Source organism: Hyaloscypha bicolor, assembly GCF_002865645.1.
Source record: "Hyaloscypha bicolor E unplaced genomic scaffold K444scaffold_95, whole genome shotgun sequence".
Taxonomy (NCBI): domain Eukaryota; kingdom Fungi; phylum Ascomycota; class Leotiomycetes; order Helotiales; family Hyaloscyphaceae; genus Hyaloscypha; species Hyaloscypha bicolor.
In genome coordinates, this window is record NW_020194597.1 from 1 (window position 1) to 51723 (window position 51723).

General features: G+C 28.8%; 6 protein-coding genes across 6 annotated transcripts; 3 read left to right on the plus strand and 3 right to left on the minus strand.

Moving 5' to 3' along the window:
* Nucleotides 1–13586: 13586 nt before the first annotated feature.
* On the minus strand, nucleotides 13587–15123 carry K444DRAFT_614321 (uncharacterized protein; the record flags this gene model as incomplete). The annotated part of the gene is made up of 2 exons (XM_024880519.1): nucleotides 13587–14330; nucleotides 14407–15123. Coding segments are annotated over 2 exons (1457 nt in total), but the record flags the coding sequence as incomplete, so codon positions are not given.
* A 1107-nt stretch (nucleotides 15124–16230) lies between these two features.
* K444DRAFT_435079 (FabD/lysophospholipase-like protein) lies at nucleotides 16231–17837 on the minus strand. Its single transcript, XM_024872799.1, has 4 exons — nucleotides 17638–17837; nucleotides 17456–17588; nucleotides 17148–17402; nucleotides 16231–17075 (listed from the first exon to the last, which is right to left on the minus strand). Exons 1-4 carry the CDS (start codon nucleotides 17666–17668, stop codon nucleotides 16271–16273), a joined length of 1224 nt encoding a protein of 407 aa, XP_024735229.1. The 5' UTR covers nucleotides 17669–17837; the 3' UTR covers nucleotides 16231–16270.
* Nucleotides 17838–18301: 464 nt separating this feature from the next.
* K444DRAFT_614323 (uncharacterized protein) lies at nucleotides 18302–19399 on the plus strand. The gene is made up of 3 exons (XM_024880520.1): nucleotides 18302–18335; nucleotides 18413–18587; nucleotides 18645–19399. The coding sequence occupies exons 2-3, from the start codon at nucleotides 18496–18498 to the stop codon at nucleotides 19357–19359; spliced, it is 807 nt and encodes a 268-aa protein (XP_024735230.1). The 5' UTR covers nucleotides 18302–18335; nucleotides 18413–18495; the 3' UTR covers nucleotides 19360–19399.
* Nucleotides 19400–21477: 2078 nt separating this feature from the next.
* Nucleotides 21478–22347, minus strand: K444DRAFT_631136 (uncharacterized protein; the record flags this gene model as incomplete). Its single annotated transcript, XM_024883313.1, has 4 exons — nucleotides 21478–21686; nucleotides 21747–21885; nucleotides 22145–22183; nucleotides 22243–22347. 4 exons carry the CDS (start codon nucleotides 22345–22347, stop codon nucleotides 21478–21480), a joined length of 492 nt encoding a protein of 163 aa, XP_024735231.1.
* Nucleotides 22348–39852: 17505 nt separating this feature from the next.
* Nucleotides 39853–41600, plus strand: K444DRAFT_725919 (Dyp-type peroxidase; the record flags this gene model as incomplete). The annotated part of the gene is made up of 4 exons (XM_024888657.1): nucleotides 39853–40191; nucleotides 40241–40578; nucleotides 40639–40943; nucleotides 41018–41600. 4 exons carry the CDS (start codon nucleotides 39853–39855, stop codon nucleotides 41557–41559), a joined length of 1524 nt encoding a protein of 507 aa, XP_024735232.1. The 3' UTR covers nucleotides 41560–41600.
* A 1612-nt stretch (nucleotides 41601–43212) lies between these two features.
* Nucleotides 43213–45335, plus strand: K444DRAFT_532239 (carbohydrate-binding module family 32; the record flags this gene model as incomplete). Its single annotated transcript, XM_024875066.1, has 2 exons — nucleotides 43213–43564; nucleotides 43627–45335. The coding sequence occupies 2 exons, from the start codon at nucleotides 43213–43215 to the stop codon at nucleotides 45333–45335; spliced, it is 2061 nt and encodes a 686-aa protein (XP_024735233.1).
* Between the last annotated feature and the right edge of the window lie 6388 nt (nucleotides 45336–51723).

A 51723-nucleotide genomic window follows, 5' to 3' on the forward strand; every position in this document is an offset into this window, starting at 1 on the left:
TTCTATTAATTTCTAGCTTATTAAATTCCTGAATTACTATTTTTTTAAATTCCGATTTACTATTTACCTTAAGCTATCTAAATAAACTATATTTCTAAATAATTTCTTCCTAAATAAACTTAGTAACCTTCTTATTAATTAGGTTTTTTAAAGGCCTAGCTTTAACTTATCCTGAGAAGTTATCTCTAGTAATAACTAATAAGTTATATTCTTTATAATCTAGTAATTTAATTATATTAATTCTAAGGTAATAGAAAAGAAATATAGCTTTTATTAGATATAAAGCTTTTTCTTATCTTTTTTTATTCTTATACTAATAAACTTTATAAATATTAATATACTTTTATATATAATTATAATAACTTTTCTAGTAATAATAACTAGTTATTAAATAAAAAGTATTTTCTTTTCTAATATATCTAATCTTATTATATAGCTCTTTAATAATAATTTCTCTTTATTTTTAATTATTAATAATAAGTTAAAATAGATATATTTTAGATATAATTCTCTATAATAATTAATTTCTTATATTATAATTTAAAGCTTTTTTATTTAATTTTCGAAACTTAGTTCTAGATATTTCTTCTAGTCTAGAGAATATTATAAGATATTATATAATATTTTAATATTATTCGAAATAGCTATTATCTAAAGAATCTAGTAAAATAGTCGGGTTATTAAATAAAGTATAAGAGTTAATATTATTTTTTACTATTTTACTAAAAATTATATATAAAAGGCTATAGCCTTTATTATATAACTTTCGGATATTATTATTTTTAGATATTATTAATTTGCTTCTAGATATAATAAGGCTTTAATTATTAATTTCTAGTAACTAGATACTATTATTTAAATATTTAATAAAGGTTTTAAGAATCTAATTTCTTAAAATAATATTATATAACTAAATTAGAACTACTTTCTTTAACTAAATCTTCTATCTAATAAATACTATTTTAATAGTATTAAGCTCTATTATTAACTATATATTAATATTCTTATTATTTTTAGTATTATTTTCTTATTATAGATATTTTAATAATTTATTAGTAATAATATATTTAGTTTCTTTAATATATTTGATTTTAAAGTTAAATAATTAAATTTATACTAGCTAGTAAATAACTAGAGCTTTAGGGAAATCTATATCTGCTTTACTTAGCTATATAATAAGTATATTAGTATCTAGTTTAAGAATAAAATAAATTTTATATAACTAGAATTATACTTTTTATAAATACTTTACTAGTTCTTAGTATTTTTTCTTAGTAATATTATATCTTTATTTAGTATTATTTCAGATTCTAGACTTATATTATATAACTTTCTTTTTTTCTTTATTATTATCTTAACTAAGAATTCTGCCTTATTTATTTAGGCTAGTATTTATTACTAATATAATTATTTCCTAACTTTCTAATAAATTATAATATAACTTATAAAGTATTAAAGTAATAATAAGCTTTTCTTAAAGAATTCATATAGCTAATACTTATTTATTATCTTAGTTTCATATTATATCTTTTCTTATTAAATAGTAAATAGGTTTAGTAATAATTATAAAGCCTTTAATTCAAATATAATAATAAATAATAATTCTAACAAATATCTTGCTTTTAGTTATATTATTATAATATTCCTATTTCAAGATTTTAGTAATTCCTAAACTTAAAGAACTTCTTTTAAATACTTTATAAATAAAGCTAATAATAATTATATTATTATAATAAAACTATAATTTTTTTCTAATACTAGTTCTAGCTTATTTAACTTTATCTAAGGTTATATCTAGGTTTTAAAGATATTTAAATATAAAATACTAAATATTAGATAAAATAAGCTATTTATTATAGTTTATATAAGGTTCTTTAACTCTAATATTATTAATAAATAATATAGTAATTTTTGGAAACAGATTCTCTAAAATAGTTATAATTATTTATATAAACTAAATAACGAAATTAGTAGCTTCCTAAAATAATATAGTTATTCTTAATAGTTCTAGAGGTATTATAATATAGTTAAATCTCTATTATAAGTATCTAGTATAAATTAATTATATCCGGAAAAAAAATTAATTATAGAAATATAAATATATTTAGTAAATTCTTCCGAGATTTTATTAATAAACGGAAATAAGTTAATATTTTATAGAATTACTAAATTCATTTTTATAGTAGTATTAATTAATCTATAAGTTCTAGTAACCTTTTTTATAACCAAGAATTATAGATTTTAGTAAGATCTATTATATTTCTTAAGAACTTTATAATCTAGGTATTTTAATAATATTTTTATTATTATAAATACTAAAGCTTTAAAATATAAGAAATTCTTTTTTTACTAGGCTTTATACTTAATAGTCTTAATTAGAATAAGTAAACTAATATTCTTATAAACTTTTCTTATTTCTTTCTAGTTAAATATAATTATATCTTTTTAATTAATTATTAATTCTCGAAATATAGCTAGTTTTTTTTTTCCAGAGCTAGTTACTAATATCTAATTATTTAAGACATTTTAAAATAAGTTATAAATCTCTTAGAATAGCTAATATTCTTAATAAAAGATATTTCTTATATTTCCTAATATATTCTTATAAATATTCTCTAGTTTTAGATCTTTTAAACTAGTTCAGATATTTACTAGGGCCTTTTCTAGTTTTATTATTAGTATTTACTAGTTAAATCTTCTTGTTTTTTATTTTATATACTCTTATAACTAGAAATAAACTATAATTATTTTTTTTTTCTTTAAATACTTTAGCTATTTTCTCTAGTACTCTTTTTATCTAATTTCCGGAATTTATAACTTTTTTATTTAATTCTTTTCTAGTTATATATAAAGAATACTTTTTTATCTAGTATTTTAATATATCTTTCTTAAGCTTTTATATATTCTAGAATTCTTTCTAATTTTAGGTTTTATATTTCTTAGCTTTAGGAATATATTTCTTTTTTAGAAATATTTTTACTTAATATTCTTTTTATTTCTTTTTTTTATTAAATCCGGAACTACTTTTAATAATATTCTAATTAAAGCCTTTTTTATTTTAGTTTCCCTAAAAATATTATTAATTTCTTAAACTCCTAAACCAAAAATAAAAGAATTTATAAGAAATCCCGGTATTTTTCTATTTCTTTTAATATTATTACTAGTTATAATACTAGACTTTATTTTTTATTTTTTCTTTTAGTTTTCTATTTTATATTACTTAATTTCTTAATTTTAAGAGCTTAATATTCTTAAATTATTATTTTCTTTTATTTTCTAGTATTTTTTAAAAATAGAATAATTATAATAATATAAATATTCTAATTATTTTTAGAATTAGTAAATCTTTTATTCTTTAAACTATTATTTCTATATATAATATTTATTTTTATTTTTACTAAGAATAGTTAACTAAATAAGAGTTTTAAAGTTTTTTTAATTAGAAAAAAAATATTTTTATATTTTATTCTATTTATAATTTTAGCTTTAAGCTTTATTATTTCTATAAATTTAATTTTAGTCCTAGTAATAATAAATATTTAATAATCTATAATATTATATATTACTTTACTAATACTTCTAGAAATCTTTTTAGGAAAAATATTAACTTTAGTTCTAATATTAAATATTTCTTTATATTTAATATTTCTTTAAGGTTCTTAAAATATAAATTAGAAATATAAAAATTATATAATATATTTATAAGCTAGTAATATTCGAATATTAATACTATTATTTTTAAATTAAATAATTCTATTAGTATTAGATATCTAAACTAATATTTCTAATTTCTTAAATATTTTATTTATTATATAAGTTATAGCTACTAGCTCTATAAATCTCCTAATATATCTAATTATATTTAATATAATAGTATTTCCTATTTATAAAATAATAAGATAGGAAGTATTATTCTTAATTTATTAGTTCTAAAATATAATAGCTAGATCTAGTATTTTTAAGATATTAATAAGTATTTTTATTTCTTTCTAAATCTTTAGAAATAAAATAATTATTTTCTTTAATAGTCTTATTAAAATATTATTAACTTTAGAAATCCTATACTTATTATAATTAAAAATATACTAGGTTTCTAATTTATTCTATTTATTTCCGGTAGTATTAATATTTATATTCTTAATTAGACTATTTTCTTATTTATTATTTCTTAAAATAATACTTTTCTGGCCTCTTATATAAGATAGCCTTTCTTTTACTTTAGCTTATTTTTAAAAAACCTCTTTAATTATTTCTATTTCTTTTTTCTTTTTTCTTAATAAGAAATCTATTATAATATTAATAAAAATACTATTTATAGCCAAATCTTAATATTATTTATTAATTCTAGAACCTAAAATATTAGTAATTCTAATATAATTTTTTCTAAGATAAAGTAGTTATTTAGATTTCCTAGATATAACTTATTTATTTCTATATATAAATCCCGGTTAGCTAGTTTCTTTTTCTCTTTCTTATTTAATAAATTAGGTATTTCTTATTAATTTCTAGATATTTTTAGATTAATTATTTAGGTTATAATTAAATTCTCTTTTTTAAACTTAAGAAATAATTTAATTAAACTACTAGTACTTATTAGTAAGGAAAAAGGAAAAATTTTCTTATTTAGGCTTAAATAGCTTTTTATATTATCTTCTATTAAATTAGTAAATATATTTATAATTTATAAGTTCTTTTATTAGTAAGTAATAGAACTAAGAAATATAGATATATTCTAAATTAATATTATTATTCTTATTTCTATTATAGTACTTTTAGTAAATTTATTCTTTTAATTTTAAGTCTATATTATAGGCTATATTAACTTAAGTAATATTTTCTAATTATATTTAAAACTAATTTTCTCAAGAATATAATTATTTAGATTTTTTACTTATTTTAGCTTAATTATTATAATTACTATAATATTCTTTATATTCTTTATTACGAATTCTAGTATATGTTTTTTAAAACCCCGAATTATATTTACTAGGCTATTAATATTATTATACTAGCTATATCTATTATAATTAACTAGATTATATAAATAAGCTATAAATATTCTCCCGAATTATAATAGTAGCTATATTAAGTTATTTTTATAAATTCTCTTAAGTTATAATAATAATAAATAGTTTTTTCAGATTTCTTACTAATTAGTTAATATTATTTTCCTTAGGTTTACTACTTTTAATAGGTTTTATATAATTAGCTATAGGCTAGGTTCTTTTCTTATTTATATTTATAATATCTTTAAAAAGTATAATAAAGAAACTAGTAAAAAATAATTATTTTCTGGCTTAAGAACTATATTATAAATTACTATATTTAAGTATTTTTATTTAAGTCTAAATATATCTAGGTTATTAGTAATATTAAAATAATATTTCTTCTTTTTATATATCTTATTATATTTATAAATAGAAATATTTATAGGCTCGAAGTTTATATTTTTAAGAATATAATCTCTTACTAAAATAAATAATTCCTTTATAAATTCTTAATACTAAATAATTTTATTTATTTCTTTTCTCTTTAATAACTTTTTTAATACTTTATTAAATATATTAATATAAGATTTAGAAGAGATTTCTTTATTCTGGGCTTATATAATAATCTAATTAAGAAAGTTATAGCTAATTTTAAGTATTTCTTAGTTATATTCTCGGAATTTCTTTAGTAAGGCCTTAAAGAACTTAGTTTTCTGGTAATTTTCTGGATTATTAATATAATATTCTAGTATAGCCTTAATTTAATCTTTATAAATAAAAGAAATATAATAAATAGTTCTTTTTCTTTTAGTATTTTTAGAAATATAATAGTTCTTATATATATTTATATATTATTCTAAGAATATAGAGATATTATTTCCCTAAAACTATAGTATTTTAAGAGCTCTTATAAGTAATAAATTTAAATCTAATATTAGTATATATTTATTCTTAGTTATATTAATCTTAAGAATTTCTTCTATAATTAATTATAGAGTTTTCATACCTAAGACTTCTACTAATAAGGTTCTTAAAAAACTAACTTCTTATTTAAATATGTTTTTTAATTTAAGAACCGGGATTAGAGAAAAACTAGTTAATAATAATAAATATAGTTAAGGTTTGAGTTTTAATATTAGTAGTAATAAGGTAATAGCTTTTCTAGTTTTATTTTTATTACTTATACTTTCTTTCCTATTTCTTTAGCTTAATACTTATAGTATTTTCTTTTAATTTTACTAAACTAGATATATTTACTAATATTATTAGAGATAATAATAAAAATAATAAAAATAATTTTACTAATTTTTCTGACTTTTCTAAATTTTCTTTTATTTCTTTATTTAATATTTATTTCTTTTTCTAAAAGCTTCTCTAGTTTATTTATATAATTTCTTATTTCCGATTTCTATTTATTATTTTACTTGAAATTAAAGGTATTTCTCTTTTTAAATATCTTTTCCGGACTTAGAAATAAGCTTTTTTACTAAAACTAAAACTATTTCTATTCCGGTTTTTATTATAACTAAAAATAATATATAAATTAATAATATAACTTTATTTTCAAGTACTAAAGTCTATTTCTAATTAAGGTCTAACTCGTATTATCTTAATATAATATTTCTTATTTTATTTCTTTTATTTCTTTTTCCTTTATAATTAGCCTCTATTTCTATTATTCCTATATATTATACTAGTAATTATATCTTATAGCTAACTCGTATTTAAGTTACTAGATATATTAGAAATTAATATAAGATACTAAAATTAATACTTATATATCCTTAATATTTTAGTCTTAGGCTTAAGATATTATAATAGCTCTTTCTTCCCTAATTTACTAAGCTAATAATTTGCTTTATAAATATTTCTTAGAACTTTATAAAAGTATTACCTTAACTATAAAGTTTTAATTCTCTCTATATTACTTATTATAAAATATATAAGAAAGAAACTATAATAAGATAAAAACTTATATAAAATATACTAGAATATAAAACATAACTTAATAATAAAATAATAAATTAAAAATATAAATAGTAAAGTATAAATAGTATATAGTATATAAAAGCTTAATTAATTAAATATTTATAAGAGATTATTCTTTAGAACTATAGAAAAACTAGCTTTCTTATATAATTTTCTATAAGTTATATATAAAAGACCGCAGTCTTTATTATATAACCTAAATCTCTAAATTACTAAAATAATATAATTTTTAATAAGTATAGCCTATTATATTATAATACTAAAGCTATTTTGGAATCTAGAAAATTAGCTTTTAAGCTATTATTAGCTAATAATCTTAAAGCTAAATAGTATATTTTTAATATTTCCGGAATTCTAATTAAGGAAATTTATAATAATAAGCCTTTTTCTACTTTCTAAAATAAGCCTAAAGAATAAGCCTTTATTATAATTTCTGTTTTAACTTAATTAAATCTAGCTAATAAAAATAGAACTAATTTAATATAGCCTAGTAATAAATCTATTAGTAAAACAAGTAAAACTAATATAACTAAATAAGAAGAACCTAATAAGAATAAAGAATAAGCTAACCCTAAAATTTCTAAAAAAAATAGTAAAAACCTAAATACTAGTCTAAGTATAAGACTAGTAAAATAAAGAAAAATAAAGAAAAAAGTAAAAAGAAATTCTTTATTTTAAAAGAAAAAATATTATCTAGAAAGATTTCTATATTTATATTTAAAACTAAAAAACAGAAAATTAAAAATATTAAATCCGGAGAACTTAAAAAAAGAAATATCTAATATACTTATAAGATACTAGCTAAATAGAAATTAATGCTTATTTAATAAGATAAGTATATTTTTAAAAAAGTATATAGTAGTATTTTAGGACTTATTTATAAGTAAGAATACTATAAGATTAATAATAAATTTCTTAAAGCTTTTTATATAATATATATTTAATAGTTTATTAATACTTTTTTTATTAATATATGAGATATTAAGGATATTCTAAAGCTAGTTACTAAGATTTATAAAGTTATTAAAAGCAAGAAATATATTTCTATTATTTAGGTAAATAAGGAAATACGGGATTTTTTTTTAAAAATTCAGGAAATTAAAAAATATAAATATAAATATTATATTTCTAATTAATTCCGCCCAAATTTATAGCTTTAATTTAATACTATAGTTTCTATTTCTAAGTCTAGTATTACTAATCTAGATATAAATAATTATATTTATAAAAAGAATTACTTAAAATAAATTAAGAAACTTAGTATTTAAGAGCTTTTAATAAAGGAAATAGAAATACTATAGTTCTATTTCTAAAAAAAATAATATATTAAAATATAAATATCTAAATAATATTTATTTTATTTTAGTTTCTTAACTTTTAATAATAGATTTATTAATATAACTCGGATTTTATAAGATATTAAATAAATACCCTATTTATCTAATTATTTACTTTTAGCTAGCCTAATATTATATTCCTAGAAATATTAAAATATTAGCTATATTTTTCTTATAAATTATAAAAAGGCTATTATTTTTAGTAAGAAATTCTTTAAAGATATTAATTATTTCTTTATTTCTAATAAATTTAAGCCAGAAATAGCTAAGAAAATAAATAAGTATTTACTAAAAATAATAAGAGAAAAGACTTTAAATATAATTTATTTAACTAGATAAATAAATACCTTTAGCTAAATAATTTATAAGTCTAGAATTATAAATAAGTAATAATTCTCGAATAATATAGAAGCTAAAAAATAGCTTAATAATAATTTATTACTTAATAGGCCTTTTTTTTCTACCTAATTTTAATAAGTCTAGTTATTATTAAAAATAAAATATATAAAAATAAAGTTTCTTATAAAATTATTAAAGTCTCTTATCTAAAGCTTTTTTCTTTTATTAAAGATTAATTTAAAAATATTATAGATAATACGAAATTTAAAAGAGCTATTTATTTAAAGTATATTAGTATAATTTATAATATAATTTACTATAATAAGCCTTTTTAATACCTAATAATAAAAGCAGAAATTAAATAATAATTAAAGGCAAATACTAATTAATATAAAGAACTATATTAGATTTAATATAAAAATATAATTAAATAAATTCCAATTACTTTTAAGTAAGTTTAGGAATATAAAATAAGATTATTTAAAGATAATAAGTCTTATTTTAGATATATAAAAAAGAAATTAGATTAACTAATAAAAAAGAATTCTAAATATTTTATTATTTCGGATTCTAAATAGGATTTTTCTATTATTTTTAGTATTTAGGAAATAAGTATAAATAAATAGAAAATTAGATATAATATAATAGGCTATATTTTTTAAAAATTATATTATTTTAATAGTTTTAAGATTTAGGTTATATAATAAAAGCTATAGTCTTTTATATATAACTTATAGAAATTATATAAGAAAGCTAGTTTTTCTATAGACCTAGAAAATAATTCTTTATAAATATTTAATTAATTAAGCTTTTATATATTATATATTATTTATATTTTACTATTTATACTTTTAATTTATTATTTTATTATTAAGTTATATTTTATATTCTAGTATACTTTATATAAGTTTTTGTCTTATTATAGTTTCCCTTTTATAATATTCAAGTATATTAAAGCTATTTCGGAACCTAAAGAATTAGCTTTTAAGCTACTATTAGCTAATAATCTTAAAGCTAGATAATATATCTTTAATACTTCCGGAATTCTAATTAAGAAAGTTTATAATAATAAGTCTTTTTTTACTTTCTAAAATAAGCCTAAAGAATAGGCTCCTATTATAATTTCTATTTTAACTTAATTAGATCTAGCTAATAAAAATAAAGCTAATTTAATATAGCTTAGTAATAAATTTACTAGTAAAACTAGTAGAACTAGTATAATTAGATAAAAAGAATCTAGTAAGAATAGAGAATAAGCTAAGTCTAAGATTTCTAAAAAATAGTATAAATCTAAATACTAATTCAAGTATAAACCTCGTAAAATAAAGGAAAACGAAAAGTTAAATAAAAAGAAATTCTTTATTTTAAAGGAAAAAATATTATCTAAAAAGATTCTTATATTTATATCTAGAACTAAGAAGCAGAAAACTAAGAATATTAAATCTAGAGAACTTAAAAAAGATATCTAATATACTTATAAGATACTAGCTAAATAGAAGTTAATACTTACTTAGTAAAATAAATATATTTTTAAGAAAATATATAATAGTATTTTGGGACTTATTTATAAATAAGAATACTATAGGATTAATAATAGATTTCTTAAAACTCTTTATATAATATATATTTAGTAGCTTACTAATATTCTTTTTATTAATATATAAGATATTAAGAATATTCTAAAACTAGTTATTAAGATTTATAAAATTACTAAAAGCAAGAAATATATTTCTATTACTTAAATAAATAAGAAAATAAGGGATTTCTTTTTTAAGATCTAGGAAATTAAGAAATATAAATATAAATATTATATTTCTAATTAATTTCGCCCAAATTTATAGCTCTAATTTAATATTATAGTTCCTATTCCTGAGTCTAATATTACTAATCTAAATATAAATAGCTATATTTATAAGAAGAATTACCTAAAGTAAATTAAGAAGCTTAATATTTAAGAGCTTTTAATAAAGGAAATAGAAATATTATAGTTCTATTTCTAAAAAGATAATATATTAAAGTATAGAAATCTAAATAATAATTACTTTATTTTAGCCTCTTAATTCTTAATAATAAATCTATTAATATAGCTAAGATTTTATAAAATATTAAATAAGTATCTTATTTATCTAGTTACTTATTCTTAGCTAGCCTAATACTATATTTCTAGAAATATTAATTATAATTAGTATAAAGATAATACTAAAGATCTAGCTATTACTAAAGCTTTAAATAGCGAATTCTATTTTAGTAAAGAATATTAGAATATTAGCTATATTATCTTTTATAAATTATAAAAAAACTATTATTTTTAATAAGAAGTTTTTTAAAGATGTTAATTACTTTTCTATTTCTAATAAATCTAAGCCAGAAATAGCTAAGAAAATAGGCAAGTATTTACTAAAAATAATAAGAGAAAAGACTTTAAATATAATTTATTTAATTAGATAAATAAATACTTTTAGTTAGATAATTTATAAGTCTGGAATTATAGGTAAGTATTAATTCTCGAATAATATATAAGTTAAAGAATAGCTTAATAATAATTTACTATTTAATAGGCCTTTTACTATAATTCTAATAAGTCTAGTTATTATTAAAAATAAAATATATAAAAATAGAGTTTCTTATAAGAATATTAAAGCCTCTTATCTAAAGCTTTTCTCTTTTATTAAAGACTAATTTAAGAATATTATAAATAATATGAAATTTAAAGAAGTTATTTATTTAAAGTATATTAGTATAATTTATAATATGATTTACTATAATAAGTCTCTTTAATATCTAGTAATAAAAGCAGAAATTAAGTAATAATTAAAGGCAGATACTAATTAATATAGAGAACTATATTGGATTTAGTATAAGAATATAGTTAAGCGGATTTGAATTACTTTTAAGTAAGTTCGGGAATATAAAATAAGACTATTTAAAAATAATAAGTCTTATTTTCAATATATAAAGAAGAAATTAAATTAACTAATAAAAGAGGATTCTAATTATTTTATTATTTCGGATTCTAAATAGGATTTTTTTATTATTTTTGGTATTTAGAAGATAAGTATAAATAAATAAGAGATTAGATATAATATAGTAAGCTATATTCTTTAAAAATTATATTATTTTAGCGGTTTTAAGATTTAGATTATATAATAAACGCTATGGCCTTTTATATATAACTTATAGAAATTATATAAGAAAGCTAGTTTTTTTATAATTCTAGAGAATAATTCTTTATAAGTATTTAATTAATTAAGCTTTTATATGCTATATACTATTTATACTTTACTATTTATACTTTTAATTTATTATTTTACTATTAAGTTATATTTTGCGCTCTAGTATACTTTATATAAGTTTTTGTCTTATTATAGTTTCTCTCCTATATTCTTTTCTTTTATATCTTATATCTAGCCCAAAAATTATTATATAGATTTAAAAATTTGAGATTCTAAAAGTATATATATAGTTTTATAATTCTAGAATAAAAAATTAATTAAAATAGCTTATAGGAGTAGCTAAAAAATAATACTTTTATATATATAAATTATATTAGTAAATAGTATCTTAAAAGTAAGAGGTTTAGGGTACTAAGTAAGTTCTATAGCAGGTACTTTATTCCCTAACTTACTTTCTTATTATATTACTATAACTTTAGTAGAAATAATTATAGAAATAAAAGAACTTTAGATTCTAAAAGAGTAAAAGCTAATAGTAATTTTAATATATGGCTTCTATTTAATTATATTAAAAACTAGCTACTATAAATAGCCGAGAAAAAATATTACATTTATATATATAGTATTAAGCGAGATATTCCTCCCGTATAATGTCTTTTCTATAATAGTGAGACTTATATAAAATTATAGTAGAAAGCATATAAATAGTATATTGGCCTGATGTAAGTTCGGCCTCGAATACTACTAAAGTCACTATATCTTGAGTCAAGATATTATATAAACGATGAGCACTGCGGGGGTGGCTGAAACACGCTTTACCGCTTTACTAATCGGGTTAAAACCGATTGTCAATTCGACTGTCCGGAGACATTTCGTCTTTGCAGCACCCGAGGCAACCTCGATTTAAAACAAATACCACTCCTCCAACGTTTGCATCACCGGTCCGGCATGAATACAGATCAGGTCAAACTCTTGCCTGGTGTTTCTTGAAGGTATTACGTGTGTGATCAAGGTTATGAAGAGGTGAAGAGGGTTGGGCCAGGGGGTTCGAAAGCGACGTAGGGTTGATTTGGTACTGGGATGGGATCAGGGAGGTCGGTGGCGTGTTAGGACCGAATATTGTCCGCATCGAAACTGATAGGATTCACCCGCAACTGCAATGAGTAATAGAAGAACATTTGATCAAATAGGGTTCGAGAACGCCGCCTAGAAACAAATTGAAGAGTTGTTTAAGAGGATGTATACTAGCTCCACGACGGCGGTTAATATATCGGCTTTTAAGGTAAGGTTTATATTCTAGGCAAGATCCCTTTATATAAGCTCCTTAAATCTATACGCTATTCTTAGTTTCCGACGTCAGGTGACCAGGCAACTAGCCACTAAAACACGACGAAATGAATACAATACGACCTGCCGTACCATAGTAATCGGGTTCTAACTGCTAAATCCAGAGGGTCTTGTCGCTATCTTACTCTACCGGAGCTGCTCGCTAAACTCAACCTGCCTCCGTTCACATACTATCGTTTGCTTAGGAGTTTATTGCAAGGAACAGTTCTATGCCCTATTATTAGCTAACGCTGGCTTAAGTTTTCATATATATGTCGCTAACGGCGACGTCTTGAATACAACCCCTTTTATAATAAAATTACTAATGAAACCAGTAATTAGCTATCCGAACAGCGCAGTAAGATTCGTGTTAAGAGAGTTGCAGAAACGAAATCGGATTTATAGTATTAATCGATAAACATACTATTCTTTTCGGAATTAATACCTAAGAGTATTTATATGAGGCGGCTTCCAAAAGAACATAAAAAAGATCGATATTAATACAAACGGGACACCTAGACCGCCCAAAATGGCCCACCTAGTATATCCCGGATCACTAATAGTTAATAGCGTAGCCAGCAATGATAATGGCAAGAAAAGAGCAGCAACCTTTGACACCCAGCCTACGATCTTCCCCTCTCTTATAGACGCTGCCGAAACTAGAAAACGCACATCCTCCTCCAAAGCCTTCAACGCCCTATCCATTTCCTCCACCAGGAAATCAAAATCCTCTATCTGCTCTGCAATATTCCCACCGCCTCTGAGAGATGCAACACGTAGTGCATACAGCAGGAGCTTCTGCTGGTCGAGGATATGCCGATGCAGGGCACGGGAAATGGAAAGGAAGAAAGGGATGCTATTGGGGAATTTATCGTCGCAGATGCGGTTCAACATACGACGCATGATGTATCGAGCATGTACTAAGAACATAGCGCTTGTTCTTTCAACCATTTTTAGGGTGGGTCGGAGAGCTAGCGGTTCATGACAGTTGAAAAGATCTTTCCTTTCCTCAGGCGTAAGTTGCTGGAGCCATCCGATGAGCTCTCTTCGAGATGAAACTTGGTATCTTCGGCCGTCATTGCCTAGGGAGCTACGATCGTCATCAAGAATCGTGATTGGGCTTCGAATGTAGGAGGCGGGTAGAACTTTTGAAAGGAGATGATCGGTAAGAATGATTCCTAGAAAACATGTCGCACGTTAGGCTTCCTCATGCTCTCAATGTGTTAATGATTATTATTAAGCAGTCTAGCTTACCAATATTCGAGCCCGGCTTTTTGTATGCCGAGATTTTTTCGGAGACAAATATGTCTGGTAAGTCGTCCTTGAGGACATGTGCGCCTCTTCCAGTGTTAGTTTCACTTGACCTTAGCTTCAAGACTTCCTCTTTTCCGTCCTTAATTTGGTACGGTCGCCAATATTGAACTGTGTAGAAGGGAGCCTTTCTAAGGTAATCCGGCAGAAGGATTGGTGCTCGGGCAGGAGGCCGCAAAGTTGGGGATTCCCAACGGCCCATGCGAAAAGATTCTGTCCCTTCCAAGTGACTAGCAAAAAACTCTGGCTCAAGCTCATACTCCATGCCTAGCAAATCAATCATTGCCCGTGAAAGGTCCTTGGCGATAATGAGAGTGCCGCTTCGTTCTTTTCCTTCTTCTCCGCTGATTGCATCCTTGAACTTTGTTGGAGTAAGGCAGTGGATTAGTGATTCGATATTTCCAGATGTCGAAACGTGGATAACTTTGATGTCGAAATGCAGCATGCGACGCTGCGGATTAACTTCAAATTCCTCCGGGTTGGGAGACATGAACTGATGAAGGATGTCTAGCCATGGCCGATACTGCAAGTTAACCTCCACAAATCTCTCGTGATATTCGCTCTGAGGGACGTTTCGCATCTCATATTGACGTTGATTACGATTTCCACTCTTGGGAGGGCCTTGCTCGAGGTCGTTGGCGATTTCAAGCCCACCCATAGTGCTGGTCGGTCAAGATGGCGAAGGAATTATTGAGGGCCTGCCGAATTGCCCATTCTTATAGGCTTTGGGCTTATTATTATCCCAAGGCTCTTCGTGCTTTTATTGAGGCGATGAGCAAGGCGTAGACTGTGGCTGAGCCAAGCCCTGGAATTTGTGAGGCGCAGAAAACGCTACCTATCGGATGTATGGCCCTCTCCTTGTAGTTTTGTCGAATCTAGTTATAATAAACCGACCGTTTCCTCATAGCCTTGCTTAATTGAAATGGGGTTTGTCCTTTTTCACCTCTGTTGGCTATGTCCTGAGGCAGAGTCCGCTCCCTTTCCCCAGCGTCTTGCTAGAAGACACTTAGTTGGCCTAGGGTTTTGTGCTTCATTAGACCATGATTTGCAAAAGGCTCACAACCTCCAAATGTAACATTACCGCTCAAAAAACCATAATTCATCATCTGGAAAACTTCGAAGGGAATGAGTTTCAAGGAAGCCAATCACGTCACACCCAATTCCGTTTGTGGTTCTTCTTTGCCAACGGAACAAGCGATATCAGATCAGAAATATGTAGATTTGAAGTTGGTCACTGTTGATCAGGGTGAATTATAAGGTGGTGCGAAACCAAAAGACTGCAACCACTCATGAGCCCACCTCTGACTGTCTTCAAACCCCTCATGATTCGACCACCGCAATTCATCAAGAGCGCTATTTATATGCCTCAGAGTCGTAGCTTTCCAATTTTTCGCCACCTCATCAACGCCATTACCCTGCTTGGCCTCCAATTGCGCCATTCTGCCATTCACAATAGCTCGCTGCAGCTTTACCAGTGCCAATCCACCGCGGTCAGTGACGTAACTTCGCGCAAGCTGACAAGCTTTATCGTTGTAAAAGATCGCAGTCTGCAAGCGATGCTTCTTATCGTCGAAACTGATCTTCCCAAAGGTCATCGTCAGCTCAACGATTGTGAGCGCTCTGTAAACGCGCAGGAGCTGCGCAGGTTCACCAGGGTGTGCATGGAGATCCGTGAGGATTCGAGCGAAGTGCTCTTTGGCACGTCTGAGGTCTTGTTGGTCCATTAATGCTCTACCTTCGTCCATAGCATCTACTTCAGATCCTCCAAGCGTTAGCCCCGATCAGAATGCTTGCTAGCAAAATGCCTCTACATACAAAAACGGCTTGGATCGCTATATTGCGCCCTCAACAGGTGTGCCACTCGCTCATCCGCACTGGTTGGAGCCGTCGATATTGTTCTCGTCGGTTCAAGTGAGGGTATGGGGTGTTCTTGAAACTCGGGCTCGCCTCTTGAACCAGGTACAGTTGGCGTTAAAGGAGTGCGTGTCGTATCGAATAGTTCTGGGGATCTTAAATCCACCGTTGATCCTTGTGGCTCAAGTAATAGCATGCGTATGCACCTATTAAACACTCGCAGCGTATCGCCGTTTTTCAAGTAATCTTCCGTTGCGCTTTCAATCTTGCCCACTTGTGCGTACTCGTGCAGACCAACGTCTTCTAGGCCTGGATACACGTTGAACCGAAAGAACAGATTCCTATCCACCATACTGTGGTGGCTGTTCGAGAAATCGTCATGGGCCTTCTGCGAATCTGTCATGAGCTTTTTCATTGCTTCGACAATGTTCTTTAGATTGCCTTGGAACGGCTTAAGAGGACCTCGTCCTGTGCCAATTGATACCAATATCGCGTTGTCAGCCCGACTCTGTCCGAAAATATCTTGGGCTTCGTTATAGACAAGTTGAACTGGGTTGTTGTACGTTATGGCTCCGTCGATGAATCTCTGGCCACAAGAGCCAATTGTGATGGGCTCGAAAAATCCCGTGGCGGCCGAGGTCGCCCGGCAAGCTTCCCAGATGGTGCATTTTTCAGAGTTGAAATCTGGTAGGAAACGGGTCTTGTATGATCGAAGGTTGGTGTGTGTGCTTGTGCTAGCTGTGGCAGCGCACACAAATCTGTTTTGAGATTATCTTAGCAAGTTGTATTATTCTTGATATAATTAGAAGATCACAAGGTAGGCATCTTACACCCGACATGGCGGGGCTGAGTCTTCTCGTAGAAGCGTATCCTCTGTATTGCTCTTACTTCTGACTATTCCTTTGATGGCGGCTTCCAGTTCCTCGGTGCTGAATTTCCCATTTGCCTGGAGAAAATCGGAGCCTCGACCAAAGATGTTCGATTCTGTGCGTCTGGATTTGAAGATGTTGCGCGACAGATCGAGATATGCCTCTTCGCATTCATCTACAGACATACGAAGTCGGCCTAGCATGATGGCAAGAAGGCTGTGTGTGTATGAGTCATTTCGCCATATCACTGTTCGGAAATGTTTCTGTACCCGCCTGTGCTTGTCCCCCCCATCATGTCAAAGACTTCCCATGGATTCACTTGTCGACCGCGTTCGTTACTTATCATCGTCATCATGTGCTTGAGGATTTTGATCGTCGAAAGTCCCCGCACTCCGCCGCCATCTAGGCAAGGTCAGCATGTGTGGATCACGCACAGCGTCGGCCGACAAACCTAAGGAGAGAAGTCGCAGAGGCTCCGCCATCTTGTGTTGAGATATTTGGATCTGACACGAAAGCCTGTGTTCTCAAATGCGACATTCACATAGAGCCCAACGAAAGGTGTCCAGATGGAGCAGGCTACACAGAGGGAGTCAAAAGCTTAATGAGGAGCCGCTGTGGCTGTTTCAACTTTCAATAGTTGCTTCTCCTGCGTCCAGGCTGCCTTATGGGAAGCCTGCCGGCGCGAACTAATCCTACGGTATTGGCCCAAGATTAGCTGGTGGGGCAGTTCGGCCCCTCAGCAGCTTAAAGAGGCTTAAAGGAGCGAGAACAATGCATCTGGTGCAGGGCTAAGGTTGCAGCGCTTCGCTCGGTAAGATATCGCTGAAGGTAGTACAGTAAAGTACAGAGTAGCGGGGAGGCGACGGGGCGGCCCGCCAGAACCCGCCGTCTCCTCGCATATGCGGAGGAAGGGAGTAGGGGAGGTACTCATAAAAACATTTTCGTCCCCCCAGGCTCGAGAAACTGTAAAGCGCGATTGCGACGCGTTCGACGAGGAGAGGAAAATAGAGATGCAACGGCCTGCGCCTGTTACGCTGGCATCGCCATCGCCTGAGCCAACGGCTCCACCAGACGCGGCACTGGTTGCTCGCCGCCTACATCAGAGGACCTTGGCGTCGACAACATGTGGTTGGGTCAATGGCGATGCAGGTACGAGCGGCATTTCGTAGTAGTCCCTCTGTATGTCTTGGCGTTTTTGAGGCGGATCTGATTTTCAACTGTTATAGCATCGCCGGTGACTTGCCCGCAGGAGGAATCGTGTTTCTCATTCACCTCCCAGAGCGTGCACGCCTGCTGCGCCGGTCTCGTCATGTGTTTCCCCCCAACAACATGTCTGGACTCGACCGCTTATGTCACCGCGTGCAACATTACCTGCCAAGATGATCTGTCTACGTTGAAATGGTAAATGTCCCTCATCTCGAATGCGCGAGGCTCTGGGCTAACAGCACAACCTTGCAGCACGGCTGAGAGTAGCAAGTATTGCTTCTCCCAATACTGGAACGGTACGATCCCGATGTCGCAATGGGGCTGCGCCAATTCGCCTTTTACGCAAACCGTAGAAAGCACCTTTGTGGGTCAAGCGTTAGTGACTGGGAGTGGCTCGAAGACGGCATCGGAAAGTGGATCTGCTGCAACAAGCTCAACAGGCTCAGAATCAACTGCATCCACTACCTCCGGATTGAGCACTTTTGAGATCGTAGGAATCGCCTTTGGGTCATTCATTGGTCTTGTGCTCATTTTGGGTTTTCTCAAGTCGATTATATTTCCCGCTCCTCCCACGAACCCCAAACAGTCACAACATCCGAACAACTCCTCATCTGAAAACATCCAACTCGGACCAACCAACCATGGTCACCCTGGAGGGCCCTTACCACCACAAGGTCCAAATATAACATACAACATCTACGGCCAACCGACTCCTCCGCCCCTCAACAACGCATCCCCGCCTCGTGGGTATTTTAACTACTCGCCACACGCGCTTTCGCAGGAAAACATGGACAGATTCCAGTCGCAGAACTCAGTTGGACGTGCAAGGACTGTGCTAAGCGATAGCGGATACTCGGATGTCAGCGATCTGCATGATTTTTCACAGAGTCCACGCAGTGAGTATGGAAGGCCGCCTGTGCGTTCGTCAGTGATCTCCGCTGCCCCTGGACACGTGCCCCGTGTATAGTAGATGTAAATATAGAATAGTTTAAATAGTTGCTTATCCTACAACAAGACCTCTGTAGTGTTATATATATTCAACGCGGTGTAACTTGGGCTGGCTGAGGGGAGGAGGGAGCTAGAGTCTAGAGAGCAACATATAACTCTCTTGGACGGTATTCCTCGAACATTATCAGCAAATAAACGGAAGAAAATAAATCGCTGAGTATAGAGAAACAGGTTAAAAGGAAGAACTTCAAGTCTCGTTTGTTTAGAGTTTCGGACCGCTCCTCTACCATAAGGTTAGCGGCAACACGGGTACGGAATTGGTCTTAAACCTAGCGGACCGATGGTCGGGCTTGGAAGAACACAGATGTTTGTTGTAAATCGCAGAAGAAGGCAGACAAGGGCTTCAGGGACAGCTCCCACTCGATTCCCCTTGACCCTGAGACAGGGGAGCACGTGATATTAGCTGACATGACACAGCGACGTGCAAGACTGTGTAAACCGACGGCTGTTTGAAACCGTTTCCATTTATGCACCGCATCGAACAGTCGGAGAGGTCTCTGGGTCGCCAGCACGCAAAAGCTGAGTGGAGAACAACAGATCTTCAACAGTACAACTTGTGTAATAGGAGATGATAACAGCCCAGAGGCGGTGGGCCTGGGGAGTACCCCTCCGCCCTGAAAACCAATGATAACGACGTATTGCAAATAGAACATACACTCGTTGGCGGCTATGACAAATCCGCCAACTCAAGCGTCGGCATGGATGACATAGGGCGGGACCGGAAACTATTGCGAGATCAGTTGTGTCTCCATGTATCCAGATCACTACACATGTCGTATCTTCGCTCATGGTTTTTCCGTTCTCTTGCGAAACAATGGTTTCTGTCAGGTAGAAATAGAGTAGCTTGCTTTTTAAAGTGTAACACCACCCACGTGGCACTCGCGCATTGCGTGTGCGCTCACATCAGATCGAACGTTGGGAGGGATAACACAAGAGGAACCCCCCTGAAGTGTGCCCCACACTGTGGTCGCTATTGGGTGCTACCCGGAAAAAGGAGACACTGGACTTCCTGAAGTGAGTCTCAGTGTGCGCTAGTAGGCGAAACAGACGAATCATTTCTCTTCTGACCTCTTCTTTCTCCTTTCCTGCGTCCTCAACATCATCGCGACTCTCGTCCTTTCTGATACCTGTCCCGCCTGACCTTCCACTTCAATTGCAAACAAGTCTCTCTGGACTGTTTTTTATATTGCCCCTATAAAGTACTATTTGAGTGGGTGTGTTAGATATATTAGAGTCACATGATTACTGTTCCTCTCTCTTGCAGTTATCCATATTGGTACTAGCTGAAGGAGTCCTTATTCGAGGGCTTCTCATTATAGAATCACTTTCGATCCCTTGGGCAATTACAACTTTATAAGATCAAGTGATCACCTTATCGAATTCTCTCTCCATTGAACCCATCGAAGGCTAATCATATAGACCTGCGAAAAAGACCATAGACTGTCTATTATCACAAGCCATAATAACTCAATCCGCCTTATATATACGGGGAGTCTGCTTGCTACCAACCATTGGTATCTATCAAACCTCCACGCCAATTAAGCAAGTTCATGTAGGTTTGGATGTGGAAAGACCAATGACTATCGTCAACCAGGAGACACATCTTGATCCTCGGGAAGTTGCTCTCCAACATCCCGCGGAAGCCTTTCATCACCAATTCAAAATCCGCTGGAACTTGGGCTCCCGACCCGCGAATCCATTGGTCCACTCCATCCATTATCAGATAGGTCCAATCCTGCTGGTGCGCGACTGACCAGGCGGTGAGCAGAAGGTTTGCAAGCTCCAGCCACGTTTCGAGTCGGATATCTTTCAGTCCTAAGCCGTTCTCAACAGCTTGTTTATGCTCCCTGTAGAAGGCTTCATTCCACCTCATTATCTGATGGATAATATCTCCGATGGTGGTGCAAAGTGCGTTGTGGTTCCTCTTCACGACATGGTAAAGTGTCCTTTGCGAACCTTGTCGCAGATTAGTGGCAAGTTCGGCAACTGCTCGTGATAGCCAGAGAGGTGCGTTGGTATCAGCGTCTCGGTGATTTACTACTCTCAGAAGTAACAAAGAGCTCCTGGAGTAGGCTTTCTACTCTTTGAATTCAGCTCGCTCGTGGAGAACTTCCAAGTTGCCTTCTTCAATGCTAGCGGTGCTTTCGGTATCATCGCTGTCCATTAAACTGGCTGTAGCGACTTTGCAAACTTTATGCTCTGTACAAGGGTAATCAGGAGCTTCAGGGACATTGAAGTGGCTTTGAATGCGGGAGATGAAGTTGTCCCAATTGGCTTGATCATTAACTTACATGTCGTATTAGCAGTAGCCTCGAAGCTTTGGCAAATTTGGTCTCGACTTCATACCTCTAAGACGCTGGTTCATGTCATCGACCTTTTGTTGCAATGTTTTGTTGTCGCTTCGGACTTCGCGGACTCGCATATGCAGGTGCAATGTTGTCTCCTCGCTCATAGCATCGATAGCAACCTTCATTTTACCAATGGCCTATTGTGTATTATACTTTGACGGTATGAAAGATTTGCCATATCTCACCAATTTTCTGTCGGAATAGAACTTTGGATTTGGAAAAGGCATTCGTACCTCGCTTTGACGTTGCATATGTGCATATGCCAATAACAAAGCTGTACATCGACTTGTACACATTAACTACTAACCAGGTCAACCTTTGGGTCTTAATGTCTTGGTAAACATCTTGATACGATGGTGTAATGTGCAGCCAATTAATTACGTTCTCAAGGCTCACTGTAATCATATCCTCCCGGTCTTTTTTGTTTCGGCACACCTGAAGGTATTGTTATACTAACGTGGTCTAGTGAAATAAGCATGGTAAATTATACTCACTATGAGCAGAATTAAAAGAATACCATATACGAGTGACCCTCCGTGAGAATGTAGACTTTTGATAATGTCGCCAATGCCGGAATATCCTTCAAGTAAGCGCGACATTGTAGCACGAAAATTTTGTTGACGCCCGCTAGATCCTCGCCATTTTTAGCCGTGTCTTTCTTTCTGCTTTTCATTGTCCTTTTGAACGGTTTTGATAAGCGTTTCCAGTTTGAGCCGTCGTCCGATTTGGAGTTCTCCTCCATTCTTGCTTACTAGGCTCGTTTTTAATGTCAAAGCCGATCTGAGCATGTCGTGTCCGTTGTTCCTCATGCAGAAAGTGAAAGGAAAGGAACGACTTCGCGATCATATGATGCGTGCCTGAGTAGAGGCGGAGTTGTCTCAACGCCACCATCGGCGCCGACTCTTGAATCGAGGCGCAGATAGATACAAAAGGAGTGTGCCCCTGCCAATCCCTGTAACATCCCTGTTTTGCTCGCGTAGCATTCCTAAAACATGGGTATATGCCCAAAGGGGAAATGACAGGAGGCCAACTCTGATTGGAATGCATAAGCACCCTCTCTGGGCAGATCCTAGAACAGGTGCTTATGCAAAGAGAGAACTGTTTAATCCCTCCTGACCTCCCACATTAGAAAATCGTCAATTCTATAAGTTTTTCTATATAATGCCCTATTTCTTATATACTATCTTGCGACCCTGTATACATACTCGCCTCCTTGGGTATAATGCATATTTACTACTCTTGCCTAAGGTATATCTTTTGCCAAGCCTTACAAATAGCTTTATTCTCTATACCTATAGCTTCCATACTATAATACCATATTCCTATAATATTAATACTATAGTATATGATTTCTTATCTACTAAATAAATTTAAGATTCAACTTTCCTTTATTATAAAATTAATTCTATAGTAAATAAAGCCCTATAAAATTAATTTTATAAGTACTTTTTAATATTATTTTAGTAAATCAAATTCTTTTCTCTTTATATTATAATAAATAATATAATATAAAATATTAAACTTATTACTAGTAATCTTATATTAATAAAGAAAATAAAAAGAATTTAATATAAGTAAAAATATTATTAATTTATATTTTTTTATTATTTGAAAATATAAAAAAAATTAATATAAATAAAATATTTCAAATTATACTTTAGCTATTACTATAAGAAATATAAATACTAAATATAAATAAAATACAAGTTTAAGTTATATTATACTAGCTATAAAAGAGGTTATTAAGCCTCTTATTAGTCTTATACAAGCCATAATTCTTTCCTTAATCTTATAATATTATTAGAGTATACTAAAGTATATTTCCTTATTTCTTACTTTATATATTAATTTATATTATAATTATCTAGTAAATTATATCTTAATCTAATTATTAAGAAAGACCTATTCAGGTAAAGAATCTATATAGATCTATTTTACTATATACTAAAGTAAAGATAATTAATTATAAAAGTAAATATTAAATAATAACTAGTAAATATTAGTTATATCTAGAATTATATATTAGAAATAAAGATTAAATTCTGAGAAAATATAGCTATTTAATTAGTTTATAAAATATGAAATTAATATCTAAAAATTAATTAATAGCCTATTAGAAAATTTCTATTATTCTCTTATAAAATATATATATATATATTTTAAGATACTAAACTCGAAATCTCTTATAATAATATAATAATATAGCCTATTCCGTAAATATCTAATATAGCTAGTAAGTTAAAATTCGAACTACTAGATTATATAAAAGAAATAATATTTAAAAACTAATAATAGTATGCCTTTTATAACTCCTATAATATTAAGCCTAATTCTCTATATTAATAAATTCCCCGGGCTCTAGTACTTTTACTATATAATTAATATAGGCTAACTAGTAATTAAATATCTATAATATAGCTTTATAACTATTTCCTATTCCCGTTTCATATATATATCTTATTAAGAATTAAGCTTCTTATTTTAGCTTTTTAGAATATAATACTTTTATTTATAAAAAATTATATTAGGGAAAAGAAAATATATTATATTCTAGCTTATTATATTAACTATAACTATTTTCTAGAACCTAGTAAGAATTATTATTAATAGAAACTTTATTATATATATAATATAAATAAAATTAGATATATTATTTAATTATAAATATAAAAATAATTCTATTTAAAATAAAATTAGCTTTCTTTATCTTAATTATATTATTATAATTAACTTATAATATTAATATTTTCTTATAAAGAGATTATTATAGAATTAATAAGAATATAGCTTTCTTATATAATTAAATATTAACTAATTCGGCCTTTATTATATCTTTTTTTATATACCGAGATATTTAAGATTAAATTCTCCCAAACTAAGTAATTAAAAAATTATAATATAACTAATTCAGATATTAAGGTATTATAAAGAGCTATTTATAACTTTAATATAATTAGATTAATTATATATTATTATAAGTAGTAATTAATACTTTATTAATATATTATTATATTTTATAATAAACTATATATAATCTAATATATTTACTAAAGTATTATAATACTTAAAGGCTTTAGGTTCTAATAAATAAAATTAAAAATAAAAGTAACTTTAAAAATATATTCTTATATCTTTATCTAATAACTAGTACTAGCTATTTGGGTTCTGTAAGAATATTACGAAATAACTAGAAGCTTATAAAAAGTTATAATATCTTACTTAATATTAATAATAATTAAGTTTTAAAGAAATATATTTTATATTTTACTCTAGTATATATTCTTGAGAAAATATAACTAATAATTCTTTATTATAAGTATTAATTATAAATATTATCCTGGAAATAAGCTTAAGATATATACTAGAACTATTAGTACTATTATATAAACCACTTTTTACTAACTAATAATATTAAGAGAAAAAATAATAATAACTTAAATTTACTAAATTATATTATAATTTAAATAATAAAAAGTAATAACTTATTTTCTTTAAAACTTTTTAAGTTTATATTTTAATTTATTTTATAAAGCTCTCGAGCTAAAGTTATAGGAGAAATTACCCTATAACTTATAGCCTATACTAATTCCTAGTCTTCTAATATATTTAGTTTTATAAAACTAACTCTTTTATTTTTAGTTCTAATTAGATTTAATTTTCTTTCTCTATTTTGTTTTTTCCCCGAATATTATAATTCAGCCTCTTTTAATTTATTACTATTAATTTAATTTTTTTCTTCTTTTAATTCATATTCTCGAGTTCTTATAATATATTTACTAAGAATTAAATTTTTATTTCTAGTATATTTCTCGTATATTAACTATTTTTCTAATATTACTTTATAGGCTATTTCCTAATTATAGCTTTTTTATTTCTTATTAACTTTATTTCTTAATATATTTCCCTAGAAAAGAAATACTACTTAATATTACTTTATAATTAGTTATAATATCTCAAGTAATTAGATATAACTTATATTTATTCTAATTACCTTATATTATATATTTTAATTCCTAAATACTTATATTTCTAATTCCTATATTTCTTTTATATTAGGAAATATTCTAATTTAATACTAAATATATATAGCTTATATATTAGAATCCCGATATTATAGTTATATTCTTTTATTATATTCTTATTATATAATATAATTCCTGCTCTTATATATTTTAGTAATTTATTTGAATTCTTCTAGATATCTAGTTATAATAAGATACTCGGGTATTTAATTTTAGTTTATATTTCCTATTAAATTATATTTCTTATTATATTCTTATTATATAATATAATAATTACTTTTATAATTCTAGCTTTTTCTCTGAACTTTTCTAAGCCCTTAGTTATAATAAGTTATTTAGAAACCTAATATCTCTTTATACTTTCTATTAAATTATATTATTTTATATAAAACTTAGCTTAATAATTTTTCTATAATATTTCTTTTATTTTACTTTTCTAGTTTTAAATAAGTATTTAAACTATTCTATTTATATTTCTTAATAAAAATATAATTCTAGAGAATTTATTATTAATTTATATTATATTCTTATATTATAGCTTAAGATAAGTTCCTATAATATTTCCTTATAATATTTACTTAGCCTTTATTAAATTATTTAGTATAAGAATTATAGTCGTTTATATAGAATATAACTCTAGATAATATATTTATTTCTTTTTCTAATTATTTCTAATATATAATTACCTATAATTATTATTAATATAATATTACTAAATCTTCTAACTAAATACTTAAAATAATTTATATTAGTTTTATTATAAGACTCTAGCTTTTTTATTTTCTTTATAGCTATTAATTTCCTTTTATAAATATATATTATTTTATTCTTAATAAAAAATATATTTATATCTTAGATAAGAAAGCTTAATAATATTTATATAATAAGCTAGTTAATAAAAAGATATATATATATATTACTATATAATACCTCTTTATTTAATAAGCTTAATAACCTTAACTATTTCTTTATTTATTATTAATAAAGCTATAATAATTATATTATTCTCTAATATTTTTTATATTTATTATATATTTTAATTTCTTTTCTAATAATTAATAATACTTTTACTTTTATTATAATATTATAATTCTTGTTTATTATAAATATACTTTATATGAAATTAATTAAGTATTTTATCTTAACTAATATTATATATATATTTCTTAAGAGAAATCTTAGTAAATAAACTAGATAGTAATATTATATACTAATTTCCTTTTTTAGTAATTATATAATATCTAGTAAATCTTATATTATATTTGGTTTAGTCTAATTACTATTAAATAATAATTATATTAACTAGCCTTTTATAAATAATATTCTAATACTTTAATTATAATAAAGTAATTAATAGATTTTTTATTATTAGTTTATATATAATTATATTATTAAATACCTCTTATCTGAGTTTCTAGTTTACTAGTTAAGAATTATAAGTATTACTAAGCTTCTAGATATTTCCTTTATTAATAAGAATACCGGAATTAAGAGCTATAAATTTAAAGTTTATATATCTAGATATTATTTAGATCTTATTATAGATCCGGCTTTTTATAAATTAGTTAAGATAATTATAATATATATAAATAAGTAAACCTATTTTATTTTAATAACTAATAATCTATTTAAGGTAATCTTAGGCTTTTAGAAAACCTGGTCTAATAGCTACTTCTTTATTAAAGAAAAATATATATTTTCTTTTAGTCTAATAAAAAATGGCTCTTATATTAAGCTAATATATATCTTTTTTAATTTTACTAATTATATTAAGAATATAATATCTAAACTAAAGTATTTAGCCAGAAATAGTATTTAATACTATAATATAAAGCCAAAAGATAAAGCCCTAATTTCATTTTCTAATATATTAATTATATTATAAAATAATTAATTTTAGATACTAGAAATATTATTAATTATATTACTATTCCTAGTACTAGCTAGGCCCCTTTCTATATAGTATTCTGGCCTAGTCTAACCTTAATTTGGCCCCCTTTTATAATATAAGTAACCTTAGTAATAATTATCTATTTTTTAGTATTCTTTATAATAATAATAATAACTAGTAATAATATATTTTATATAAAGTTTATTTCTTATTATATTAATACCTATATTTTTTTTATAGGTATTACAGGTTCCTAGCTTCTTTCTAATAATCCTATATACTAGAATATTAGTATTTATAACTCTTATAACTAGTATATTAATTATAAAAAAACTTTTAATATTACTAGTATTAACTTACTAATTAGATAACTTTTTAAATATTAAGAATATTTCTTTCTTATAATTTCCTCGAGAAATAGTCTCTTTATTCGAGTTAACTAAAAGAAAATACTATATAAAATCTAATTACCTACTAGCTAGAAAACTAAAACGAATTTATAAATATATTACTAAAGTAGCTATTCTTTAATTTCTTAATATTAGGGCTATAAATAATACTAATTAAAATATAATTCATATTTCTAATAATAGAAATAATAAGAAATATCTATAAATATTAAATTTTTATAAATTAATTTCCTTATTAGTTTCGTATTTTAGCTAATTATTATTTGAGTTTTCCTTATATTTTCTTTTTCTCTTTCTATATTTATTTAATCTCTATTCGGGCTTTTTTTATATATTTACTAATTTTATTTCTTATTTTTACTAATTTATTCTATTATTATATAATATATAATTTATTCTTTTTAATTATTATAATATTAATATTATAAGCCTCTTTTATTCTAGATTACTTTTTATAATATCTAATAACTCAAATAAATATATTACTTATATAATTCTATAATTATAATATTATTATAAAAGACTAAAAGTAATATCTTTATTTTTTTTACTAGCCTTTAATATTCTTAGTTTAAGAAAATCTAATATTATTTAATACCTGAGCTATTAATAAGTAAATTAATAATATTATAAATTCTAATTTCCTAGCTTCTTACTATATAATTAATAGAACTATAATTAAGGTTAATACTTTTATCCTTATTTATTACTAGTAAAACCATTACTATAATACTTCTAATTACTCTAATAATTCGGACTTTTACTTTTTTAAATACTTTTATTTAGCTAAATAAAAGATATAATAAGAAATAGTAATTATATATAAATACTTATAAAAAAATAGCCAGGCTTTTTATAAAAGCTTTAGAGCTTTAAAATATACTAGAACCAGGAATTTCCTAATAAGCCTTATATTAAATATAATATATTTCTCTTATTATATTATTAGAAATAATAAAGTTTAGTTTATAGTTATATTTATAATATTACTTAAATATTTAGTATTTATATTTCAGGTTTATTTATTATATTCTATACTAAATATATCTAGAAACTAAGAAATCTAGTAAATATTAGTCTATATCTAATATATATTATAATCTTAGAACTTTAGTTAATAAAGTTTTTTTTATTATTTTAATTTAATAATAATTTCGGCTATATTTCTAGTTATAATCTCAGGGCTATATCTTTTAATTACTATATCTTAACTAGATATATAGCTTATAGAACTCAGAATTCTAGAATAATTATATTTTATTTTAGTATTTTAGAAATATAGCTAGAAATATCTAGATATAATTATTATAATTAGAATTATAATTTTACTAAGCTTAAATAATACTAATACTAGCTTCTAAAATATAATTTAGTTTTTTAATAAAATAATATTTATATAAATATCCAAGTAATAGACCTATTTTTATTTCTCTAATTAATTCAGGAATATTAGAGTAAGTACTATTTATAAAATAAACTAGACTTTATAATAGATCTAATAAGATATAATTTATAAACCTATAATAAGAACTTTAGATTTAATTATATTACTTTTAGATAAATAACTAATTCTTATAAGACTAGAAATCTTTTCGAATTCTTTTATATAAATCCTAATATAAAAGTTTTTCTTTTCTTTTACCTATATTTATATAAATAAGACTAATAAATTAAATAGCTAATAAAGAAAAATAGATATTAAAAGTTTATTTAATTTATAAATATAGTAATAAAACTTAATTTTATTAATCTAGTATTCTATTAAAATTATTATTAGCCTAAATTTATATATTAAGAAATAAAGGCTTAATATATTTAATAAAATAATAACTAAATAATTAATAATAAGACTTATTAAGCTATTAATAGCTATTTCTTATAATTTGAGCTTCTTTAATAAAGCTAGTATAAAGCATATAGTATTATTAATAAGATAATTATAAATATTATTTCTAGATTTATATATATTAGTAAAATATATTATTATAAGAAAAAAGCTATAATTAATATTATATTATAAGTATTTAGGCTCTTCTCGCTTTTTATTATCTTAATATTTAATAAGAAATAAGTTATTTTTCTTTTTTTATATATATATTATAATAAATAATATAATATAATAATACCTATAATATTATCTTATAATATATCTATTTATTTTATATTTTTAAAAATCTTTATACTAATAATAATAACTAGATAATCAGAGTTTATTAATTAGCTCCTTTACTAATAATAATAAATATTCTTTAATTTTCCTTAGAAAATAGTATACTTCTATTATAAAAGAATATATTATTTAAAAATCAAGTTTTAGAAAATATTAGTAATATAATTTAGTAATTTAAAAGAGATAATTATAAGAATAAAGTTCTAATTATAAGAAGTAATTTATTTATATATAATACTATAAGTTTCTAAAATAATTCTATAAATAATTAAAAAGAAGTTTATTAGAGTAAATATCCCAGATTCTAATATTAAGCCTAAGCTTTATTATCTTATAATATAATATTAAGTTTATAAATATAAGATATATATCTATAAGAAACCTAAAGCTAGCTAAAATAATAAGTATAAGAAGGGCTTTTTTAATAATATTACTTAATATATCTATTATTACTAAGATAATAAAAGATATATATATAAATAAATTAAAAGAAATATTTATATATTATTATATAATATAAAACTTCTGCTTTTATAAGAAAGTTATCTTAATATATAATATATTACTAATATTTATCTTATAATATATATAATAAAATATATTACTAAAATAAAACCTAATTTATTACTAATAAATTCAAATAAATATATATATATGAATTCCTATATTCTTATTTATTATATAAGATCTATAAAGTAAATTATTATAGATTTTAGCTTAGATATAATATAATATATAATATTATTAATTTTCTTACTAATAGTATTCCTAAATATATAAAACTTAATAATAAGACTTATATATTAGGTTATATAAGATTTAGATAACTTATACTTTCCTAATATCTTATAGAAATACTTTAGTAATTTAAAAACTTATAAGAATTTAATATATTTTAGGTATTTTTAATATTATAAAATTACTAAAAAAAGAGTTATAAATTAGAAAGGCTCTTAACTAGGTTTTTAAAATATCTAAAGCTATTAGGTTTACTAAAGAAATAAGACTAAGCTAATCTATATCTTATATTAGTATTTATATAATAATAAGAACTTCTTTTTATATTACTTATTTTATTTCTATTCCTAGTATTCTAATAAGAAAATTCTTAAAATCTTAGAAACTTATTAGAAATATTTCTTTATTCTTAATTCTATTTTCTTTTAAGCCTTATTATAAAAATATAATAAATAAGAACTTAGTAATTATCTAGTAATTAATAATAAATACCTTAAAATAGTATAGTAAATTATAGAGGCTTTATTAGTTAATTTCTAAAACCTAGTATTATAATAACTAGCCTAATTAAATATAATAATAATTCCTAGCCTTATAAATATAATAGCTATAACTTTAGCTAGAAAGTAATACTAAACCTATATAATTATTATATAAAATATCCTGGCTTTTTCTAATAATAAGAAATATTTCTTTATTATAAAACTAGAAAAAATAGAGAAATTATATCTTTTTAAAGTAATTTAGTACTAGTATAACTCTTTTTATAACAAGTATCTTTTACTTGCTTTAACTAGTATTACTATATATAATATTAATAATAATATAATTTATTTTTTATTTTTTATTTTTCTAAAAGCTAGATAATATTACTATATTTTATTAAGATATAATAAAACTAAAATAAAGAAATTAAAATAAATTAAAGTCTTAATACTTAATAAGATCTCTATAATAAATAGACTTTTATTTAATTATATATTTATAGTTTTTATAAAGCTTAAAAGAAGCTCTAAGTTATTTAAAGAATTATATTTTATTATATTTAGAGATCTTTTCTAGCTATTACTAGTTAGTAGCTTAAAAATATAAGAAATAGCTATATAATACCTTTTTTACTTTGTTTTTTTCTAAAAACCTTAATACTAGACTAATTATTAATTTTTTAATATACTTAATAAGATTTAATTCGAAATTATAAATAATAATATAAAATAACTTTTAATAAAATACTAGTAATAATATAATCTTATAACTAGTATATAAATAATAATATATCTATATCTTTTAAAAAATAAAACTAAAAAGCTTAATTAACTAGCTTTTAATAGCTTATTATCTAATTATATTAATATTATTTTTTATATTTAAGATTTCAAAAATAATAAGTATTTTTAGAAAGAAAATAAATTTCCTATTTATTATTACTTATAAAATAAGTACTAAAGTTATATTTCTTATAAATAATATACTTATATTAAAAAATATTATAAATAGCTTTTTTAGTATTATTATAGGCTTTCTAGAAAATAGGAATATTAAAATAGTTTTTCTAATAAAAAAAACATTTAGATATATTCTATATATTCTATATATAAAATTAGTAATTTATTAATTTCTTAATTATTATAGGAAATATATTTCTTATAATATTAATTTTATAATACCTATATAACTTATAATAACTTACTAACTTGAAACTTTTACTAGATTCTTATTTTATATTATATAACTACTTTTTTTATAATAAATAAAATTAAATATTAATATTACTAATTACTTATTTTAAATATATTTATTTTTATAATATATAAAATATAAGGCCTTTTTCTTAAATTAGTTATAGTATCCCTAAATAAGAGTATATTTATAAATAGGTAAGCTTATATAATATTAAGTTAAGTAACTATTTTAGAAGAGTTCTATATTATTTATTTAGATTTTAATATTATTAAAATAGATCTAGAGGCTATTACTAAATATAAATAGCTAAAATAATAAATAGTAAAGTTTAGTAATTTAAAAGCTTTAAATAAGATACTATTTAAATATTTTATAAAACCCTTATTATTATAAATAAAACTATTTCTATATATTTTAATTATATACTTAAGAACCTAAATTAGAACTAAGCTAATATTATAATTAGAAATAGTATTATTAAGAAAAGTTAAAATCCTATAAAATTTAAGATACTAGCTAAGAAAATAAAGAATAAAAGAAGTAATAATAAGGAAAATACTAGTAATAACTTTAATAAAGCTCTAACTAAGAAAAAGACTACTTTTTATAAGATTTCAAGTAAATATATTAAAAAGCTATTTTCTTTTCTTATATTATTTTCTTTTCTTATATTATTTTCTTTTCTTATATTATTTTCTTTTCTTATATTATTTTCTTTTCTTATATTATTTCCTTTTCTTATAATAGGTTTTTAGGAAATAATAAAGGAAATAAATTTATTAATAAGAAATATATAGAGAATAGACTTTTATTTATAAGCTTATATTTTATTTATTATTTATTATTTATATATAAATAAAAAAATAAATTAATTTATTACCTAAAACTAGTAAATAAATTATAGTTTAATATTTTAGGATCTAATATATTATATAATACTACTTTTATCTTATATTATAGAAGCTTAAATATAATAAAATAAGTATATTTTATCTAGTTTTAAAAAAATATAATAATAAAATAAAGTTTAATAATAATACTTTTATCTAATATTTCTAATTAATAAAAAATAGGAAAATACTATAATTACCTGGCTTATTAAGATAGTCTAAACTATTAATTAGGCCAGAAAACTCCCTGTTTTAATAGTAAATAATTAGTAAAATATATATAATATATTTAGTAAGAATTATTATTATATAAAAATAAATATTTATAAGAAAAAAAAAAGCTATATTTCCTTAAATATTATATACTTCTTATTTCTATTTTTAATAGAATTTCTGAAATTAGAAATATTACTTAGAAATTACTTTTATTTTATATTATATTTAAATTATAAGAAATATTTATATTTTAAACCCAGAACCTTTATATTTCTTTTTATATAGTATTATTATAGCTTAATATTACTATAGTTTATTCTTCTATAATATTAACTTATACTAATAAATTAACTCGAATCTTAATTTTAATATTTAAATATATAGTTCTTACTTTTAATATATTCTATATTTCTTTTATTTTATAATTCTAAATATTATAAAGGCTTAATTTCTGAAATAAATAAATTATTTAGATAATAATATATATATTATCTTATTTTAAGATAATTACTTTAATATTAATCTTATTTCTATAATATTTTTTATAATATTAAAAAGAAAATAAAAGGTATTTTCTAGATTTAGCTATAAAAGCTTATAATAATACTAGTACTTTTCCTAAATATTAGATAGCTATAAATTATTATTTTAAATATATATAAATAGGCCTTTATTTCTTATAACCTTTTTTAAAAAATAATATTAATCTAATTATTTGTATTTTATTATCTTTTCTTATTATAAGTTTATTCTTATCTCAAAATACTAGAATTATAGATTCTGAGACTAATACTTATTATAATATATTTTAGTATTAGACTAAAATATTATAATATTTATATTTTATTACTTTTTTTTATTATAAATTTACTTTTATTTTAGAATACCAGAATTATAAATTCTAAAACTAATATTTATTCTAGTATACTTTAGTACTAAACTAAGCTATTATAGTATTTATATATTATTACTTCTTCTTATTATAAGTTTATTCTTATTTTAGAATACTAGAATTATAGATTCTAAGACTAATACTTATTCTGGTATATTTTAGTACTAGACTAAGCTATTATAATATTTATATATTATTATATTTCTTTATTATAAGTTTTTTATAATTTAATAATATTAAATATATATATTAATTATACTTATAAAGCCTTCTTATTTTCTTATTACTAAAATAATATTACTAAATAAGATTCAAGTTTTTCTTATAATATTAGTTTATTATATAAATCTCTAATTCTTTAATTACTTTTTATATAGTAATTAGATTATTTCTGGAAATTATTACTAGTTTAATCTTATTTCTATATAAATTAAGTATATTTATATAATTCTTACTTATATAAGAAGTAATATAGCTATTAGATATAACTATAAAAGTAATAGCTATATTTATATTTTTAAATATACTATTTTTCTAATAAGTAATATATAAAATAAAATACCTATTTCCTATAATTATATTAATTACTAGTACTAATCCGAGTAATATAAATATAGTAATAATTATAGAGTTATAAATAGTTCTTCCGGACTTCTTATTTTTCGAGTCTTATATCTAGCTCCTATAGTTATTAGTTCTATTTCTTTCCCAGAATATTAAAACCCGATTATTTTTAGCCTTTTTATTTCTTTACTAAACTTTTATACTTTATAGCTACTTCTTATTTCTTTTATAGCTATTCTAAATACCTCTAGTACTTTTTTAAAGCTATAGTAATTCTGGCCTAATTCTAGAGATAATTAGATAGTATTTCTAAGCCTTTCTAAATAATATCTATAAATTAGATTTTCTTATATTATTTCTCTTAAATAAGTAAGTAAATACTATAGCCCTTAATCTGGGTTTCTAACTCCTAGTTCTTAATTCTTTATCTTAAGTATATTACTAAATATTTCCTTTTTTTCTTTTATTATTTTATATTAAAATCTTTCTAATATTTATAATATATTACTTTACTAAAATTATAATAATATAGAATATAAAGCTAGTCCTGACTTTATATCTATATTTCTGAGTAATAATAGCTCTCTAATATATATACTAAATAGCTATAATAATAATTCTCTAGTATATATATTAAGTAGCTATAATAGTAATTCTCTAGCCTATATATTAAATAGCTATAATAATAATTCTCTAGTATATTCTCTAGGTAATTATAGAAGTAATATTCTAGTAAATCCGGGAAATTAAATACTAGCTATAGCTTTATTAAGCCTAGCTTTAAATAAGGAGCTAACTCTAATAGATATAGACTATTATAGTAATAATACTCTAGTAAAACCGGGAAATTAAATATTAGCTATAGCTATACTAAGTCCTGCCTTAACTAGAAAGCTAATTCTAATAAATATAAACTATTATATTATATTTCCTGGCCTCTCTTTTCTTTCTTTACTATTACTAACTTCTTATTATAATATTTATAATTATATATTATTTCCTTATTATTAACTTTTAGTTATAACTAACTAGCTTCTAGAAATATTAGAAATTATAAATAGAAATATTCTTAGTAATAATTAAACTTGTCCTGAATTTCCTAATACTTAATTCTTTCCTATAATTTAAAGTTCTATATCTGGCTCTTTTCTTAACCCGGCTTCTAATTTTATAGAATCTATTACTAATATAATAGAAATTACCTCTATTAATTCTCTATTACCTTCTCGTATAATTAATACTTTAGGCTCTTATTTTTGCTATAATAATATTAGATAAAGTATAATTCTCTTATATATTCTAAAATAGTTCTAGAATAAGCTACTAATTTATTCTAATAAGATTACTATTATTTAGAAAGTATTTAGAAAAGCAGAATAGTATATTAAGAATATATTAGCTAGATATATTTAGATTATAGATTAGGGTAAAGCTCTTTATATAGCCCGAATTAGAGCTACTAACTACCTATAGGTTTATATAAATACTAATACCAGATTTCAGATATATATAGCTAGAATAATAATAATACTAGAAAGATCTTTATAATAGCTAAGAAATAATAATTCTTTCTTTTCTTAAAACTTCCCTTAATATAAATATTAAGTATAGAATATATATATTCTTATATATATATATTTTAGCTATATTATATTTTGGAATAATAGAAATAATAGCTATTAAATATTTATATAGTACTAAGGCAAGCTATAGCTTTTTGGAAATCTGAAAAAAAGTATTACTTTAAATATTATATAAAAAGAATAAATAAAAATATTAGTTTTTTATATTAAAACTGCTCTTAACTAAATACTTGTAATTATAATAATATATATATAAGTTCTTATTAAGATATTTCTAATTAATATTTAAAGTTTCTAAGAAATAGTATTATTCTAGTAGTTATTATAGCAAGCCTTTTATTAGAAAATAACTCCTATAATAAAATTATATATACTCAAATCTTAATTAAACTTAGATATAATAATATTAGGAAATATAATATTAAATTAATTCCTATATAAAATCTATTATATAAAGTTAAACCCAAAATCTGGGCCAGCTATATAAAACAAAATAAAATATTATTAGCTAAAACTCTCTAAATTACCTAATATTAGGTAATAATAAGTTATCTTGCCTATAATTAAATTAACTATTACTAATAAATAATAGGATATAAAAGGAAATATTATTAGGCTATTTTAATATTTCTTAATATTTAAAAAACGTACTAGAATAAAAAGTAATTATTAAATATTAAACTAACCTGTTTAAACTAGGGCATGAATTTCAATTCCATATAATCTTCTTAATAATTACTATATTTTTTTTTTGGTACTAAAATTAAGATTCCTGGCTTAAGAATAAGCGAATGCTATACTAGAAGCTTTCGTGGCACTCTCATATAATACAAGGATAAATATAAATAATAATTATATTAAATTATACTCTATATAATACTTCAGGCTATGTTCCAGGGTCTCATCTACTAGAGAAAGCCCTATAGAAATACGCGATTCACTTTACCCCCCCCCCCCCCAAAAAAATTGCTTTAAGTAATAGAAATAAGGCTTAGAACTCCCAGAATTAGCCCTCTGGCTAGTTTATATAAATGACTTTAATAATATAGAGGCTTTATATTATTTATTAATATAACATTTTATATTAAACTTTAAAGTAAAATTAAAGTAACTAAAGTCAAGGAAAGAATAGACCCGCAAGCAATGGCCAAATCACGAGATTGTAATTGGAGCATTGTTCTGAAATTCGCACTTATTATTGTTACTAGTGCTTGTATTGCGGGGATTGTGGAGGGTGTTAAAAGTCAGGTAGTGAAGTTCAGGAGTAAAGAGGTAGTGAGGATGGTGGAGAATAGGATAGTTGGGAATGGAACGGCAGGCGGTGTGAAGATGGTGAGGATGCGGGTTGGTTGAATGGGGGGTTGGAAGATGATTGGAATCGGAATTGAAATTAAGGGTACGGAGAGGGGAGTGGGTTAAAGAATTTGTGAAGGGAGGTGTGTACGTTATTGATGGGGGACGTGAGAGTAGGGTACTGACTTGATGTAGACGTTCATATCTGAAAAGACGAAAGGAAAGGTCGTCTATAATACGGGAAGAAGGAAGGAGGGGTGATTTAGTTGCTGGGATATATTGTGCAAGAGTTCACGCACCAGGGAACATCTTTGACTCTAGATGGACATGCAGCTTCTAGTTTGCTAATTTTACTTTCGGCACCTACAGAAAATACCCACAGAGTTGTGTAACAGATGGAATTGAGATACAGAAATACATATTGCAGAAACCAAATACGTCATAACAATACGTGCTCCCCATTTGAAAGTCCATACTTGTCCAAAAACCCCACAACCCTAACCGATAGCATTTTGCACATCTCGAAGCGCTACTCAATGTCGGCTCTACCGCGTTCTTTTCGTCGATGCAAAATAGCCAGCCCCTCGCCGCCCCTCGGTGACAACATGGGAGCAATAAGGGCCATCACTTGGGCCGTTTTTTTTAATTCCAGATTTCGCCTTTATGTTTATTACTCCTTTAATATTTTCCAACTACCTGTCGCGTAGTTAACATGAGCCATTTTATGTGTCTACTCACGCTTACGGGCTTGGAAATGGGACCCTCTTTCCTTGGTAAAGGCATTGAAAGAGCCAGATAATTAAATAGTGTAGTGGCAAGAAAGGAATGTGCTTTGTTTAAAAATCTCAATTCGCTTCCTTTGCTATATTTTTATGTTTTTCTACCAAACTAACCGGTTTGTGTGCTCAGTACTCCATACAAAATCTAGTAATAGATAGCTGAACAATCTCGCGGCTGGGATATCCGTTCCGGACGGAGCATCTTTGAACGGAGCTGGGTCTACGATCGTTAACCCCTCTTCTGCTTCATGTTGGCTGCATGCACAAAAGCTGGATTCGAAAGGCCATTGGATATCAGCGTTACCTCAAAGAGTTCGGGGCCAAGAACTCCAGACCACCGTGGCTTTTCAGCAAGCAAGCCTATCTCTGCAACCCTTCAATGCACCTTGGAAACTACGCAAGCCACTGATAGCTCAATCCACACCACACCATAACCCCTGTTTTCAGCTGTTCTCAACAAGCTTACTTGGAGTTTCATGTGGCGCATATCAGCTGGGTAAGCTTTTCTGGTCGGTCGTTGCTGCTACCGTGCACGTGGTAGCCACGCAGGCCACGGAAGGAATAAGTTTCAGTTCAATCGTCATCACACCACCATCCCTGGCTTCAGCTGTCCTAAACAATCTTCGTTCTATGTGGCGCAAATGATCCGGGTGGTCTTGAAAGAGCAAATCCATGCAAAAACACTCCTGAAGCTCAGATACAAGGCTTTTATCTTCTGGCTGGACATTCTTGGGCTACCCTTTTCGACACAGCTTGCATGAGACTCGTGTTAAGCAGTCAGAAGGGGGGCAAACCTCCTGTCCTGGAAAAATGACCAAATTATCAGAAGTTTAAGCAAGGTATTTATCTCGCTGGGAAGATGCGAAGTGAACCAGTGCTATTTTTCTTGTCCTTGAGCTTCCAAGCTGCTCTAACTCTTCTGAAATAAGCTCTTTCGTGCAATAAACTCTTTATTCTATTTGCTTTGCCTACCATGCCTCCCAAGCCGTCGATAGCTGGCAAGTTGGATAACATTCAAGGTGATATCTGGAGCAAAGGTTTCCCGAAATACTATGAGACGTACTACTTCTTCTCAATTAAGACGCCTTTGCTTAATGAGAAGAATCTCTTTTCTCAATGTCTGAAGAACTTGTCTACGCAGTCACCGCGGCTCATCTCAACGTTGAGAATGGTGCGGGAGGACCACAACAGGATATCCACAAGAAGAAAAGAAGAGGCAATAAAACAAGGTATTCCGGAGAAAAGAGTAGTTCTTCCGGAGATACCTATGTCAAATGCCCTGATTGCCTTTACGATCAAAGGCTTACAGGCTGTAAGTTACCCGATCAGGGCATCTATCACCAAGTGCTAAACTGCCTTAGATACAAGCTGGCCTTCAAGACGATACTAGTCTGAGATTGACCGATGTCGCAGCCACTGATCCGGCATTTTTTGCAGGCATGACGCCAAAAGAGGTCACGGCCCTCCTAAAAGATCCTGACCAGGACACGTGGGATCCCCTCTTTCGGTCGACCGAAATTCATGGAATGCTCAAGATTGGTGGAAGCTCTAAGGGTAAGGTCGAGGAACACTTGAAGAATATCAAGGGAGTTCTGAAACATGGCACAGCCATTGATGATGTGTTTCAGGATTCACCGTCAACACCAACTGATTCTCGAGTTGACGGTTGGACCAGGCCCAATGATCGTGGCAAAGAACAGTAAGATGGCTCCTAGTGACCCAGTGGAGCTAGCTTGGACACTTACATTATTGGTGATAGTTTTGGATTTGAGGATGGAATCTCGCAGCCACTGATGAATGGGATTGATGAGCAGGAGCCGGGTACAAACGCTAATACCGACGTGAATATGTATACTGACCCAAGGCTCCTCATCGTGACAGGAGACACGAAAAGGGAAAGCTCAATCCCGCGTCCTCCATGGATGGAAAATGGATCCTTTCTCGTTTTTCGCAAGCTCGAGCAGAATGTAAAGGCTTTTGAAGACCTTACAGAGCAGTGGGAGAAGAAGGGATGTGAATCCAAAGAGCATATGGGCGCGAAACTGATGGGTCGGTGGAAAAGTGGTAAGTGCCATATATTGGCATCAATTCTTGGCCTTGTGGGGATATTTCTACTTGCTGATCAATTGTCACAACAGGTGCTCCACTTGCAGTGGTCAACTTTTACACAGAGGACTCGAAGGATCCGGACAAGGCGAAAGAGATGAACAACTTCATTTACGAGAATGAAGTATGCCCTGTATCCGCACACATTCGAAAGACCAATCTCCGGGAAGATCTTACGGAGAATGACAAAGATCCGAGGGCTCTGCGGACGAAAATAATCCGCAACGGGATCCCATACGGAACTGACTACAAGGGAAACGAAAACAACACAAAATTGACACGTGGACTCTTGTTTGCATGCTACCAAGCTCACATTGAGGATGGGTTTCAGAACATGCAAGTGAATTGGAGCAACGATTCAACGTTCCGCACAGGCCACCCTGGGCAAGACCCAATCATTGGCCAGGTCGCCCAGAAGAGCAGAGGGGTTAACGGAGACCTGGAAACATTCTTCAATGACAAATTCGGCGTTCGGCAAAGCGTGAAATTCCAACAATTGGTGACGATGAAGGGTGGTGAATATTTCTTTGTGCCGTCCATCCCAGCTATGAGTGACGACCTGGGCATGACCTGAGTCAAGATACGACTTGAGTAACGTCAGTTCGCAAGTATGACAGTACCGTTGATATTCTAGTCGCTTGAATGCAATATACGCAGCTTTTTATTTCGATCCTTCCTGTGTCGGCTGTGTGCCTGGTAATGGGATGCCAAATGCTTTAGAAGACTAAATCTTGAGGATCACTCACGTTGTCTCGTAGCAGGCTGCAACTAACCATTTGTGCCATAAATGAGCTTTTTGCAGCTGTGCTCATATGTGCCCTGTTCCATAGATATAGAGGATATCAGATTCTGCCCGCGCCCTTAGAAATTTCATGACTATTCAGGCGAACGGAGGTAGTTTGGAGTGATTGCTACGGAGCGTCAGCCCATTGACACCTAGCCGAGCACGTTTCCAGATCTGATCACGTCCTTCTTGTGTGCACACCGAGTAGGTAGAGCTGCCGTCCCAATGCAAGTGAGGTTGGATACAGTAAGGTTAAACGGAGCCTTGAAAGGCTAGACTAAAAGGTCCAGAGTCAGTTTAGACCCGGGCGATCGTTTCTTGGCGTCTCGGCACGGGCCAAAAGGGGCCACACATCTGGTCGGGCCGCAGCATTGGATTCGGCGCTGAAAAGGTATTCAGCTCTGTCGTATGAGAAATGGCTGCTACAAATATGCACACGCGGCAGCATACCAGGTCGGGCAACTTTCAAAGGCCTAGACATTGTGACGCACCACGGCACGAGATGCGGATATATCCCACCTGCACCTATAGCTAGCCTCGCGGACGGCACGTTTTCATGAATATCGTCCTTGATGCTGAATTACTCGTCAATCCCGGCAGTAGGGCTGCAGGTGCGGGATACTGCCGTCTCCATAGTTTCAGCTCGCTACCGTTGGATCCAATAACGACTCTCGGAGATGAACTTTGGGTGGGGTGTTGCAGTGTGCAGGACAGGCCTTCCGCCAGCCTGGTCACGTCGCGCCCGCTGGGTCGTTGCAAAAGTGAGGGCGCAATGATGACTCTAGAGCTGCTGGTGCTTCACTATTTGTGGAGCTGAAGGATAAGTCTGCATGTTGTGAGAATGTGATCTCCTTTTGCGGGAACCACCTCCTCGAGATAGGCAGTGTCAGAGCAGCGGGAAGGTTTATCCATCCTATCAGAAACAATCGAGGCACTAAACCAATGTCAATTATTTCCGACTTATAAGCTCAAGATGCTCCAGAACAGTTTATGAAGTAACTCAAACAAATTCAGAGTCTGTTTGCCTTGTGAAGTCTTTTACCTAAGCTTATCTCAAGCCCTACGGTTCCACTTAGGTCACCTTGTTTTAGCAACCACTGAATCATGATGTTCATTCTCCCCTTCTTCCACAAGGCAGTAGCCATTTCTGAGTCCGATACTGCCTCCGATGGGAACCTCCCACTCTTCGAAGACTCAGAGAAAGCCAAGCATGTTATGGGTTATGTCCTCCCATCACCACCCTTGAAGTCTTCGGCCACCCGCAGGACGCTACCCTTCGTTGTCAAGCTCCTTTTGCTGACTTTTACTTTTGCTTTCACTCTGTTCTCTGGACGATCGATCATAAACTATACTACTCTGGGGTATCATGCTTTCCTACGGAGCAGTAAGGCTCACGATCACGTCGTCTGTAGCCAAGAGGTCACCGTGGACGAGCCCAGTTCCATGGGAGCATCTCCCATCACAGAATTTCCTGTAACTGCTAGGCTCTTAGACCGGAGCGGCTGGGCGCCGCCTACATGCAGCAGCAGCAAGGATATCGCCCACAACTGCACCCTCGCGACCGATGGTAAGGGGGACGTCACATATTGGCAAAGCGCAGACGATCCAACTGGTAGTGTTCATTGGATCGTGATCGACCTTAAAGAAAAAGCCAAAGTACATAGTCTCGCTATGCGAACAATCCCAGATTTCAATCAAATCGGAGGTTCAGTCCGGAAACATCGAGTGGAAACTGCCACGGAAAAAGGGAATTGGGACCTAGTTGCGTTGGGAACCTGGAGAAATGACCGCGACCGTAGGCATATCTCCACCCAATATTGTCGTTACGAAAGCAGAGAGTGCTGATGATTAATACAGAAAAATTTGCAACGTTTGAGCCTCGTGAAGCCCAGTATGTGCGCCTTACGGTACTCGATTCGTATCAAAATAAGCCTTTCGTTGTCATCGGCGACATCAACATCTATGCTGTCGATACGATTCCATCCTCTGTAAACAAAGGAGGAAGATGGAACATCACCTTAAATTTCCCTTTAGTACCCGTCACGGCGTTTTTGAATCCAAAAACTCAAGATTTGATAACGATGTCAGCCGACGAAGAGGATAAATTTCACCAGGGTCCACGCATAACCATCTCAGCGACGTGGCATCCAGAGAATGGAACAATCGAGGAACAAACAATCGATGCTACAGGGCACGACATGTTCTGTCCAGGCACGTCGTTTAATGAGAGTGGTGGGGTGATCTTCACTGGCGGATCCTCACCACTCGCGTTTAGCATCTACGACCCCGTGGCGAAGAACTGGTCGACCCCTGAAGACAAGACAACACATAAGCCCATGACGTTAAAAATTGGCCGTGGATACCAGGGCCAGACATTCTTACCTAATGGCAAGACTTTCGTGATCGGGGGGCAGTGGTCGGGTGATAATGCTTTCGATAGAGATGGCGAGTTATACGATCCAGCAACCGGTTGGACGGTGTTGCGCAATGTCAAGGCAGAGACCATCAACATGGACATATCTAGGTCCTGTAAACCACCGCGAAACGACAATGGCTGTACCGTGGACGGATGGCGACAACATCACCCGTGGCTGTTTGCGTGGAAGAATGACAGCATATTCCATGCTGGGCCTTCCAAGAGAATGCATTGGATTTTCACAAACACCACTGAGGGCGAGGTCAAAGACGGAGGATTCCGCAAAGGCAAGAAATCAAATTTCGCTGATGGTGATGCTGTATGCGGTGTCACTTCAATGTATGATGCCGAGAAGGGTATTATTCTCACAGCTGGTGGTGCTCCCAATTATGAATACTGGTTCAACGTTAATCAAATGGGAGATGGCTTCGATCACCGAGAGGAGGCAACCAACAACACATTCGAAATAAAGCTTGGAGACGTAGAACCTGGCACCGTTGTGGAACCGGAACAGGTAACCTCGATGCATCACCAGCGCATATTTGCAAACGCCGTGATCCTTCCCACTGGTGAAACCTTCGTCGTTGGTGGTCAGCGCCAGGGCCAGCCGTTCCACGATGAAACTTGGCAACCAGTTCCGGAGATTTACTCGCCGGAGAACAAGAACTGGACAGAAGTGGCTCGCCATTCCACTCCCCGAGTATACCATTCCTGGGCCATGCTCTTACCCGATGCTACTGTGATCGTGGGCGGTGGCGGCCTGTTACTTGCGGAAACGGATCATTACGATGCCCAGATCTACCAGCCTTATTACCTATTCACTCCCGACGGGAAAACCGCCATCGAGCAGCCAAAGATCAAAGGCACCGACAAAAAAGTATACAAGACTGGCGACAAGATCATCGTTACGACAAATGTTGAAGTAGACGCTGCCAGTCTTATACGATACAGCGCGACGACTCACACGGTGAACAACGATTTGAGACGTATCAAGTTGAATGTTACCATGGAAGGTAAAGCTTCTGACAAAATGTACTCTGTGAAAATTCCCGAAAGTCCAAGCGTTGCTTTGCCTGGATATTGGATGTTGTTCGTGTTGCAAAAGAACGTGCCCAGTCACGCCGCAACGGTACAAATCTTGGCCGAATAAGGGATTACTGTGAGTAGCGAACTCAAAGCTTGGGATGGATATAATGGGATTAGTACTCTTCGTTAAATGATAGCATATTGGATATTGACGGCAATATTAATACATGATTTTCTCTCTTTCTTTAATATTATCTGAATAATTGCAGGGTATGTAGGTGGTGGCTCGGAAGTTTGAGGAGAAAGTAATAACTGAAGCCTACCCCTTATGCGAGGCCCCTTTTTCGGTGAAAGGTGAGAATGCCCGTACGCTGATTGGTGTATACGCTGCTGACTAATGCACTTTCCGGTAAAAGGGATTTCGGTAAAGGGGCATCTCCCCTACTACCTTTTAATGAGTATTCCCTTGTCTCGAAGCATATTCTCGTTATGTTATTATATAATCTAGCTTATAGAGTTGCTATCTACTATACCTGCAAGTCCTGTATTATCCTAGAGGCATATAGTCAAGAGCGGTACCTGCAAGCGCAGCTATACCAACTCTTGGGAGACGAGCTCAAGGCGATTATAAAGCTTCTTAGTAGCTATAACTTGAGGGGTATGGCCGAGCTAAGAGAGTATAAGCCCCGGCCTGAAAACAAGTACCAGATAACTGAGTACCTAGTTAGCTATAATAGTATTTACTATCTATAGTTATAGTATAGCTATAGTACCTGCCTATAGGGCTGGGTCTTATATATTAAAACAAGGAATTACTTTATAAAACTCTATTACCTAATATAGGCTAAGCAAGAACTAACTATAATTAAATAGCAGTTACTAAAAGGCCTAATAATATAATAGTAGTATATAGAGTTAGTAAACTCTATAGCCTAGATTTAATTCCTAGTTAGACTCCTAATTTGCTTCTCAATAAATACTCCTATAGCATTTAGTAATAAGTAGATCTATTTTTTTTAGTTTTGTTTTTTGAGTAAGAAATACTATATAGGAATACTAGTCTAGCTTTAAGAAGTATATAAAGCCCTCCTTGCCTGCCCTTTGCCTCTTCTTCTCTTCTTTCCTTCTCTTTTTTTACTCTTTTCTCCTCTGGCCGCTTTTCCTTCTCTTCTCTTTACTCTCTCTCAATTAAATAAATAAGAAGTAGAGATAGTATAAGAACCAGAATAGTAAAAGAATTAGTGGCCAGTTATACTCTAGGGTTTTACTCCCTAAGCTTTCCTATATAAGTCGTTTTATTAGGTACCTATCCCGAAAAGAAACCACTCACATTACCTACCGGGACTTTAAATCTATAGTTAGCTTACTAGTATAGTATACTCGAGACTATTTATAGACCAATTGCCCTGCTTCCTTTTTCCGGAAGGCTATTAATACCCGAAATAGTAATAAGGAGGCTAGAGCTTCTATTATATTATAGCTAAGGAATTACTATAATAGTAAGGATATATATAGTTAGTTCTAACTATACTATAAAGGCTTAGTATTAGGCTTTTAGTAAATTAAAAAAGCTTATTTTAATATATATAACCTAAAGCCAAAATAAATATAGTTATATATTTGCTTAAGTTATATAACTATATTTACTCGAGGCATTCTAGTAAAATCTACTAGCTAATTTAATTATAAGTACTATAAGCTAGTAGGATATATAGCCTAGCTTAATCTAGCCTCTTTAAAGAAAGAAGTTATATAATTATATATTACTTGGGCCCTCTCTTACTTAAAAGTAAGAAATTAGTTTCTAGATTCTATTATATAATATAAGCTAAATAAATATATTATATACTTTTTTATAATATCTTAAATTTAATTCTTTATAAAACTCTTATCTTTTTTATTCTTTTTACTTTTCTTTATTATTTAAATTTTTAAAATAATTTATAAAACTTAATATATTTATTTTTCTAATAGTCTAATCTAGTTAAATATTAAAAGAAAATATAAAATTAGAGTTTAGATTCTAAGTTTATTAGAAATAAATAAAAGAAATTAATCTAATATTATTATAAATATAAATTATATTAATATAATAATAATAAAAAAGAAAGAAAACTTAAAAATATAAAAGAAATTCTAAAATTAAAATATATTTTATTTATAATATTTAAATTATAAATAAATAAAAAAATAAGAAAAAGAAAAGAAGAAATAGAAAAGAAAAAGAAATAAGATTTTATTTAAAAGAGATAAAAGAAATTTTTTATATATTAAAAGAAAAAATATAAGAATTAAGATTAAAGAAATTTCGTACTATATATAAAAAGAAAATATTTAAATTATAAATTAAATTCTAAGTATATTTTTAAAATTTAAAATATTAAAAAAATAAGAAAAAAAGAGAAATAAAATTAAAAAAAATTATAAAAATTATAAAAAGAATTAGAATTAGAATTAGAATTAGAATTAGAATTAGAATTAGAATTAGAATTAGAATTAGAATTAGAATTAGAATTAGTCAAATGCCTGAAAAGCGGGTACGTAAGCGAGGCGGTTTTGAAAAACACACGTTAGCGAGAAGCTCCCTTACTAAAATTATATAGTTAATAACTCGATATCAAATAACGGGCGAATAGCTATAAGTTAGGTACCGAAATAATCGCGTATTACCAGGTTTTTAAAAGGTTATAGCTATATGTTATGCATTGGTTATATAGTAGATTAATCGCGATTTTATAGCGAGAGTATACGTATTAAGAGCCGAAAAAGCGTGACACACGTGACGTTAGTAATAACTCGATAAATAACGGGCAAATAGCTATAAGTTAGGTACCGAAATAATCATGTATTACCAGGTTTTTAAAAGATTATAGCTATATATTGCGTATTAGTTATATAGTAGATTAATCGCAATTTCATAGCGAGAGTATACGTATTAAGAGCCGAAAAAGCGTAATACACGTGATATTAGTAATAACTCGATAAATAACGGGCAAATAGCTATAAGTTAGGTACCGAAATAATCGTGTATTACTAGGTTTTTAAAAGGTTATAGCTATATATTATGCATTAGTTATATAGCAGATTAATCGCGATTTCATAGCAAGAGTATACGTATTAAGAGCCGAAAAAGCGTAATACACGTAATATATATATCTTAATAAAACTAATATTATATTATTAATAACTTTCTTTATATTGGTTTAAGGCCCTAAAAGGCTACGAATTAAGTACTAAATTAATTATATATATTATAATAAAAAGTATATATTTTAGGATTTAATATATTATAATATACGTAATAAATTTATTACCGAGAGTTTAGAACTCGCTTAGAGATTAAGGCTAGAGGCGCTTCCTGAATCTAAACCCCTTTTACTCTTAGTATAATCGATAATAATTTTTTTAGATATCGCTCCTAAATAAGCTAATTCTTTAATAGCCTTTTACTCCCGAACCCTTAGTGAATTGTTACCGGATTTTAATCTTTTATTTCTGAATCTAATTCTCTAAGAATGCCTTGCCTAAAGAAAAGCAAAGAAGAAAAGAAAGAAATAAGGCACAAAAGTAATATAGCTAGACAAGTATACTAGCGGGAAAAGCATTAATAAGTTCTAGATCCTAATTTAATAGGTTATTATTTACTTACTTATATTCCCTCAAGCTCCTTCTATTTGCTATAGATTTAATAACTAATATATGCCTTTTCCTAGCTTCTTTAAATACTATTTAGTAATCTTTTCCTTAATAACCTTCTCCTTAATAATTTTTTCCTTAATAACCTCCTCCTTCTTTATAATTTCCTTTCTTAGATATACCGACCTCTTTAACTCTAATTATATAGTAGCCTGACTCTTCGTATATATTGCCTTCTCGCTATATCCAAGAACATTTAAATACTATAAGTACTTTAAGTATAGAGCTACTTAGCTTCTAAATGCTATTAATTTGACCTCGAAATATATAAGAATTATTAACCAGATATTAAAGATCTATACCTGATTCTATAGGACTTTTATTATAGAGTATAGGCCTGCCTCATATAATATAAGAGCCTGCTATTTGCAAATTTACTAGAATTTGAGGGCAAAGTACCGAGTTATTACCGACTAAATAAGAAATTACTACCCGCTTATCTGCGAGAATCCGAGAACGAAATATCAAATAATAATTACCTAATAGTAGATATTATGGAGAGACCTAAGAGATTCCTAGCGAGACCCAAAAAACTCCTTACTTGAGCCCAAGTATTATAAGTACTACCCTACCTCATAATTCTTCCGAAAATATAGCGGCTTTCTAGCTAATTACTACCGAATTAATAACCGTATCCCCGTAAATTCACTATAAATACGAATCTCCTAGATACTTATAACCGAGAAATAAGGGGCAGATATATATATGTTCTATAGAGCCTGCTATATAAATGAGCTACGAATTTGGTAAGGCCCATGGGATTAGGTATTTGTAATATATAAGTAATAAGGAATTAGAACCTATTAGTTAATCTTAAGGAAATTAATAATCTATTCTCTAAATACTAACTATTTACTAGGACACTAATCTAGAACCTCTAAATTTACGAGACCGGAATAGGGATCCCTTACCAAGTCGTAATCTCTTATCGCATAGTATAACCCCAGATAATAATAATTATAGTATTAATGATTTCGATAATAGTTCCCTAGAATATAATAGCGAAACGGAGCCTAATAGCCAGGAGCTATATAGCGAATTACAGGTAAATATTTCCTTTTTCGCGAATGGTAACTAGCCTAGTCTCGGGCATTTCCTGGACTAACTATTCCTGGGCAGTAATAATAATAATAGTAATAATCCCGACTTTATCCCCGAAAAGACCCCTAATATGCCTTATTCAGATAATAATAATAGCGTTAATAAGAATAATAATAATACTGAGAATGACTAAATTATTAATAATAAGGATACTGAGACTAAGGACGAGGGTGAGGGCAATAGTAAGGACGAGGCGGAATTAGAAGCTCAATTATAAGCCGAGATTACTGGACCTAATAGGCCGCTAATTAACTATGTTTTGGAGCTGGCTTGTTATCTATTTAATTTCCAAGGATATATGAATAAGTAGTATACCGAGTCTAATAATAGATAAGATTTCTTTTATTTTGCCAAATAATATATTATACTTTTATAATACCGTAATTTCCTTTTAAATTATGGTCTTAGTAAATAAAATAGCGAACTATTATATCTAGAGCAAATAATGAACTAGTAAGAACGCATAGTAGTTAGGGATATTAACTAGCGAGCCATATTTACTAGTCTTACTATAAATAATAATAATAACTATTTACCTAATAGCCAGGTTATGGATAATAATAATAATGATTTAGATAATAGTACCTTTTACGAGCTTAACTTTAATATATTACGGGTGAATTATAACGAAAATAATACCGAACCGGTAGCTAATATTTCAGACCATTGCCCGTATTTATATATACTTTGCTCTTAGACAAACCGCCGTAAAGGTTCAAGATAATATAATATTAATAGCTTTTGTGGGTATACTAATTGCCTTTCTTTTGCCTAATAAGGAATTCAAGTTAACTTATACCCTCGTTTTTAATAAAATATCTCTATTTCTACGCATTTATATATAAATATTACTGACTCTATAACGAATCCTGACCGGCCCAAGGTCCAGAAGGTAGCCTTTTACAAGGTGCCTTACTATTACTTTAGTCGTGTAATTAGTTATGAGGATATTTGTATTTATATTTTCTTTCCTTTTATATGGGACCCTATAAAGAAGACTATATTTCCTGGACGCGGTAGCGGCGCCCTATTTTCTATTCTCTAATATTGGTTTAATAAGATCCTTTTACTAGCCATATTCCGTAACGTTTCGCTAATGAGTTGCTAGTATATCCCTTTTAATTAGGAGCATGCTAAACTTAAAGCCAAGGCATACTAACGAGAGAATATTAGTTCTATATATGACGATAATATTTAAGCTAAGGCAATACTTCTTTATTATGCGGTTTAAGGTCGTGTGCTATAAGTAATTTGGCATGATATTATTCGGTAACTTCCCCTTTGCGGTAATGAGCTATATTGTAATACTTGCATTTACTTTTCAAATAAGAATACCAAACTTAACTTTAAGGCCAATACCTTATTAGAGACATGGGACGCTTTTATTTCTGTACTATCCCTAGTCCTTGACTTTTCGAAACTGGATCGGTCCCGAATCTATACCGATTTGGTAAAAGAAACTGTCTTAACCCAATTTGTACCACTTGAGCAGCTACTTGACGCTAATGAATATGTCCCGACCACGTACCTTCTTCGTACCTGCTATCTCAAGGCCTTTGCTAAATGGGCCAACTTAGGCAAGCGTGGAAAGTCTGCAAAGCCTATCTTTTATACGACTGCTTAGGGTTAGGGTTAGGGTTAGGGTTAGGGTTAGGGTTAGGGTTAGGGTTAGGGTTAGGGTTAGGGTTAGGGTTAGGGTTAGGGTTAGGGTTAGG

What these genes read in the sequence shown, in the direction of transcription:
- K444DRAFT_614323 (XM_024880520.1), top strand. Translation starts at nt 18,496, where the DNA reads ATGTGTTTCCCCCCAACAACATGTCTGGACTCGACCGCTTATGTCACC. An exon ending in GATCTGTCTACGTTGAAATG is followed by an intron (nt 18,588 to 18,644) that starts GTAAATGTCCCT and finishes ACAACCTTGCAG; the next exon opens with CACGGCTGAGAGTAGCAAGT.
- K444DRAFT_435079 (XM_024872799.1), bottom strand. Translation starts at nt 17,668, where the DNA reads ATGGCGGAGCCTCTGCGACTTCTCTCCTTAG. An exon ending in TCTGCGACTTCTCTCCTTAG is followed by an intron (nt 17,589 to 17,637) that starts GTTTGTCGGCCG and finishes GACCTTGCCTAG; the next exon opens with ATGGCGGCGGAGTGCGGGGA. An exon ending in TCAGCCCCGCCATGTCGGGT is followed by an intron (nt 17,076 to 17,147) that starts GTAAGATGCCTA and finishes ATCTCAAAACAG; the next exon opens with ATTTGTGTGCGCTGCCACAG.